This window comes from Miscanthus floridulus, chromosome 8, assembly GCF_019320115.1.
Source record: "Miscanthus floridulus cultivar M001 chromosome 8, ASM1932011v1, whole genome shotgun sequence".
Taxonomy (NCBI): Eukaryota; Viridiplantae; Streptophyta; class Magnoliopsida; order Poales; family Poaceae; genus Miscanthus; species Miscanthus floridulus.
Window position 1 is genome coordinate 34,750,435 of NC_089587.1, and position 72,089 is coordinate 34,822,523.

At 49.9% G+C, this 72,089-nt stretch overlaps 2 pseudogenes; one reads left to right on the forward strand and one right to left on the reverse strand.

Annotated features, from left to right (window-relative positions):
- Positions 1-36,830: 36,830 nt before the first annotated feature.
- Positions 36,831-58,747, reverse strand: LOC136471578 (protein RDM16-like; annotated as a pseudogene).
- On the forward strand, positions 39,560-40,863 carry LOC136475390 (uncharacterized; annotated as a pseudogene).
- Positions 58,748-72,089: the final 13,342 nt, after the last annotated feature.

A 72,089-nucleotide genomic window follows, 5' to 3' on the forward strand; every position in this document is an offset into this window, starting at 1 on the left:
TGCATAAAAAAGACGAGAAAGCTCTCCATCCATCCAGTGACATGCAGAGTCCGTTGCATGCGTCGTCGTCAATGTGGGTGTACGTCTGCATGTGGAATCAGATGGCAGACTGGTGACTGGTGGTGGCGCGTTCAGTGCAGTGCAGGGCCGGATCGGAGGAAAGAAGAAAGATCCGTCAGGGGAAGAAACGAACAACAGTTAGACGACAAAGAAGCCTCCTGTATTTCCGCCGGTGGCCACCGAACAGAATTGCAGTTCCTGCCGGCATGCAGCTGTGCGCTGCTGCATTTGCCATAACTGTCTCTCTTTCTCACTCAGACACTCACAGTGTGTGTGTGGTTACACATGCAGAAGCCTGCCTGGGCCACACATTACTGCGGAAGCCTGCCAAGACAGATCTCCCTCTCCCCAGCCGCCCCCGGTCAAGCTGATGCGCGTGTATCTGGGCCGGCCGGTACATGAGAAGGTGAGGGGTCATATTTCCTACACCTGGCTACCCTAAGGATCTTAAAATACTAGAACACATGCAATGGGACATGAGGGGTCACTATAGACTCAACAAACAGGCATGCATGAAAGTTAATACAAATGAAAATTATTTGCGGCGGTAGAGCTATGGCATAAACCACTATGTTGGATTTACTTTATCACAGGTGTGTCTTAATTTAATTACAGACGCGGTTTGGACACGAGTCACAGCTGTTGCGTCGTCTACACGGACACGTGTTTTTTTACATGTCTGTGATGTTGCCTCATCAAAGATGCGTCCTTAGTAAACGCATCATCGTCACGGACACGTTTGGACAACATGAGTCACTGATGGTATCTTATCACAGACGCGTTTTATTGGCACGTGTCTGTGATCATATCTTATCACACACTATTATATTACGTCTGTATATGATATACAGACGCGGCGCGATTTCGTGTCACTGATAATGGTGCCTTCTTTTTGCAGTTTTGACACCATTGACAGCAACGCTAAACATGTTCCTTGCATGCACATATAACTCGATAAACATGTTCTATGATAAAAAAAAAAAGTACTAAGCATCCCATATGATATGTAACCATTTCTTGCAATAACACCTTTCACCAATTTGAAATGCTTAACTTAAATTCAAGAAGAAGACAGTGTTTTCCCCTCCCAGCATGGATGATGCCTAACTATATATATTCGAAATGTTCCAAGGATATGTCACATCAATCACAATCCAATTTAAAATTGAAACATACATATGCATATGGAAACATCAATGCTGCTGCTGTTTAGTTTGTATTTTTAAGGTGCAATGGTTAAATGGAGGAAAGAATCCCCCAATTAATTCAAGCTAGTAGCATACTTAAATACAATCAGTATGTTCGCTTATTGGTTTCAGCCAGGACTTATCAGCCAGCCAACAGTATTTTCCTCTCACAACAAACCAGCACCAGCCAGGTTTATTAGCCCAGAAACCAACCAGCGAACATGCCGAATATGTGCAGGTGTATGCCATTTCATAAGTAAATGCTGTTGTGGAACATTCCACGCACATCAACCCTAAAGTAGCTAGTCTATAAGAGTTTGTGAATACTACCAGTTTGCCATTGTATATATGATGACATATTATTATATATACACACTGTATGCGTACACACCTACAGCAAGCAACTTTCATGCACATCAGATAACCCTAGTAAAATTAATGTGCTCGTACGTCCCCCGCGCTAGGTTTTTTTCCAGAGTAGTTTTCCACTGGCAGGAGGGGCCGTTGAGCTTGGGGATGTACATGTCGTGAGAGTGGTGGTGGGTGGTGGGTAGGAGGTGGCGGCAATTGACCGCTCAGAGTGGGTCCTTGTTGTAAAACACATTGTCAATGGTTAAAAATTGTCCTCCATATCTCATGATCACCCACGTTACTACTGATACTTTTAGATAGTAAGTTTAGAGACAATACAAGTCTATAATCACATGATTTAAGTTCTTATTCAAGAGAAACTTTAAATGTTTTAATTTCTATATATTCTAACATGTCTTAGCTTCTATGCTTTACACTTAGCAGCGTCATGCATGCTTTATTTCATAGTTGTGGTATGTAATCATCATCATTCTAGGAGTAGAATATATGCAAGTCATATATCCTGATTCATAAAGTTGTCTAGAAATTCTAACTCAATGTGTACTTGATATTAAGTAATTGTGATTGATAATTTGAAATACTTTTAATACTTCAATGATTTTGATCATTTGTTTCAAGAAACATTTATTTTAGAATTAGACAAAGTATTATTTATCATCTCATATTTTGTGAATTTCAATGCAAAGATAAAAGAAAATTATATTTGTTTATAGAGCATCATCGGTTCAATGGATAAAATCAATCGAGGCTGCCAACGATGAGAAACTAGTGTTGAACATCTCCAGATGCTACCACTGCGATTTAACTGAGGACGTCTCCAGACATTAGTGGTCACATAGGTAGTTCAATGCAAAGCCACATAGAAATTTTGATGATGTGGACAGATAGCGAGGTGAGAAAAAGTGTTTCGCAAAACAACCACTAATAAGCTAAAATTGATGATTATGTGCCAAGTTCGACAAAGTTGTATGAATTATGATTGCCATGCAACTCATAATATTTCTTTTATTCTATGCTGCCAATTAAGAAATTGTGAGTTATTACGAGACAACTAATAGGATAACTCATTATATAAGTTGTGTGTATTAAATTGACTATTTTTTACATGGAACTAAATGGTGGTGTTTCGCTCCTAGCGGATGGCTAGGCAAAAAAGACGCTAAAGATCCATAATATTAGAAGCATCAAGATCATCTTGAATTTAAATTTATAAGAGAACTAAGGAAGTAGTAGATAAAGACTTGGAAAGTGATTTTATGCCAATAGAGTTCACAAAATAGTATTATGCGGCTTGATTTGACCTTAGCTAAAATTATGCGGCCACAAAATAGTTTTTAGAAAGAAAAAAAAAAGAAGAGACAAGAAAGATGACAATAGCTAGTGTTAAGTCCGGATTGGAGTTCATGTTAATAGATAGAGTAAAGATGCATCGAGAGAAGATAATTATAATCAAATAAATAAATGAAACTATTTGGAAACTACAAGGATATGTCACATCAATCACAATCAATTTAAAATTGAAACATACATATGCATATGGAAACATCAATGCTGCTGTTTAGTTTGTATTTTTAAGGTGCAATGGTTAAATGGAGGAAAGAATCCCCCAATTAATTCAAGCTAGTAGCATACTTAAATACAATTCATAAGTAAATGCTGTTGTGGAACATTCCACGCACATCAACCCTAAAGTAGCTAGTCTATAAGAGTTTGTGAATACTACCAGTTTGCCATTGTATATATGATGACATATTATTATATATACACACTGTATGCGTACACACCTACAGCAAGCAACTTTCATGCACATCAGATAACCCTAGTAAAAGTAATGTGCTCGTACGTCCCCCGCGCTAGGTTTTTTTCCAGAGTAGTTTTCCACTGGCAGGAGGGGCCGTTGAGCTTGGGGATGTACATGTCGTGAGAGTGGTGGCGGGTGGAGGGTAGGAGGTGGCGGCAATTGACCGCTCAGAGTGGGTCCTTGTTGTAAAACACATTGTCAATGGTTAAAAATTGTCCTCCATATCTCATGATCACCCACGTTACTACTGATACTTTTAGATAGTAAGTTTAGAGACAATACAAGTCTATAATCACATGATTTAAGTTCTTATTCAAGAGAAACTTTAAATGTTTTAATTTCTATATATTCTAACATGTCTTAGCTTCTATGCTTTACACTTAGCAGCGTCATGCATGCTTTATTTCATAGTTGTGGTATGTAATCATCATCATTCTAGGAGTAGAACATATGCAAGTCATATATCCTGATTCATAAAGTTGTCTAGAAATTCTAACTCAATGTGTACTTGATATTAAGTAATTGTGATTGATAATTTGAAATACTTTTAATACTTCAATGATTTTGATCATTTGTTTCAAGAAACATTTATTTTAGAATTAGACAAAGTATTATTTATCATCTCATATTTTGTGAATTTCAATGCAAAGATAAAAGAAAATTATATTTGTTTATAGAGCATCATCGGTTCAATGGATAAAATCAATCGAGGCTGCCAACGATGAGAAACTAGTGTTGAACATCTCCAGATGCTGCCACTGCGATTTAACTGAGGACGTCTCCAGACATTAGTGGTCACATAGGTAGTTCAATGCAAAGCCACATAGAAATTTTGATGATGTGGACAGATAGCGAGGTGAGAAAAAGTGTTTCGCAAAACAACCACTAATAAGCTAAAATTGATGATTATGTGCCAAGTTCGACAAAGTTGTATGAATTATGATTGCCATGCAACTCATAATATTTCTTTTATTCTATGCTGCCAATTAAGAAATTGTGAGTTATTACGAGACAACTAATAGGATAACTCATTATATAAGTTGTGTGTATTAAATTGACTATTTTTTACATGGAACTAAATGGTGGTGTTTCGCTCCTAGCGGATGGCTAGGCAAAAAAGACGCTAAAGATCCATAATATTAGAAGCATCAAGATCATCTTGAATTTAAATTTATAAGAGAACTAAGGAAGTAGTAGATAAAGACTTGGAAAGTGATTTTATGCCAATAGAGTTCACAAAATAGTATTATGCGGCTTGATTTGACCTTAGCTAAAATTATGCGGCCACAAAATAGTTTTTAGAAAGAAAAAAAAAAGAAGAGACAAGAAAGATGACAATAGCTAGTGTTAAGCCCGGATTGGAGTTCATGTTAATAGATAGAGTAAAGATGCATCAAGAGAAGATAATTATAATCAAATAAATAAATGAAACTATTTGGAAACTACTCCCTCCATCCCAAATTGTAAGTCATTCCAAGAATCTTGGAGAGTCAAACTTTTTCAAGTTTGACTAAAATTATAGAGAGAAACACAAAGATTGATGACATCAAATAGGTATAATATGAAAATATAACTAATGAAGAATCTAATGATACTTACTTGGTATGATAAATATTATTATTTTGTTATATAAATTTGGTCAAACTTGAAAAACTTTGACTCTCCAAGATTCTTGGAATGACTTACAATTTGGGATGGAGGGAGTACTTATTAAATAAAAATTTATAAATATTATAATAAGCAAATTAGCTACCAGCACTATTTGCGGGGCAACCTGCTAGTATATATACACATGCACACTGCATCTCCGATCCCTGCCCGGCCCCGGACAGACAGAAACGTACGTACGTATGTACAGTCGCATGCACACTACCCTAGATACGTAGCAAGCTGGCGAAGCTTCACTGAAACCAGTTATTAAGGGGGAAAAGAAAGCGCAGGCGATCACGATGGAGACCATGCACGCATTGAATGGCACCACGAAAGAGGTATGACATGCGAGTTAGGATGGAGAGAGATCTATCGTGATGTCTTTATTTTGGAGGGTCCGGCCGCCCGGCAATCGGAGAGAGCTAGCCACGCATGGTATTCTTCGATCGGGCGGCACTGAAATGATTACTTCTACACTTTCCCCTGTCACAGATAAAAAGAGTGTGTGTTTTAAACGTTGACAATGCATGGTCTCTTTTTGTTATTTTAGTTGAAGTTATAGAGATGCCATAGAAAGTAGATTTTATCTCAAGTTAAAGCGGTTCCGTAATAGTATAACGTTGATATCCTTTTGCATAAATTTTATATTTCTTTTAATCTTATAAATTTGCATATCTCATTTGAAACTTAAGCCCGAGAATTAAATGCATATAGCACCCAGAATTATTTGCATGTGAAAGTGTCGCTCTCCTGCCATGCATTATATAAACAGTTTCTTTAAACGGGTCCCATGTCATCTTCAACTTTCGTCTCTTCCATGGCTAGGAAAAGTGAGGAGGGGCTTATGGGGAAATTCCACTGTGATGGAGGCGGTAGGGGAGGCTTAGCTTGAACCCCCATCTTCCCCACCACCGCTCACTGCCACAAAATTGATTTCAGAAGATGATAGTCTTTATGATTAACAGAGGCATACACATCTACAGATTGTCTCCATAGATGGTCAGGCGGTCTCTTAGCCATGCCTGCCTACGAAATCGATTTACAGACATGGGCATCCTAAGACAACCGTCTCTTAAATCGATAATAGTGACGGTCCCCTTAGGATGCCCCTCTATGTAAATCGATTTTTAGGGATGGATGTCTTAAGATGCTTGTATCAGAAAATTGCTGTTAACAGAGACATTCATTCTAATCGTCTGTCTGTAAAAACCGATGAACATAAATAGTTGTATCTAAAAATAATTCATAATTTTTCTATATGAATTGGAATGAAGATGAATTTTATATTAAAATTGTAGCCCACGACGTGATATGCAACTTTGTAGTTTATAAGTTTTTTTATTAAAAACTGTCCCATAATGTTGTTCTACGCTCTCAGATTTTGAAATATGAAATTTAAAAGTTTCAGACAACCTTTGATGTTGCCATGGTATATACCAAAGCTTGTAGATATCAATACAATTTTGTAGTTGATTTTTTTTATTTGAGGTTGCTTACAGTCCCAAATATGTGTTTTAAGTCTAGATTTTGAAAATTAGATATGGGTGTTTCGAACAAACACCGGCTAGTAAATTTGTGATTATTGCGCGTTAGGCTCGGATGGTGCACTAAAGGACACGAGGATTATACTGATTCGGGACAGAACATCCCTACGTCCAGTTTGCTGCTGCTGCTCGTGTTATTAGTACCAAAAATGGTTCGTAGTAGGGGGTACAAAACAGTTGAGAGAGGGACAAGTCCCAAGTCTCTGATGGAATGATCGAAAAGGTTGCCGAGAGCTTGGTCGCTGCTCAGCTGTGTATGTCGTGTCGTGTGTGTTCAACTTATCCGTCAAGAGTCGGTCCCCCTTGTTGGAGGAAGCGCACCCCCTTTTTATAGATGAAGGGACGGCTTTACAAGTGAGAGGGGAAGGGTGCGTATACTACCGAGCCTTGTTGTCCACGTCTATCGAGCCTTGTCGCCCATACCGGTGGGTACCAGATAATGGTAGACGCCTACAATACTATCGATGCCACTATAGAATGTTAGGATGGCTGCAGAGTACTGCTCCACGCAGGGTATGGTCTCTGATACAGTGGTTTTGACTTATGAGCCTTGCCCTGCCTTTCTCCGCACGCCTTCTGGTTCCTACGAGCCCCGGTGATGAGTACAGGCCCGATCTTCCGAGAGGTAGCCGGTAAGTTCGATTTGTGGAGATCTCGACGTTGGCGATCCGGCTTCAAATCAGACACGATTCGAACCCTGCAACTGTTACACCACTGCTCCGTTGGTTATCAACCAAGCACAACTTGATTGACCTCGCCAAGAAGGCTTTTCCTGCAAGCGAATCGAAGAGCACAAGCAAGAAGGTAAAACACGCAATCTGAAATTGCAAATATAAATGACGCGAATATCAATAAAGGATTCAAGAACTCGGTTCCAAAGGACTAATCGACACAGTGGAGGAGATCAAGAACAAGGGCCCTGGATCACTGTAAAAGGATTTGTCACCACAGTTACAATGAACGATTCAGTTTCTCGATGGAAAACTAAACTCTAAACAAAACCCAATTGTGTAGCAGCGGCGGCGGCTGTGTTTATAGTCTAAGACTTGACCTAGGGTTGGGGACGGCCAGGGGTTGGGCGCCCACAACTTGGGCTTAAGGCCCGACACGATACATGGCCAAGTTGGCCCAAATAGGTGATGCAGCACCTTGCCATGGTCACACAGAATGATCCACGGATCTTCTGGAGCTGGGACCAGATCCAAAATGATGGCATCGTCGTTCCCTTTCCAACGCATCCAAGAACGGCCCGTTTCGATGTCGTATGAGGAAGTTATGACCGAAACAGTGACGACGTGTCTGCTGAATCCGAGGACGACGTGGCAGCTGAGTTGGAAACGAATTGCAACTTGGGGAAGACCATGGCGTCGATGTGTCCAGTGTGGTGATGTCCTCATCACCCGGTCAAACGGATGCGGGGTCGGAGTCAGAAGTAGCGCTTCGGGCAAGGCCTTCCAATCAAAGAGGGCGTCTGAAGGCCGAAGTGAGTGCTCCAATCTGGTGGGCCCAAGGGGTCGTGGAGCGGGCGTCGCTCCTTTGGGACCACGGTGTGGTGACAATATGTCCATCATTGTAGAGGGCGCGAGTCTCTTCCTAGACCGTAGTGGTTGTCGTATGTCTATGTCGGGTTCCGTGTCTAAGGGCTGAAGGCGGCGCCTACAATACTGTTCAGGACTCTGTAATGTCGGAATGATCTAAAGCACCTATCCCGTCGTACCCTGGTGGTACTTTTCCTACCGCGGTGTAGGGCATGGTCCTTGGTGCTGTGTTTGACTCGAGTATCATGTCGTACCCTGTGCTCATCCTTAATGATGGAGCAGGGTGTACTTGTAGGGCGAGGCGGAGTCTGCCCTCGGCCGTCGGGTGAGGCGGAGCCTAGCCCTCGGGGGTCGGACGAGGCGGAGTCTAGCCCTCGAGGGTCAGGCGAGGCAGAGTCTGACCACTAGGGTCGGGCGAGGTGGAGCCTAGCCCTCGGGGGTTGGGCGAGGTGGAACCAGTCTTCCGTCGTTTCAGACAAGAGACGCAGTAACATTCTCGTCTGATCGAGAGTGTCAATGTTCGATGGTTATCAGTTTCACCTCATTGGGTACCCCGGTATTAGGTCCCCGATAGTAGCTCCCGAGCCCCTGGGTGATTCGAGTAGAATCGCCCGAGGGGTATTTTGATTTGCCAGAGGGTGCGCGCGAGCGCACCCGATGGGTGTAGCCCCCAAGCCCCCGGGTGATTTGGACATAATCGCCTGGGGGTGCTTCGGACCCTTCGCTGGTAAGGCTATGAGGTTTGGTTTCATCAACTAGAAAGCTTTAAGGGAACCCTAGTGTCTTGTTCGTGGGGATTTTGTCCAGGGTCAACCTGGCTAGGGCTCGACTTCGGATCGAGGCCCAACTGACGCTCGTGTACCTGGGTCCCAGTTGCTTACAGGCCCATCTCCTGTTGGGTTGGTCGTCGAGACCGTTGGGCCGATCCCTGTACGTTCCAGGCCTAGGTGGGCCAAAGAAGAAGCATTTTGACCCATGTCCCATCTGTGGGAAAGGAGTCCGGTCCGCTTGGGAAGGCGAACCATCTAGTGCGGTTCTAGTGGGAAAGGATAGGGATCACGGGTGCATATCCTGTGAGGTGACACGGCGGTGCGCGTGGTAGGCCTGGAGATCGAGGCAGACGGTTGCGCTTCTCGCATCTGTCACCCCTACAAAACCATGGGGTCCACACCTAGGGTTCCGTACTCCGCCTTTTCGCCTTTGCATCGCCAACCTCAACCAGTCAATCGCCAGAGCCTCCGACACGCACACTGCTCCCGCCATTAAACTCGCTGCTGCCTACTTCCCCGTGCTGCTCCCGCCGTCGCAATGGACCCAGGGTACAAATCCAACATCTCCCCTCAGCGCTTAGAGGGCCTCATCCATCGAGGCCTCCTTCACCCGTTGACCTGCCGCCGAGGAGTGGCGGCTGCCCGGTGAAGAGGAGGAACCACAGCCGCCCGAAGGGTACGTCGTGTCCTTCGCCCACTTCCACGAGCGGGGATTCACCATGCCCGCCCATTAGTTCCTTCGGGGACTGCTGGACTATTACCAGGTGGAGCTTCAACACCTTACCCCCAACGGGATCCAGCACATTGCGGCATTCGTCGCCCTATGCGAGGGGTTCTTGGGGATTAGTCCCCACTTTGACCTATGGCGGTATCTCTTCACCGTCAATCTTCTGAAGAGGCGGGCCGAGAAGCAAGAGCTACACGCGCCGGTGGGGTGCACCGGCATTCACCTCCACTAGCAACCAGGTAGGAGCATACCTGCTAATGCGTCTGTCCACCTCCAACAAGGGGTGGCATTGGTTCTATGTCAAGAATGACGCCGCTGCCCCCTTGCCAGTTTTCACCGGGCGCTACATCGTGGAGACCCTGGGGTCATGGGGGTGGGGTTTCATAGGCAAGGAGAAGAAGCACCTTAACAACCTTCTTGCCTGCCCTCTGAACTCTGAAGGAGAGGGGCATGAAGGGATCGGGGATTATCGGCGCCTACCATGCGAGGAGGGTTGCGCCGCTGATGGCACGTGTGCTTCCCCTGTATCAGATGGTGCCCTGTAGCATCGTTCGAAGAGATGGTGCTTTCCAATGAAGCGCTCCCTCCCTCTAAAGTGGTGTAGCGCATCAAGGAGGTGATGGAGCCCACGAAGGACTCCGTTGGCGCCGTCCTTGACTTCGTGTATCCGGTGCTGGGGCATCCCCCAATGCGGCTGGAACCGGTGTTTGTTGAATTCATAAGTTTCCTTTGCCCTTGCTTTTCTTTTCATTTGAATTTCTAGCCTCCTGATGCTAACCTCAGGATAGCGGGACCAGCCGGGGGACTGTTCTTCAAAGACAGCCTGGCTCCACTGCCAAAGGACCCAACCCAGACGGCAGCGAACCGCACCATGGCTGGTTGGGGCAAGAGGACGAGGGAGCTCATGAAGAAAAAGGTGATATGGAGGCAGCAAGCTCAAGATCGAGGAGAGGAGACTGGTAGTGAAGATGATGATGATGACGATGACGATGATGATGAGGTAGCTGCCGACATGGATTGGGACGTCCTGGAGGACAAGGATAGGCTGACAAGTGCCCGCCCATCCATGTAGGGGCCCTTCCCATTCCACATGGAGGGAAGTGAGTCCTGTGAGGTCGGACGAGGTGGGCTAAACCTCCAGCCCATCCTCAGGGGCCAACAGGGAGCCAGGAGAGTCCACCGCTTTGTGCGGGGTGCCGGCGGAGGACCGGTGGGTGGGAGCAGGTGAACCTACCACTGCCCCCAAGGTGCTGATGGAGGGAGGTGGCTACATTGCCATGCCCCATGAGATGACGGAGGCGGGTGGTGCTACCGCCCTGTCCGAGGCATTGACGGAGAGGGACGGCTCCGTTGTCGCACCCTCAGGAGATAAGGGAGATGAGCTCCCCTGCCTAGGAGTAGGGGGTAGGCTCGAAACGGGTCCGCCTAGATGAGTTGGGGGTGTCTGGGGGTTCATCCCCAAAATGTTCCCGCCACTCAAAGGCGCTAGAGTAAGCCACTGATTCCCCTGTTTTCCCTCCTTTTTATTTTCCTACTTTGTCCTTACGCCCTTTACCTTCAGTGTAGATTCTTGCGGACGGGCCGCTCTCTGGGGCTGGCGCCCAAGAAGAGCCTTGCCCTCTAGGCAGGATGGACCATGCTACCCGACATCGCCCCTTTTTCGGGTAGGAGCGGCGCTGATGCTGTGGCCTCATTGGCCGATCCGGCGACGCCCGCGCCCTCGGTGGTTGCCGTGTAGGCGGCGTCGTCGATGGCGGGCGTGACCCCGCCAGCCGGGAGTCTGGTATCGCCGATGGATGTGATCGTGATCGTGCCCAGCAAGGAGCCGTCGGACATAGCCATTATGGCGTTCGTGGGGCTAGCGTAGTCTGTGCCTCTGGTGGCTCAAACAATGACGTTTGACACGGGCTAGATGGAGAGGGACAGGCCAGACAGTCCCCAACCCCGATGAGCCAGGCGCATCCGGATGCAGTCATAATGGTGTCCATGGGAGCAGTGTAGTCCATGCCACCGGAGACCTAGGCGGTGGTGCCCACGACCGCAGCAAGCCCGTTGGGGCTGGACGTCGCCATGGCGGCGCCCGAGGGAGTGGCGCAATTCGTGCCGCCGCCGGCCTAGGCCATGGCGCCCTAGGTGGGCTTGATGGAGGAGGACATGGCAGGAGGGTCTTTGGGCGTTGTGACGGTGGTGGGGAGGACCAAAAGGGAGCTGCCTTTGGCCCTGTTATCAGGAGGCAGCCGCTCCCCCACGCAGGGCGAGCCGCCGCTCCAGTGGATGGCCGCTTAGGACCCAACGTCGGTTGTTTTTTCGCTTGATGATGCTATCGAGAGCTTGGAGCGGGAAAATCTTGACATTAGGTTCTCAGCTATGATGGGTGCCCTGAGGGAGGCCAGTGGTGCCTTGTGCAAAATCCTCATTCCTTCGAGCTGGGTATCTGCTTGATCTTCTCCCTCGTTTTCTTCTTTCTTCACGCATTTTTGTGTTTTCATGTTTTTTGATACCGGTCTTCTTTTTAGAGTATTATTGCTCGTAGCCAGAACAAGTCCTGGTTCCTTCATGAGCAAAAGGCAGAATGGGACTGCCTTATCGAGGAGGCTCGGCTGTGAGAAGATGTGGGAGCGCAGCTTGCTGCCGCCCAGCAGCGGGAGGCCGAGGCGCGTTAGGACGCGAAGGAGATCCATGGGATATTCGAGGACTTGTCGGCGACAGTGAAGCTAGATAAGGAGGAGGCCGCCAGGATCCAAAAGGAGTAGGACGAGCTGCTCTAGAAGGATGCTGTGGCCAGTGAGTATGCCGTCGAGCTCCTGGCGGAGCTAGAGATGGAGCGGGACCTCAAGCTGAAGGCTGAGGAGAGGTCCGTGGTGTTGTAGCAGAGGGTGGACCGGGACGCCGAGGTGATGGCCCGGTTGTGCAAGGAGCGGGACAAGCTACGCCAGACCGAGGAAAGACTTTGTTTGGAGCACAGCACAGCCTGTGAGGATCATGACCGGGCCATCCGGGAGCACGACGAGGAGCATCGGGTGGTTGAGTCCCTCCGGGCGGATCTTGGAGCCATGGTGAACTGAAGGTTGGACGTCGAGGATGTCGCTGCCAGGCTAGACAAGGAGCTTATTGAAGTGCGAGGGATCCTTCAGACTGAGAGTGACGAGCACGACCTTCTACAGGCCACTGTCGAGGTGGTCATCAATGACCTGAGGGTGGCGCAGCCAGAGGGAACCAGCTCACTTGCGGCTCGTGCTGCGAGTATCACGGCGCAGGGTAGGCCAACTTGAGGAGGACGCCTTTCACGCCGAGATCACCCAAGCCTTCGTTGTCGCCCGTTCCCATTATGATCAGAAGATCAACCTGGAGGTGATGAGCCAAGGCTTCACGCCTGTCTATGAAGATGCTGAGCTAGACATGATGGAGAAGGCGGTGGCTCCCCTTGCACGAAACCTAGGCGAATAGGCTGAAAGAAGATGTTCTCCCTTCGTGGAGGTAGTTAGTTGAATAAGTTTGATAAACACTTATCTGTAATATGTGAACAAGTGTCGGTACTTTTGTGTCCGAAAGCAGATTTATGGCTTTTGTTTCGCAATTTTGTTTTATTTGTTCGATCTTACCTTCTTCCTTTTTTTGCAATGAGAAAAGACTTACGTGATCTGACCCTTCCGTTTGTTGAAGACTGTAGGGCCCGAGGTGTTTGGGGGAGATTTTGATTGTGCTTTGAGCAAAAAATACCGTAGCCGTCTGGGCATGGGCTTTTTGTGGTCTTGTCGATCTGTTCCCCCGAACTTTGCCGCCAGTCTTGTTCGAGGATGTAACATCCTAATGGGCCAAAGTAGGCCCAATCTAATTTTTTTCAGTATGGGCCAGTGTCACTGCAGCAGGGGGAATGACGGTCACTGTAGCACCCAGATTCTGGGATACTGTTCACCGACCACTGTTCACTCGAGAATGGGCCGGCCAATTCCTCTGGTGCTGTTCACGGGTTACTGTAGCACCGCGAAAAAAACCGCACAGCCAGTTTGGTACCATACTAGAGCTGAGGAATCGCCGGATCAACTTAAATACCAGGGCTAGGAATGCGTAGTAACCTTTGGTTAATCGTTTTGAACGAAGTGAGGACAAAAGTTTAAGCGGGTTGCTACGCGGGTGGGACCACTCCTCGGAAGAGTGGGCCTGGGCCATGTATGTCGGGACTGGACGTTACATTTGGTATCAGAGCCGACTCTCGAGGTTTCACGGGCACGTGGGGACAACTGTGCGGGTATGTTGTGTGCATGTGCGTGGACCCGTCGTGGACACGGCATGGCATACACATGCGCCGGCAAGGGGCCACACAAACGTGTTGAAGAGAGGAGGATTCTGGAATAAATGTCCCGAAAGGGTAAGCTGATCGGTGATTGTAACATCCTAATGGGGCCAAAGTGGGCCCAATCCAATTTCAGTATGGGTGGTGTTACTGTAGCAGGGGAAACGACGGTCGCTGCAGCACCCAGACTCTGGGCTACTGTTCACCGGTCACTCAAAAAATGATCCGGCCGATTTCGCCGGCACTGTTCACGGGTTACTGTAGCACCGTGAAAATACTGTGCACCCAGGATTGACTTAAATACCAGGGCCAAGAACGCGTAGTAACCTTTCGGTTAACCGTTTTGAACGAAGCAAGGACTGAAAGTTCAAGCGGGTTGCTACGCGAGTGGGACCACTCCTCGGAAGAGTGGGCCTAGGGTCATGTATGTCGGGACTGAACGTTACAGAGGAAGAGGTCTACCGTAATAATTTTTTGAAAAAAGAAAGGAGGTACCCCACCCATACCTTTATCAGCCCCCGAGTGAGATCCACCCCCTACGCCTGCTGGGGTCAGATGTTACTGGAGACCAGAGCAAGGGAAGCGAACTTATGTTTGTATTCGCACTGTACACTTTACTTGGGATTTTGGCGATCGCTGCGTGACCGCACGTTCGGTCTCATTGCTGGTCCAGCCTTCCCCGAGCCCCGCGCGTGGTGGGGATTTGGTCAAGGGCCGGCTCATTTTGTGACTATCGCCCTATCAGTGGTTTTTCACGACTGGAGGGATTAAGGCGACGTCACTTTGATGGCTCGAGTGACGTGCTTCATGAGCTCGCTAACGGGGATGTTCGGGCGGAATTCCACTACTCCTTGCCCTATGTTCCAACATACTCCCCCTCAATGGGGTTTCTATGGGCTTGGCTAGGGGCTGGATTGAACTAAAAGGTTGAGATGACCCTATCCGCCTCAATGCGGGTTGGGCAAAGGCCATCGAGTCTCATCTGCGTTTTCTCCCCTGACTCTTGTTTGACGTGGGGCGGCCCCGAACCCTTTGTAGGTCAGCCTTTGAACCTCGTTCTCTCAATCCAGCTCGTGGCCCCAAGCCCTTTAGGGTCTGATAGGGGTCGGCTGTGTTTTCACGCATTACCCTTTCCTCAGTTTCCTGTAATCGGAGGGGCTGAGCTGACGACACTTGCCTCGATGGCTTGAGTGTCGCGCTCAATGAGCTCGCTAACGGGTATGTTCGTGTGAAATCCAGGTCCATCATTTGCTGATGGGGTCGGTAGAGTCCTCATGTGGCATTTCACTACTTCTTAACTCGCCTCCTGGCAGATGCCCGAGCCATTCGATAGGCTCCGGTGGCCCATTGGCCTCTCCTCGACAGATTCTATGGGTTTGGCTCAGGGTTAGAATCAAACGAGAAAGGTTGAGAACATCCCTGTCTGCTTTTGAGCAAGGTCGGGCAAGGCCACTAGGGCTCGTCTCTGTTTTTCTCCCCTGGCTCTGTTTGACGCAAGGCGGCCTCAAGCCCTTCGCGGGCTGGCCTTCGAACCTCGATCAGGTCGCCGCTCATATTGAATGAGGCGGCTGCCACTTCGTGACGCGACACGAAGCGTTAAGATGCAGAGATTTTGCATATGCAATGCTCAGATGTATGGTTTTAATATATTACTTAATTGAAACAAAAGTGGGGCTTGGTAACGTTACCTTCATGATATGAGAGATGGGAAGCTCCAACCAAATGTGTCTGTGCAGGGTTTGGGCCCAATGTTTGCGATGAAGGCGGCGTAACCTGCATAAGCATCGCTATTTTTTGTTTCCTGTCTCTCAGCGGCGATTCGAGCCACTCGATTGATTTTACTGGACCTGACAGCTTCTCCCTAAAGGAGGCTCTAGTAGGGAGACCCCTCTAAACCCTTCTCGGGAAGGCGGGAGCCAAGGCTTGCGGTGTCAGGGACTGTGAGTTCAATTTATGCTGGTGAACAAAAGACACCATAGCCATCGAGGCATAGGGTCTGGTAGTTCGTCCAGTTGTATTCAAAGTTTTATGCCCACACACCGTGCTTCTAGTTTTAAATGTAAGGAGGGGTCGAGCGAAGGGGGTGTCTAAACAAATAGATAACCTCGGCAGCCCCCGAGCAATGTCCATGCTTCTACTATTGCTAGGGTCAGAGGCCTGATAAAGAAATTAACACTCAAAGTAAGTAAACAGAGGTGCTTATCTTTCAATGGTCGTTCGTTTGTTGTTTTGCCTAGGCCACCCGATCGACCTAGATGGCCCATTGGGCTCCCCTAGGAGGGGGGTTCATGTCGTTGGGTCAGTTCCACAGTCCTGCCTAGGGAAGCGGAGAGTTGCCTGCATGTGAGCGTGCCCTGGTTCTCGCGCTCGGGGCACATTAGTGGTGGGCCATGCCCAGACAATGTTCCGTCTGACCAGCCGATGTCTTGTCGACCAGAGCGTGCCCTTCCGGCTCTGTTGCGTCCCCTTAGATTTCTGTCAGCATTGATTTCGCATTTGCATTGAATAGGGGAAGGAAGAGACTTTTCTGTCCCAACCTTTTGCCTTTCCTTAGCTACTGAGCCCCTTCCTTGAATAGGGGGTGGGGGAAGAGGAATTCTCGTCCCACCTCCTCGCTAGCCTTTGAGCCGCCACCTCTTCTCCTTCCTTTCCACCGAATGCATCGATTCCTAAGTAAGAGAGGGTAATGCCGGGGAGAGAAAAACTCATAGATCCGCTCATGAATCTAGAGCGTGATGTCGAGCTGGAGGTCATCCAACATAGATGAGATGGTGTGGGTTGCCTAGTGCTGAGGAGGGGTCGCTTCTACCAAAGGAGGGGGAGCGCTGGAGGGTGCCGACATGTCGTTGACTTTGCTGTCGTTCGTTGCGGCCTTCCTTCAGTAGGAGGCATTTCCTGCCCTGATGCCATTGTTCAGGGTTGTGGCTAATGACGATGGTGTGGTCCCTAGATGCCTTGATGGAGGCACCTGCTGTTGGGGTTGCAGCTGATGACAATGGCGTAGTCCCTGGATGCCTCGGTGAAGGGACACCATAGTCGCCGGTGTGGTGTTCGATGTTGCAGATGATGGTGCCCTTCGAGGATCCCTGCAAAGCGGTAGGACAATGCCGATGGAGAGCGTGGTGCGGCGGCCGCAGTAGACGAACTGGCCCTGTGTACATGGCCAGATGTTGCTGATGGAGAGCATGGCACGGCGGCCGTAGTAGACTGAACTGGCTCGTGTACATGGCCAGACGTTGCTGATGGAGAGCAGTGGCGCGGCAGCCGTAGTAGTACTCATAGCAGAGCTAGGTAGAGACTTTAATTGAATAAGTTTATGGGGGAGCCCCCGAGTGAACAGTCCTTTGAATTTTAAGAGTACATTAGTCCTTCTTGCGATGAAATCACTTTGTAAGTGATGAATTTATGCAAAAATGAACAATTTTTCTTCTTTTGTTACAGCAAACTGTTTTTCTGCTTCCTCTTTTTGTAGAAGAGGTTTTGGTGCCCTCTGACCCTTCCCATGGCTCAAGTTGCAAAAAACTAGGAGTGCAGGTGAACTAATTCCGATTATGCTAGTGAGCAAAGAAGTCATAGCCACTGGGGCGTGGGATTCCCGCAGTCCTACCAGTTATACTCAGAATTTGCTCCTGAAATCCTAGCCCTTAGGACTTGTTACAGGAAGAGTGGAGAACTTAGAGATCATTTGCAAAGGTAACACATGAAGTGTCTGCAAGATAAACGTACTTGTACCTTTTGTATCAGCACCCGAGTGAGGTCTGACCCCTCACAGTTTGTAGGGGTCGGATGTCACTAAAGATCGAAGATTTGTAAAGACAAGAACTGATAAGAAGTATGTGTTTATTTAAGGGTAAAAGCGACGTAGCTGCTCGATGTTCCAGGCGTTGGTGAAGACCTCGCCATTGATGGTTTTCAACTTGTAGGCACCTAGGTAGACTACTTCCGCAATGATGTACGGCCCCTCCTATGGTGGGGAGAGCTTGTGGCGGTCCTTGTTGCTCTGCACAAGGCAGACGACAAGGTCCCTGACGTTGAAGGCTCGGTCCCACACCCGTCGGCTATGGTACCATCGCAACACCTGCTGGTACTTGGCCGAACGGAGGAGGGCGAATGTCGCGGGCTTCGTCTAGCTAGGTCCATGGTGTTTTGGTGGGATGCTTCGGGCCCCTGTTCATCATATGCTCTGATTCTTGATGCTCCATAGTCAAGGTCCGTCGGGAGAACGGCCTCAGAACCATAGACCATGAAGAAAGGTGTGTAGCCAGTGGCCCGACTGAGAGTTGTCCTTAAGCTCTAGAGCACCGTTGGGAGCTCGGTGAGCCAGCACGCGCCGAACTTGTTCAATCGGTGGAAGATCCTAGGCTTAAGGCCCTGTAGGAGCATGTCGTTTGCGCGCTTGACCTGCCCATTCGTCTGGGGGTGCATGACGGCTACCCAATCGATCTGGATGTGTTGTTCATCATAGAATCAAATGAATTTCCTACTGGTGAACTTCGTGTCATTGTCTATGATGATGGAGTTCGGTACTCCAAAGTGATGGATGATGTCGAGGAAGAACAGTACAGCTTGCTTGGATTTCATCGTGGAGGTCGATCGAGCTTCGATCCATTTTGTAAACTTGTCTATGGTGACAAGCAGGTGGGTGAAGCCCCTAGGTGCCTTTTTGAGTGGCCCAACTAGGTCGAGCCCCCAGACCACGAAGGGCCATATGATGGGGATTATCTAGAGTGCCTGAGCTAGGAGGTGAGTCTGCTGAGCGTAGTACTGACACCCTTCATAGGTGCGCATGATTTGCTTGGCGTCGGTAACTACAGTGGGCCAGTAGAAGCCCTATCGGAATGCATTTCCAACCAAGGTTCTTGGCATGGCATGGTGACCGCAGACCCCACCATGGATGTCGCTCAGCAAAAGTCTTCCCTATTCACCAAGGATGCAGAGCTGTAGGATCATGGTGTGGCTCCGTCTATAGAGTTGCACCCTCTACAAGGACAAAGGACTTGGCACAACGTGCGAGCCATCGAGCTTCCGTCCTGTCCATTAGCAGTGTGTCATGGAGGAGGTAGTCGAGGTAGGGCAGTTCTCCTAGTCGTCCGGAGGGTCAGGCTCTGTAGCCGGATCCTCTTCAAGCTCCATGACCTTGGGGTCAAACAGGAACAGTCGACAGGTCAGCCCTCGGGGCCAGATCAGACGGGCCATCCTCGGCCCTGATCCAACCCTTCATAGCGCACCGAAGGTTTGTGTAGGTCACTGGCGAAGACACCCGTTAGCACTGGCTATCGACCAGACTGCCTCCTTCATGAGTGCGTCGGCCTGCCTCATTGAGGCAGCCTCAGGACATGATTAAGTTTGAGGCCGTCAAACTTGTCCTTCAGTCGTCGGACTTCTTGGCAGTATGCAACCATCTTGGCATCATGGCAGCTAGACTCCTTCATGACTTGGTTAACAACTAGCTGAGAGTCACCCCGAATGTCAAGGCATCAGAAGCCCAGCTCAATGGCGATGCTGTAGGCCGTTAATGAGTGCCTCATATTCGGCCACATTATTTGATGAGGGAAAATAGAGTCGAACCATGTACCTCATGCGGACCCCGAGGGGTGATACAAAGACTAGCCCCACGCTAGCTGCCCTTCTTCATCAGCGACCCTGTTGAAATACATCGTCCAAGCACTCTTGATCGACGACCGCTGGTGGCATCTAGACCTCGATCCATTCTGCGATGAAGTCAGCCAGCACCTGGGACTTGATCACCGCTCAGGGGGCATACCCGATGCCTTGATCCATCAGCTCAAGCACCCACTTTGCGGTTCTTCCTGTGGCGTCTTAGCTATGGACGACCTTGCCGAGGGGGAACAATGTCACTACTGTCACAGGGTGTGACTCAAAGTAATGGCATAGCTTCCTTTCAGTGATGAGGATGATGTATAGGAGCTTCTAGATTTGGGAGTAGCGGATTTTGGAGTCTGATAGTACCTCGCTAATGAAGTACACCGGGCATTGGACCTTGAGGGCGTGCCCCTCTTCTTCCCATTCTACTACCAGGGCGACGCTGACCACTTGCGTGGTGGCTGCTATGTATAGCATGAGGGATTCTCCGTCACTTGGAGGAACTAGGCCTAGGGGTTTCGTTAGAAGTAGCTTGACCATGTCAAGCGCCTCCTGGGCCTTGGCTGTCCACTTGAAGCGGTCGGCTTTCTTCAGAAGTCGATAAATTGGGAGTCCTCATTTGCTGAGGCATGAGATGAATTGGCTGAGGGTGGCGAGGCACCCTACGACCCGTTGGACCCCCTTTATGTTCTGGATCAGACCCATCCTTGTGATGGCTGAGATTTTCTCTGGGGTGGCTTCGATTGCCACGCTCAGGAGATGATGAAGCTGAGCAGCATGCCCCTTGGGACCCCGAAAACACATTTCTCAGGATTGAGTTTGATGTAATTTGCTCGAAGTTTCACAAAGGTTTGCTCAAGATCGGCGACAGGGTGGTTAGCCCATTTGGACTTAACTATGATGTCATCGACGTAGACCTCAATGATCCACCCGATGAGGTCCCCGAAGCAATTGAGCATACAGCGCTGGTAAGTGACTCTAGTGTTTTTTAGATCGAACGGCATTGAGACATAGCATAATGGTCTGAAGAGGGTGATAAAAGACGCCGCGAGTTGGTCGGACTCTTTCATCGCGATTTGGTGGTAGCCGGAGTACGCGTCAAGGAAGTAGAGGGTTTCACACCCTAAGGTGGAATTGACTATTTGGTCGATGCATGGTAAAGGAAATGGATCTTTTGGGCACGCCTTGTTGAGACCTGTGTAGTCGACACACATCCTCCATTTCCCGCTCTTTTTTTGTACAAGAACAGGATTTGCTAACCACTCTGGGTGGTGAACTTCCCTGATGAATCCGACAGCAAGTAGTTTTGCTTTCTCTTCACCGATGGCCCTACGCTTTTCCTCGTCGAAGTGGTGTAGGCGTTGTTTCACCAGCTTGGAGCCTGGGTGGATTTTCAAGGTATGCTTGGTGACCTCCCTCGGGATGCCTGGCATATCCGAGGGTTTACATGTAAAGATGTCTTTGTTGTCGTGGAGGAAGTCGACAAGCGTGCTTTCCTATTTAGAGGAGAGCGTGGTACCTATGCGTACCATTTTACCCTCAGAGCTACTGAGGTCTATGAGGACCTCTTTGGAGTCCTCTATCGATTCGAATGACCCGGTTGATTTCTTTGCGTCGGGCGCTTCTTTGACGACCTCCTCCCTTAGGGCAGTGAGTTCCCTAGAGGCGACGATTGCTGTGGCGTGGCCACAGCACTCAACTTTGCACTCATAAGCCCGCTGGAAGGAGGTGCCAACAGTGATGACCCCGTGTGGGCCTGGCATCTTTAGCTTGAGGTATGTGTAGTTGGGGACAACCATGAACTTCACGTAGCATGGTCGTACCAAGATGGCATGGAAGGTTCTAGGGAACCCTACCATGTCGAAAGTGAGGGTCTCAGTCCTATAATTAGACTGATCCCTAAAGGTAATGAGCAGATCGATCTATCTGAGTGGCGTGGCCTGCTTTCCGGGGATGACATCGTGGAAAGGCGCTCGGATTGGGTGGAGGTGCGCTCGGATCGACGCCCATTACGTCAAGCGTCTTCGCGTACATGATGTTGAGGTCACTGCCTTTGTCCATCAGAACTTTGGTGAGGCACTTTAGGCTGACGATCAGGTCAATGACAAGCAGATACCTTCCCGGATGCAGGATGGTGTTCAGGTGGTCGGTCTGATCGAAGGTTATGGCGGACTCTGACGATCAGAGGAAGAGAGGTGTGGCCGGTTGGGCCATGTAGACTTGGCAGCGTGCGACCTTCTGACAACATTTGGAGTCATAGGTCGTTGATCCTCCGAAGATCATGAGGCAGCCGTCTGGCATTAGAAAGCCATCATCCTTATTGGTGCTCCTAGCCAAGAACTTGTGCATGAGGCCATAGTCCTTGAGCAAATGCTTTACGGGGAAGGCGTGGTTTAGGCATGGCCCCTCAAGCATTTTCTCGAAGTGGTTTAGAGCGCCCTTCATGGGCTTCTGACCACCCTTGTGGTCAGCAGTAGCCATGAGTGGGTCCTCACACCGTTGCTTCTTGTTTTTCCTTTTGGTGGAACGATTGGAGGTGCCTTCGTCGACACCCTCATCCCACCTTGCCTTGCTGTTTTAGCGATCGAAGATTGCTCCAACCGCCTCTTGTCTTGAGGCATGGCTGGTGGTGATGTCTAGGAGCTCCTTGGTGGTCCGCGGGCCCTTGCGTCCTAGCTTGTGAACCAAGGACTCGCAGGTTGTCCTAGATAGGAAGGCTCCTATCACGTCGGCGTTGGCGATGTTAGGGAGCTCATTGCACTGTCGGGAGAAGCGCTGGATGTACCCACAGAGGGTTTCGCTAGCCTTCTAGCGATAGTTCTTGAGATCCTAGGGGTTCCTAGGACGTTTGTACGTGCCCTGGAAGTGCCCCCACAAAGATCTCCCTTAGGTCCACCCAACCCTAAATGGTGTCGGACAAAAGGTGCTCCAACCATGCTCATGTCGAATCAGCAAGAAATAGTGAAAGGTTGCGGATAATGAAGTTATCATTATCCATGCCACCAGCTTGATAGGCAAGCCAATAGTCTTCAAGCCAAAGCCTAGGGTTTGTCTCCCCAGAATACTTAGGGATGTTGGTAGGTGGTCGATACCTTGGTGGTAACACAGCGTTGAGGATGTGATGGCCGAAGGCTTGAGGGCCTAGTAGGTCAGGGCTTGGGCTCCAGTCCTCGCCACTGTCATAGCATCTGCCACATCGAGGATGAAAGCCATGATGGGCTCCTTCCCCCAGGTCATCGTAGGTGCATCTACAGGCGTTGATGGTGCTGCGCGTGTCATGGTTGTGGCCAAGACGTTGATGTACTAGGATCACAGCACGTTGCCTGCCGCCTTGTGGCGCTTGGTGGATAGATGCATCCCTAGTGGGGTGCACCGAGGGGGTACATTGGCTGGCGTTGGGCTCATGTCGTTGAGACATCGAGCTCTCTACCTGCTATGCTGCCGCACGCTCAAGTAGCGTATGAATCTCATGGTGGACCCGGCGATCCTCGGGCGTCGCGGCCTCTGGAAGGCCATGAAGTAGGGCTATTGCGGAGGCGATGTTCTAGCTTGCATGAGCAAAGCAGGGAAGGGTTTCATCGTCGGAGATGATCCTTCGGTTCACGTCATGGGCCACGGCATGTGCGCGCCCTCCATCTCCGCAGCGCCTGATCTCCTCGTCGATCCTCTTGTACTCCTGAACAAGCTGTTGTCTGGCTTCGTCTATTTCCTGCTTTTGGGCTTCCAACTACTCCACCCCTACACAAGGTAGGACCGCTGCTCCACCTTTGGCTACGTCGCCGAGGTTGCCTGCCAGGGTGACCTCCTCCTCGGAGGCACTTTCGATGTGTCCCTCAGAGGTTTCTACCATGAAGCATTCCCAGGAGGGATGATGGCTCCCCCTACTAGAGTCAAAAACCAGAGTCTGACCCCGAGTCTTCCGTGAGGAGGCCATGGAGGTATTCTATGATGCTTTCGATCATCCCCATGAACTCATTGTTCGCGGGAAATGGGATCACGCGCTGGACCACAAGGTGGCTTACGGTCGCCGTGGTGTTGCGGAGACCGAACGGAAACACCGTCAAGGCACACTGAGTGGAGCATTCCAGAGAGAGGGTGATGTGGCACGAAGCCTCCTTGGATGGCTGGGGTCCAAGGGAGACGCTGGGTTGGCCCTCAAGCCTCTGGTAGCTAAAGTTGGTGGAGGGGAGAGACTGGACAGCCACATGGGCCCACGCCAACTCTCCTCCCAGCGTGACAATGAAGTCTAGGTCACCAAAAAACACGTGTGCACCTAGGGCCCAGCTGATTGCATGGTTAGCCATCCAAGGCCTAATTTGGACCGCTGAAAGGTCCCCTACCTGGCGCGCCAACTATCGGTGTTTCGAACAAACACCGGCTAGTAAATTTGTGATTATTGCGCGTTAGGCCCAGATGGTGCACTAAAGGACATGAGGATTATACTGGTTCGGGCAGAACATCTGAAAGCATCTAGGACCCTAGTTGGGTTTCAGTGATTAATGACAATACGTGATTACTGTGACTAACGTGTGTTTTGCAGAAACAATTGAGTTTGGTCATGGTAATGGAGATCGATCAGGCAATCATGGTTGTCATGCCCCTATGATGGAAATCATTTCGGTTTTCAAAGGATGGACGACAAGGTTAAGGATGGATTAGTTCTAAGTGTCGATTGGAGTTGGAGAGACACTTAGAGTAGTTTAGGACTTTGTTTTTCCTTTGGCCGTACTATTAAGGGGGGTATGAATGGGTAGCTTGACCTAAGTGAGTCTAGTGAGTTAGGTGTGGTGCACACTTGTTAAAACTAGCACTAGGTAGCTCCACAACAGCCCTTTGATCTAATGGAGCAAACTTCATTCACATGTGTTCGAGAGTTGGAAGTGAATGGAGGGTCAAATACTGACCGGACGCTGGCTCTGGTGTGACCGGATACTGGCTCAGGGTCTGGTCAGTTCATTTGACCAAGGTGAAAGCGTCTGGAAGTGACTGGATGCTGCGAGGTCATGGCACCGGACGCTGAGGGCTAGCGTCTAATCGACATCAGTAAGGTTCTAGTGAGAGGAAAATGTGACCGGACGCGTTCGGTCAATGTTGATCGGACGCTGCCAGCGTCCAGTCAACTCATATCCACTAGAGTTCGGGGTGTACTGACTGGTGCATCCGGTCAACATGATCGGAGCGTCTGGTCACCCCGCAGAGGCACATAACGGTTTGTTTTTTAGCCAGTGTTATAAATACAACCTCCGCTCATGTGTGGGGGTACTTTTGCTCATTCCAACAGCTGAGAAACACCTTAGAGAGTGCTAAGAAGAGCAAGGTCCTAGTGAGGTGATTGAGATTTGAGAATCCCAAAGAGAGCCCTCATTAGTGAAGATCAAGAGTAGCAAAGTGTGCATCCACCTTCTCATTAGGCTTGTCGTGGTCAAGTGAGAGTTTGTGCTTGTTACTCTTGGTGATCACCATCACCTAGACGGCTTGGTGGTGATTGGGAGTTCGGTGATCACCCGGCGGAGCTTGTGGGTGACCCAACTCAAATTGTGAGCGGTTGTGGGTGATTCACCATGACAAAGTGTCGAAGAATCAACCCGTAGAGAGCACTTGATCCTTGCACGGATCAAGGGGGAGCTACACCCTTGTGTGGGTGCTCCAATGAGGACTAGCAGGGAGTGGCGACTCTCCGATACCTCGGCAAAACATCGTCGTGTTCTTTCCTCTCTATTTACTTTGAGCATTTACTTTAAGCAATTCAATTCATGTCTTTACATTCTTAGAATTGTCATGCTAGAGTAGGATTGGAACATAGGTTGCAAGTCTTTTGTGCGGTAGAACAATTAGGAACACTTTCTAGGCACAAGGGGTTAATTGGGCTAACCATAGGATTTAATTATTGCAAAGAAATTTAGAATTAGCCCAATTCACCCCCCCCCTTTAGGCATCTTGATCCTTTCAATTGGTATCAGAGCCACGTGCTCACATATTTAGGCTTAACTACCTAGAGCAAGATGTCTCACGGGGATGGACCTCCTCCTATCTTTGAGGGAGATGACTTTCCTTATTGGAAAATTCGCATGGAGGCGTATCTAGAGGCTCTAGATGTTGGTATACTTAGAGCCGCCTCACAAGGCTTCCCAAAACCTTAGGATGCTACTAACCTACAAGGCGATGAGGTAAATTACGAGAAGTGGAATGCAAAGGCTCGTAACACCATCTTTAGAGGCCTTTGCAAAGATGTGTTTAATCGGGTGAGGAACCACAAAGACGCCCATGCACTATGGCTGGGCGTTTGTGCTCTCCATGAGGGAACTAAGAGTGAGCATGAGGAACGCTATCATCTTGTCATGAAAAAGCTTAACTCTTTTGAAATGCTTCCTAAAGAATGTGCTAATGAAATGTATTCACGTTTGAATGTTCTTGTAGAGGAAGTCAATGGGCTTAGACTTACTCAAATGCAACCATCCGATGTTGTAAGAAAGATCTTGAGTGTCCTCCCCATTGACAAATATGGGCATAGTGTGATCGTGCTACACCAAGGTGATCTTTCCACCGCTACACCGACACAAATCTTGGGGAAGATCAATGCTCATGAGATGTATATGCACATCACACCTCAAGATGGCTCATCCTTTGCAAAGAAGAAAGAAAAAGATTTAGCATTCAAGGCTAGCCAAGAGAAGGGCAAAGCAAGACTTGAGTATGAGAGCTCAAGTGATGATAGCGATGATGATGAATATGAGTCACCTACTTATGATAATCTTGCTAAATTGTTAAAGAAATACACTAAGATCATTATAAAGACTAGAGCTAAAAATGAAAAGATTGAGATTAAGAATGACTCGCTTTTAGCTAAATGTGAGATAGCCAAAAAGGCTAGTGTTGAGTTTAGAGAAGCAAATGATGCTATGTCATCCAAACTCAAGGAGCTCAAATCTTCAAAGAAAGAGCTTAAAGATAAACATGATAAACTTGAGTGGGTGCACAAAGAGCTCATCACTAGCCATAACAAGCTAAAAGATGAATATACTACTCTCAAGATTAATCATGACAATCTTGTTATTGCTCAAGAATTATTACCCAATGAGCCACATGATGCTACTAACGATGTTGTTAAGATAGATATAGCTACATCATGTGATGATTTAATTGATGAGAGCATTGAGCAAGGATCTAGTGGCAAAGGCAAGCAAGTGGTTGAGTGCAATGACTATGATGAGTATGTCAAGCTCAAGCATGACAATGAAAAGCTAAAGAAAGAGTTTGAAGAGCTCAAAATCCACAACACCATTATGCTAGAAACTCTTGATCATGATGGTGACTTGGTTCTTGAGAATGAGAAGCTAAAAGAAGAAAACAAGAAACTCAAGGAAGAGAGAAACACTATTGCACTCAAGGAAGATAAAAGTAGTGATGCACTCAAAGGAAGAGAACAAGAAGCTCAAGTTGGAAAAAGAGCATCTCAAGATTGGATTGAGCAAGTTCACTAGAGGCAAGTATCTTCAAAGTGAGCTTCTAATGAACACCATCATGAAGATGGATAGAAGTGGCATTGGGTACATGGCAAACAAAGAGAAGAAGGCTCAAGCTCAATAACAACAGTCAAAGTCAAAGCCAAAGCCAAAGAGATGCTTTGAGTGTGGACAAGAAGGCCACTTTGCTCATGAGTGCCAAACTCCATCACAACAACCCTTGCCCAAGCATGCTAGACCCTTTGCCTTCAATGCTCACTACATGCTTAGAAAGGATTCTAGTGGAAAGATGAAAGTGATGTTCTTAGGACCTCCAAATAAGAATAGGCCTAAGAAAATTTGGGTTGCAAAGTCACTTGTTGAGAAGGTGAAGGGCCCTCAACAAGTTTGGGTTCCTAAAGCTTGATCTCTTGTGTGTAGGTGAACTACAAGACCGGTGGAAGTCATTGGGTTATTGATAGTGGTTGCACACAATATATGACCGGTGATCCTTGTATGTTCACCTTACTAGATGAAAAAGTAGATGGGCAAGAAAGAATCACATTTGGAGATAACTCAAAGGGCAAGGTCAAAGGATTGGGCAAAGTGGCAATATCAAATGATCACTCCATCTCCAATGTGCTATATGTTGCTTCATTGAGTTTCAACTTGCTATCCGTTGGACAATTGTGTGATTTTGGCTTTCAATGCTTGTTTACCGAGAAGGAGGTTGTTGTATCCAAGAAGGATGATGATCATATGATATTCAAAGGATTTATATACAACAACCTATATCTAATGGATTTCACCTCTGAAGATGCAAACTTGAAGACATGCTTATTCACCAAAACAACACTTGGGTGGCTATGGCATAGAAGACTTACTCATATTGGGATGAGCTCACTCAAGAAGCTTATGAAGAATGATTTGGTGAGAGGGTTGAAGGATGTGAAGTTTGAGAAGGACAAGCTTTGTAGTGCATGTCAAGCTGGCAAGCAAGTTGCAAATACCCATCCAACAAAAGCTTTCATGTCAACCGCAAGAGTGCTAGAACTTCTTCACATGGATTTATTTGGACCAACAACATACAAGAGTTTGGGAGGAAATCTTTATTGTCTTGTGATTGTTGATGATTATTCAAGGTATACATGGGTATTCTTCCTTCATGACAAATCCAAAGTTGCATCTTCCTTCAAGAAGTCTGCTAAGAGAGCACAAAATGAATTTGAAGTGAAGCTCAAGAAGATAAGAAGTGACAATAGGAAATAATTTGACAACACAAGCATAGAAGCTTATTTTATGAAGTTGGAATCAAACATGAAGTCTCTGCAACATATACTCCTCAACAAAATGGTGTAGTTAAGAGAAAGAACCAGACATTGATCACTCTTGCAAAAGCAATGCTTGATGAGTACAACACCCCTGAAGCTCTATGGGAGAAAGCAATCAACACCGCATGCTATGCATCCAACCACCTATTCCTTCAAAAGTTCCTTGGCAAGACACCTTATGAGTTGCTCAATGGGAAGAAGCCGGACGTCTCCTTCTTTAGGGTGTTTGGTTGCAAATACTACATCTATAAGAAGTGTTAACACCTAGGAAAGTTTTAAAGATGTTGTGATATTGGTTTTCTTATTGGTTACTCATCAAAGTCCAAAGCATATAGAGTATTTAATTATGCCACCGGCTTGGTTGAAGAAACATATGATGTAGAATTTGATGAATCTAATGGCTCCCAAGGAGCACATGAGAATCTTGATGATGTAGGTGATGAACCATTGAGGGAGGCTATGAAGAACATTCCGGTTGAAGACATCAAGCCTAAAGATGATGAAGATGATGTACAAGTGATTGATCCACCTTCATCAAGTGTGCCACAAGATGGTGAAAAGGATGGGAGAGTAGAAAATAAGACACTCATGTCTCCCATGAACAAATGGTGGTACAAGCACAAGATGTTGATGCTCCACAACCTCCCCCTCAAGTGGTCCATAGAAAAAATACACCTCTACTTCAAGATCATCCACAAGATCTCATCATAGGGAGTCCATCAAAGGGTGTAATGACTCGATCTCAAAAACTTGCTTCATTTATTGCTCATCACTCTTTTATCTCTTGCTTTGAGTCTACTAAGGTAGAAGAAGCTCTTCAACATCTAGATTGGATAAATGCCATGCATGAAGAGTTGAACAACTTCACCCGTAATGAGGTTTGGACTCTTGAAGAGTGGCCAAAAGGTGCAAGAGTCATTGGAACAAAGTGGGTGTTCCAAAACAAGCAAGATGATCAAGGTGTTGTTGTGAGGAACAAGGCAAGACTAGTTGCAAAGGGGTTCTCTCAAGTCAAAGGTTTGGATTTTGGAGAGACCTTTGCCCCGGTTGCAAGATTAGAAGCCATCCATATCCTCCTTGCATATGCATCACATCATAAAATAAAACTTTCTTAAATGGATGTGAAAAGTGTATTTTTAAATGGCTTTATTAATGAACTAGTCTATGTTGATCAACCTCTTAGGGTTTGAAGACCCTAGATATCCTAATCATGTTTATAGGTTGTCCAAGGCACTATATAGGCTTAAGCAAGCCCCAAGAGCTTGGTATGAGTGCCTTCGGGACTTCCTTATTGAGAAGGGCTTCACCATTGGGAAGGTCGACACCACACTATTCACCAAGAAGCTTGATGGGCATATCTTCATTTGTCAAGTATATGTTGATGATATCATCTTTAGGATCATCAAATGAAGATTCATGCAAAGAGTTTGGTGAATTGATGTCGAAAGAGTTTGAGATGTCAATGATTGGAGAGCTTACATTCTTTCTTGGCTTTCAAGTCAAGCAAATGAGAGAAGGGATTTTCATCTCTCAAGAGAAATATACTAATGATCTTCTCAAGAGATTCAAGATGGATGAATGTAAGCCAATCAAGACACCAATGCCAACTAATGGACATCTCGACCTAGATGAGGGAGGTAACCCGGTTGATCAAACTCTCTACCGCTCTATGATTGGTAGCTTGTTGTATTTGACCGCATCTAGGTCCAACATCATGTTTAGTGTGTATGTGTGCTAGGTTTCAAGCTAATCCTAAGGAAACTCATTTAATTGCCTGTAAAAAGAATCCTTAGGTATCTTAAGCACACACCAAGCATTGGCCTTTGGTATCCCAAATGAGCTATATTTAAATTAGTTGGCTATTCCTGATTCGGACTATGCCGGTTGCAAAGTTGATAGAAAAAGCACATCCGAAGGGTGCCATTTGCTTGGTAGATCACTTGTGTCTTGGTCCTCTAAGAAGCAAAATAGTGTGGCTTTGTCCACCGCCAAAGCGGAATACATTGCCGCAGGTGCTTGTTGTGCACAAATACTTTACATGAAACAAACTTTGCTAGACTTTGGTGTAGTTCTAGACAAAGTACCTCTTTTGTGTGACAATGAAAGTGCGGTAAAACTTGCAAATAATCCGGTTCAACACTCTCACACCAAGCACATAGATATCCAGCCATCACTTTTGTAGAGATCATGTTGCTAAAAATGATATATCACTAGAAGGTGTAAGGATCCGAGGATCAATTGATGGATATCTTCACTAAACCGCTAGATGAGGCAACATTTTGCAGATTGTGGAATGAGCTCAATGTGCTTGATTTTAGTAACTTCACTAAAAATTGAGCTTGTGTTGTCCCTTGCATTGCATTGTAAAATACAACATGTTTAATCTTTGGTAATGCATATAGGGCTTGTCTAACATGGTTAAGATAATCGCCGAAAAGCGTGTGAAGAAGCTTAACCTTGGATCAAACTTGACAAGCAACTAGATTTACTTACAAGTATTGCATTGCATATGCATGTGTGTTATTTTGTCGCTTGTCTTCAAATTTCCCTCTTATTGCCTATTTTCTTAAAAAGAATTATAGCCTAAGGCAAAATATTTTAAAAAAAACTTGAGGGTTTGAGAGAGGTCACTCACATCAGTCCCAATTGGTGTTTATTTGGATCTTATTCAAGTTAGGACTTGATTGGGAACAGGCAGCGCGAAAGACTTTGAAGATTTGCTGAAGAAAGAGTGACCGGACGCTGCACCGGACTCTGGAGTCCAGCGTCCGGTCAGTTCATAGGAGGTGAACTTGCTGCGAAAGAGTGACTAGACTCTGGCTTTCATTGTCCGGTCGTGTGGAAGAAGACAAAAGATGTATTGACCGGACTCTGGCTGCATCCGGTCGGTGTCCACCGGACGCGTCCGGTCATGATTCCAGAGGATTTGGACCTCTCTGGAATTGACCGGACGCTGGGTGGCAGCGTCCGGTCGCTGCCACTAGAGCGTCCGGTCAATGGTTTACGTGCGGGATACGAATTTTTTTCTCTTTCCTTCTCTATTCTGTTCGGGGGGACACCTTATAAGCAAATCACAGCGCGTGTTAACCTAATCTGCCATCTTCCCCATGCCGCCAGTGTCACCCTAGCCACCAGCTACCAAGCTCTCCTCCACCTGCTACATCCACCAGCGCCTGCTCCACGTGCCCGAGCGCCATGCCACCGCACCGCGCGCCGCTGCCTGCTCCTGCTCCATGTGCCACCGTAGCTCTGCATGCCATCGCCACTCACCCACACGCCTCCCTATGCCCGCATGCCACCGCCAGCCCTTCACCAGCGCCGCCGTGCAAGCCCACACCACAGCCATGCCCACGCCAAGCTGAGCTCCAGTGCCAGTCGAGCCCACATCTCGCTGAGCTCTAGTCAAGCGTCGTTGTGCCCTAGCTACTGCTCCCCTCATAGATTCATCGCATTACATCGCTAATCCTCCACAGCTAACCCTAGCCACTGATTCACTATGTTTCGTTAACCCTAATCTTCGTTGTCGACCCAGTGGTTCTCCGATCCTTTCCTCATCTCGTTGTTTCGCTGGATCATCAGTGAGTCGGTGTCGTTGAGGTGTTAGTGGCCGTTGTCAGTTAACTCGGGGCCAAGCTTGTGAGTACGGATCGAGGTCAAGCCTCAAAAGTGTCAGCGACAGTTGATCTTTGTCAGAGGTAGTTGTTTCTTTGTCAGGGGTAGTTGATTCATCTTAGATTTTTCAGATGGCTCGTGCAAAGAATGTCGGAGGTGGTCCTGGTAACAAGGATATGAGGCCCCCACCTCGCCAGCCTATAGAACTAAAAGGCAAGGTGACCAAGAAGCTAGCAGTCAGGAAGCGTAAGTATCCAGATGCAGACATAGCAAGAGCTACCATAGTTGCAGAGGCCGTAGAGCATGCCGAGAGAGGAGGCGCTCGTAGTGGAGTCTGGATTGCTGATCCACTTTCACTAGAGGTGATGGCTTCACTTCAGCGAGTCAAGCACCTTCATGGTGGTCCAGCTAGGACCCTCATGATTGGAGGACGGCGTGTTACCATTGACGAAGTTCAGCCTCAGGGGGAGCCATAGCAGCAGCCTCAGCCCGCACAGCAGACTCAGGAGCCTCAGCCAGCTCAGCAGACTAAGGAGCCACAGCCAACACAGCAGTCTCAGGAGGGTGAGCAGGTCTAGCAGGTCAAGGAGACAGAGCTGGCACCTCAACCATAGTTACACTGCTCTAGTCGTACTCGTGTCCTAGTTTCACCGAGGCCAGTCACTCAGAGGAGGGGTTCTCGTCCTACCGCCTCGACCACAGGGTCCACCTCTAGTGACCCATTTTGACCTGAGGGCCACCACGGCCAAGCAGGTGCAACAGCTGAGGTTCATGGACTTTGAGGTATGGTTTCCACCTAGGTGGGATGAGAGAGCATCAGAGGGATGCTATACACTCCTGCAAGAGGATTTCTATAATGCCTATCTAAACAGTAGAGCAGTCTTTAGACCACAGAGAGTGTGCTGCATAGAGTCTATTGTTGTAGCAGCTAGAGAGCACATTCACCCCTACCTTGCATATCTGCTGGGGCTGACAAATCTAATTGGATGGACTGGATTATATGTTCCATCTTAGGTTCATCAGTTCTATGCATCTCTCTGGATTGACCCCCAGCACAAGTTTATTCACTTTGCATTCGGTGGCAGAGACTATCGATTGACGAGCACCAGGGTCAGGGAGATTCTCAAGCTTTAGGAGCAGCCAGTCAAGCTCCATGAGGTGTGTTATGGACAGACCACACCCCTAAGACACCCTCATGGTGGCATGGTACCCCCTACAGACTTGGTACGTCACTGCTTCACAGAGCCCTTTGGCGAGGAGTCGAGGAGGAACCCCAGTGATCTCATGCCCACTGCTCACATGCTTGAGGTTGTTATGAGGAGGACTTTACTTCCGAGGATGGGATATAGAGAGGGGTTGACTCGTCTTCAGCTATGGCTTCTCAACTCTCCGATGTAGCAGATAGTTTTTTATATCTGGGATCTTCTTCTGTTAGAGATGGAGGACACTATAGCTGAGGGCTTCAGAGGTCATAGGCAGCTACCCTATGCTCACTGGGTCACATTCCTTATCCACAGAGCTATTTCAGTTAAGTTGCCTAAAATGATTGTTGAGTACAGTGGTGCCACTACAGAGTTTCCTGCTTATAACCTGACTCAGATGATCCATCACAGTACACCATAGACACCTAGTTAGCCATGATGTCATCTAGAGGTACCAGAGACTGTAGCCTAGCAGGATGATATTATCAGGGGTATTGCAGCCACAGAGGAGGAGGAGCTTGCTCAGCAGGAGGGGTTGGTCACTAGCGAGCCCAATGACAGTTCTGATGATGACTATCAGCTCATTCCACAGATGCCTCCATGACTGACATGATGCTGAGGCCGGTAGCTCTAGTTTAGCGCCACCTGCCCCATAGACTGACCCTGCTCTTCTTGCTATACTTGAGCGGATGAGGCAGGACCAGGCCAAACAGGCTCAGGAGACAGCTGCTACACTTGCACAGTTCTAGACTCGGCAGGACGAGTTCCAGCGCCAGGAGCTAGTCATTCAGCAGCAGACATAGGCTCTGCAGTAGCAGCAGGCTATGCATCAGCAGCAGATCCTCATGCAGCAGTAGCTTCTCAGATTCATGCAGCATGTAGTGCAGGCGATTGGGGCCCCACCGCCACAGGCTTCGCTCCGGCTTGGTCAGCCTGCTACCACTTCGATGACTCCAGTGTTACAGCCTAGTGGGCTTTAGAGTCAGGGACAGCCACCAACATAGTATGCTTCGCCGACAGAGCAGGTGTCCTAGTGGTTTGCTTCGCCATTGGTAGCCCTGTAGTTCACACCACTCCGGACGGGCTTCACACTAGCACAGACGTCATCGCTGCTTGAGCCAGACACTTTCAGTCTCCAGGAGTCTTGGAGCCTCCTTCAGTGAGTTGACAGGGCAGCCCACTCCTCCATACCTACATGTTCTAGGTCCTTCTATGGCTGCACCTATCACAGCGACGATTGAGATGCTCCCCTCATCTATGGCATCATCAGAGCCGGCTGCTTCAATTATACCATCTCAGCCTACAGCAGCACCAGCTCCTGATCTGACCCAGACTGCTTCAGCGTCACTACCAGCTATAGAGGGTCAGATAGCTCAGAGCTCAGGATCAGACGATGATGGCACCCAGTTCCACCTCGCTCCTCGTACCTCAGCGCCCGGCTCATCCGCTGCAGCCCCGCCGAACCGACCCTTAGGTTTTAGTGTTTGACGCCAAAGGGGGAGAGGGTTCGAGTATGTTAGGCTTAGGGGGAGCTATATCTAGGGGGAGCTTAATTTTTATATTAGCTTATCTATTTACATTTGGAGTTTTTATGTGTGAGATACACTATTATGCATTTGTGTGTGTGATACATTATGCATTCATGTTTACTACTATATCTATGTGATAGTGATATCTACTGTGATCATGATATATGACATGTGTGCTCTCTACTTTGAATTCTTTATATGTCATATCACTTGTGTTTTGCTCATTTGCCTTTGCTTCCACGTTTTACTCCGATGCAAATGAGATTTATTACTTGTACTCATGTTTATTTCATATCTTTTGAGTACATCATGTTGGCTTGGGTCATATAAGCTTGTCTAACACTTTTGTTCTTATTGCCAAAAGCTTATATGAACCAAGCATGTTAAAAACCTCACCTCTTTCACATACTCGAGGTAGTATTGTCATCAATCACCAAAAGGGGGGAGATTGAAAGCATCTAGGCCCCTAGTTGGGTTTCGGTGATTAATGACAATACATGATTACTGTGACTAATGTGTGTTTTGCAGAAACAATTGAGTTTGGTCATGGTAATGGAGATCGATCGGGCAATCATGGTTGTCATGCCCCTACGATGGAAATCGTTTCGGTTTTCAAAGAATGGACAACAAGGTTAAGGATGGACTAGTTCTAAGTGTCGATTGGAGTTGGAGAGACACTTAGAGTAGTTTAGGACTTTGTTTTTCCTTTGGCCGTACTATTAAGGGGGGTATGAACGGTTAGCTTGACCTAGGTGAGTCTAGTGAGTTAGGTGTGGTGCACACTTGTTAAAACTAGCACTAGGTAGCTCCACAACAGCCCTTTGATCCAATGGAGCAAACTTCATTCACATGTGTTCGAGAGTTGGAAGTGAATGGAGGGTCAAATACTGACCGGACGCTGGCTCCGGTGTGACAAGACGCTGGCTCAGGGTTCGATCAGTTCATTTGACCAAGGTGAAAGCGTCTGGAAGTGACCAGACGCTGTGAGGTCATGGCACCGGACGCTGAGGGCCATCGTCCGGTCGACATCAGTAAGGTTCCAGTGAGAGGGGAAGGGTGCGTATGCTACCGAGCCTTGTTGTCCACGTCTACCGAGCCTTGTCGCCCATACCGACAGGTACCAGATAATGGTAGGCGCCTACAATACTGTCGATGCCACTGTAGAATGTTAAGATGGCTGCAGAGTACTGCTCCGCGCAGGGTATGGTCTCTGGTACAGTGGTTTTGACTTATGAGCCTTGCCCTACCTTTCTCCGCACGCCTTCTGGTTCCTACGAGCCCCGGTCGAAGGGACGCGGGTCGGAGTCAGAAGTAGCGCTTGGGGCAAGGCCTTCCGATCGGAGAGGGCGTCCGGAGGCCGAAGTGAGTGCTCTGATCTGGTGGGCCCAAGGGGTCGTGGAGTAGGCGCCGCTCCTTTGGGACCCCAGTGTGGTGACAGTACGTCCGTCATTGTAGAGGGCGCGAATCTCTTCCTGGACCGTAGTGGTTGTCGTATGTCTATGTCCGGTTCTGTGTCTGAGGGCTAAAGGCGACGCCTACAATACTGTTCGGACTCTGCAATGCCGGAATGGTCTAAAGCACCTATCCCGTCGTACCCTGGCGGTACTTTTCCTGCCGCGGCGCAGGGCATGGTCCTTGGTGTTGTGTTAGACTCGAGTGTCATGTCGTACCCTGTGCTCATCCTTATGATGGAGCAAGATGTACTTGTAGGGCGAGGCGGAGTCTGCCCTCGGCCGTCGGGCGAGGCGGAGTCTAGCCCTCGGGGGTCGGGCGAGATGAAGTCTAGCCCTCGGGGGTCGGGCGAGGTGGAGTCTGACCACCGGGGGTCAGGCGAGGCGGAGCCTAACCCTTGGGGGTCGGGTGAGGCGGAACCAGTCTTCCGTCGTTTCGGACAAGAGACGCAGTAACGTTCTCGTCTGATCGGGAGTGTCAACATTCGATGGTTATCGGTTTCACCTCATTGGGTACCCCGGTATTAGGTCCCCGACATTAGAATTTCGAAATTTCAAACCACCATGAATGTTTACATGGTTAGTACCAAATTCACACCGCAGTTGATGCACAGCCATGACCGTAATTCACACCGCAACAATACTAAAACATGCAGTCATTTGTTGCAATAGATTTATTCCAAATGCACACTGCAAAATTCAACAGTTCATCACAACATAGTTTCTAGTCCACAAGAAAATCCAGCAATAAACATCAACATCTCTGAAATGGCATGTTCACAACAGACTGACAACACCAAGCATTACTCAGTTCAGCACTTCAGCATATGTGCCCGTTGGTGTAGATACTCGTGATAAGAAGACTTTACCATCATGACAAGCGCTATAAAACTGGCCACACATCACTAACATGTAGCCAGCAAAGATCAGCAGCAGCTACCCAAGGTTCTTAACAGGTGCTTTACTCAGGAAGAATCTTCTGAGAAATTGACAGCAAGGTCCCAGTAGTGAGGAACTTTAGCGTCAATGAAAACCTTCTGCTGCAGCCTCACTCCGGCAGTTGTGTACCGTGAACCTGTGGAAGGTGGGCTTGGCCACACTACCCTGCCAGACCAATACACAGCTATTCACTGGCTTGTCAGCTTCCACTTCTGCATCTTCATCACCACCAACAGCAGTAGCCCAGTCTATACGGTTAAGCATGAGCTTATTATACCTTTTGATTGACTTCTTCCCCCCTTCAACAACCACAACACTGATACTATCAGTGATGACCGCAGCACCTGTTAGTCTATTCTCTTGTGCATTCACATCGACTTTGAAGCGTGTCTGTGGATGGGACAGGTCTCTTATCTTGTAAACACAAATTATAGTCTCCACTGTGTTAGTAGGATCATCAAAAAGCTTCCGTTCTTTCTTCTCACGGCGCTCAGATGGTGTGAGCTTGCGGGAAATGTTACGGTCAACGTGAGCCTGCTCACGCTCTGCAGCAGCTGTTCTTATTTCCATCTCCAACCGTGTGGGATCTTGCACAGCTTCAGAGCCTAGTACTTTCATAAGATTGCTCATTTTGACCTTGGGCTTGGGTGGCTCCAAGAAGGCCTTGTCTAATCATTTCTTGCCTATCTTTTTCCTTAGCAAGACGCCTTTGTGTTCTCAACTTCTTCTGCTCCTTCTTAGTCAACTTCAGTGGCTGGGGCGGCAGTGGTGCAGGTTCAGCAGGTGGATCATATGGTTCTGGATGTTCAACATACATGGTGATCTTGTCCATATTAAGCTTCTCCACAGAGATATCCTCATATGTGGCAGAAAGTAAAATTTTTGCATCCCTGAAAACAACAATAAAAATTAGTTTATGTTCATTTACAACATAGAACCTTAAAAAAACATCATTCAAAGAGGAAGCAAGAAACAACCATGGCTCAATTTCAGGGATCTCTTCCTTCTGCTTTTGTTTTGGAGCTCTCACACCAACAGCAACCTCAATAAGATTTGGATTTATGTCTACTTCTGCCTTTGCCTTAGCAAGCTGGGCTTGCTTTACTTTGAACTCTTTAGCTTGTGCTTCACCAAATTGACTCTAGGTAAAAGAAACATTCAAATAAGGGAGAAGAAATATTGATAAACATAACCAAAACAAATCCTGCAGGTTCACCCTTGCATACCTTAATTTTCTGCAATTCTGCCTGCCTAGTGTCATGGTCGGGCGCACGCATTCCGGGCGCCGCCGAGCCCGTGACGTACGCCGCGACGCGGAGCGTCCAGAACGCACGGTGGGCGAGCACGAGGACGCGCTGGGCGCAATCACCGCTAGTGGCTGTTTTGGAAATTAGAAATAGCTTTCTATTATTAGTTCCTAAATTAAAGGAGTATGTTGCTCCGGTCGGTTGAGGCCGATGGCCTTATATCCCTGTAACAGACTTTTGGTTGGGGTTAAGAAAGATATTACCAATCTAAGAGCAACTCCAAGAGACTAGTTAAAACATTTTGTAAAGCTAAATATGGCTATTATTGAGGAAAAAGCTTCTCCAACAGATTGTGCAAACGCCTCTCCAAGATAGCTCGCTGTCCATCCCGGAAATTTCGGTCGCTAGCATTGGCTAGCCAATGTCGCTCGCTATCGCGACTCTGCGTGCGCTCGGCAGCCCGTTCCCGCGTATGGTCGCCCCTTCCCGCGCGAACGCGCCTTGATCGCACGCTGGACTAGTTATTACATACGCTCGCTCCTAGGCCTCCCGGCAGGCCGGCAAGCAGCCATCGGTGCTTCGCTCATAGCTTCTTCTCTTTGTTTCTTCCACTCGATTCGGAGCAGTGGCATCCATGGCGTGGCCTCTTCGTCTTGTTCCTATGCAACCACCTCGCTGGCTCCCTGCATGCACGTACGTATGCATGGGCATGGCAGACAGGCATGCAAAGCTGTCTACCAAGAGCTGCCGGTCAAGCAAGCATGCTATGCACGAAGAACAACTGCCGGTGAACAGAGCGACGGAGCCCTGCGGCGGAGAAATTCCTACGCGATGCTATGTTCCGAAAAAGTCCACATGACGTGGCAGCTTTGAATATACATAATGAAAAACTTTTACAGAGGCTGTTGGATTGGTCTAGTTTTTTAGGTGGATTCTATTTTAGAGAATAGCTAAATCAGTAAATTTAGAAAATGTTTTTTAGATAGTCTGTTGGAGATGCTCTAATCTCCCTTCTCTCTTCTCAACCAAGCCTGCGGCAGAGAGTTACCTCACCGGAGAAGACGGATCGAGGCTACGAGCTACGTAGCCAAGGTCCAGCTACCTGAGGGTTTAACGCCCTTGACAACCTGGTATCACGATCCCGGCGATCCTCGCCTTCTCGATCCACATCACCGCCAGCCGCCGCCACCCCACCACCACCTACAGCCGCCGCGCCACCATCATCCGCATCATCGTCCGTCGCATCGTGTCCAGCCGACATGGGTGACGTCAATGACCTCAAGGCCACCGTGGAATCCCTCACCAACGCCATGAATACGCTGCAGGCCACAGTTGAGGCCAACGCCAAGGCCATCGCCTCCCTCACCTCTGACCGCACGTCGTCCTCGGGCTACAAGCCGGGCTCCGGCGAGCACCACAATTATCGGCCGCCGAAATTCTAGAAGATGGATTTTCCCCGGTACGATGGCAAGACCGGTCCCCTCATCTTCATCAATCGCTGCGAGTCCTACTTCCACCAGCAGCGGATCATGGAGGAAGAGAAGGTCTGGATGGCCTCCTACAATCTCGAGGACGGGGCGCAGATGTGGTACATTCAGGTCCAAACGAACGTGGGCACTCCGTCGTGGCGCCGGTTCAAGGAATTGCACCACCTGCGCTACGGGCCCCCTCTCCGCGCTGCTCCCCTCTTCGAGCTGGCGGATTGCCATCACATGAGCACCGTCGCGGAGTATCAGGATCGTTTCCAAGCGCTTCTTCCCCGCGCCGGTACCCTGGAAGAGGCACAAAGGGTGCAGCTGTTCACGGGCGGGCTCCTTCCACCGCTCAGCCTCGACGTTCAGGTCCAAAATCGCAATCTCTTGCGGCTGCTATGAGCCTGGCGCGTCAGTTAGAGCTCCAGGAGCAGTACGCACCGGCGCCCGCCAAGGCCGCGCCCCGTGGCCTGCTACCGACCCCTGCGCCATGCCTGGCCCTCCCTGCGCCTCCGATCGCCAAGGCAGACGCGACTGTGGCCGCGGCGGACAGTCGCCCGCTGGTGAAACGTATGTCCCTGTCAGAGCAGGAGGAGCACCGTCGGCAGGGCCTTTGCTTCAACTGCAACGAGCGGTACACGCGCGGGCACAACCGCGTCTGCAAGCGGATCTTCTTCATCAATGGCGTCGACATCGCCACCACCGAGGACGCCATGGCTAAGGACGCGCCGGACGCGGAGGCCCCGGTTTTCTCCTCACACGCAGTTGTTGGGGTCCCCATCTGCAACACCATCCAGCTCCAGGTGCTCCTGGCCACCGCATCCTTCGTCGCACTCATCGACACCGGCTCCACCCACAGTTTCATCGGAGAGGCGGTTGCTCGGCGTACGGGCCTGGCCATCGAGCCGCGCCCTAGGCTCACGGCGACAGTGGCAAACGGCGAGTGCGCCTCCTGCCCCAGCATGATCTGCCAAGCCCCGGTCATCATCGATGGCCTGGAGTTCCGCGTCGACCTCTTCGTGATGCCCCTAGCCGGGTACAACGTGGTCCTCGGCATGCACTGGTTGGCCATGTTGGGGCCCATCATCTAGGACCTCACTGCCCGGACCATGGCGTTCCAGCAGGAGGGGCGCACTGTCTATTGGCGTGGCGTGGCACCACCATCCGCTCTGGGCCTCCACGCCACCACGACCGATGACTCCCTAATCGAGGGGCTACTCGGCTCCTTCGCCGATGTCTTCGTCGAGCCGAAGGGGTTGCCTCTAGCGCGCGCCCGTGACCACCACATCGTCCTCAAGGCCGAGGCGGCACCGGTGGCTGTGCGGCTGTATAGGTACCCTGTGGCCCACAAAGACAAACTGGAGCGGCAGTGTGCAGCAACTTGGCGTTTCCTCCCCCATCCTCCTTGTCAAGAAGCCAGATGGGTCGTGGTGGTTCTGCATCGACTACCGCGTGTTGAACGTGCTCACGGTGAAGGACGCGTTCCCGATTCCGGTCATCGACGAGCTCCACGGCGCACGATTCTTCTCCAAGCTAGATTTGCGCTCTAGGTACCATCAGGTGCGCATGAGGCAGGAGGATATCCACAAGACGACGTTCTGCACCCACGACGGCCTCTACGAGTTCTTGGTCATGCCGTTCGGGCTGTGCAATGCCCCGGCAACGTTCTAGGCTCTCATGAATGATGTACTCCGCCCATTCCTACGTCGCTTTGTGCTCGTTTTCTTTGACGACATCTCGATATACAACAAGTCCTGGGCGGATCATCTTCATCATCTACATGTCGTCCTCACCGAGCTGCGCCACCAACGCCTCTTCATCAAGCGCTCTAAGTGCGCGTTTGGCGTCACCTCCGTCTCCTACCTCGGCCACATCATATCGGAGGCAGGCGTCGCCATGGATCTAGCCAAGGTGCAGGCCATACATGACTGGGCGGTTCCTTACTCGGCGCGAGCGGTGTGTGGCTTCCTCGGCTTGGCGGGCTACTACCGCAAGTCCGTCCACAACTACGGCTTGGTCGCAGAGCCGCTGACAGCCCTCCTCAAGAAGGACAGCTTCTCCTGGAACGATGAGGCGGCCACGGCTTTCGGTGCGCTCAAGGCCGCGGTCACCATGGCCCCCATCCTCGCCATGTTGGACTTCTCCAAGACATTCGTCGTCGAGTGCGACGCCTCGTCCCATGGCTTTAGGGCGGTGCTCATTCAAGACGGCCACCCGATCGCCTTCTTCAGCTGTCCCGTGGCACCCCACCACCGTGCCCTCGCCGCGTACGAACAGGAGCTCATCGGGCTGGTCCACGCCATACGCCACTAGAGGCCGTACCTCTGGGGCTACCATTTCCTCGTCAAGATGGACCACTATAGCTTGAAGTACTTGCTGGACCAACGCCTGGCCACCATCCCGCAACACCATTGGGTGGGCAAGCTGCTGGGCTTCGACTTCGCCGTCGACTACAAGCCGGGTGCGGCGAACGCCGTGGCCGATGCGCTGTCCCAGCGTGACACAGAGGAGGGGGCGCTCCTCGTGCTTTCGGCTCCGCGCTTTGACTTCATTGACCGCCTCCGCCAAGCACAGCAAACCGACCCGGCTCTCGTCGCTCTTCGCGAGGACATCAGTGCCGGCTCCCGTAGGGCGCCCTGGTCGGTCGTGGATGGCATGACCCAGTTTACCGGGCGGCTGTACATACCGCTGACCTCGCCTTTGCTCTAGGAGATCATGGTGGCTGTACACGAGGACAGACATGAAGGGGTTCAGCGCACGCTGCACCGCCTGCGGCGCGACTTTCATTTTCCTAACATGAAGCAGCTTGTCTAGGACTTGGTGCGCACGTGCGTCGTCTACCAGCGGTACAAATCTGAGCACTTGTATCCGGCTGGACTCTTGCTTCCCCTACCGGTGCCTCAGGGGGTTTGGACTGATATCGCCCTCGACTTCATGGAGGCGCTTCCGCGCGTCCGTGGCAAGTCCGTCATACTGACCGTGGTGGACAGGTTCAGTAGGTATTGCCATTTCATTCCACTGGCGCATCCGTACTCCGCCGAGTCCATCGCTCAAGCATTCTTCACCGAGATAGTACGACTACACGGCATGCCCCAGTCCATGGTCTCGGACAGGGACCCGGTCTTCACGTCGACATTCTAGCACGAGCTCATGCGCCTGATGGGTACCAAGCTGCACATGACGACGGCGTTCCATCCTCAATCCGATGGGCAATCGGAGGCTGCCAACCGCGTCATCATCATGTACTTGCGGTGCCTCACCGGGGACAGGCCACGGCAGTGGCTACGCTGGCTGCCCTAGGCAGAGTTCGTCTTCAACACCACCTACCAGACGTCGTTGCGGGACACGCCCTTCCATGTCGTCTATGGGCGCGATCCGCCATCCCTCTGGTCGTATGAACCGGGAGACATGAGGGTGGCTGCTGTCGCAAAGAGCATGGAGGAGCATGACGAGTTCCTGACCGACATCCGCTACCGGCTGGAACAAGCTCAAGCGACGCAGAAGCTACACTACGACAAGGTGCACCGCCACGTCGAGTACTAGGTGGGCGATTGGGCGCTCCTCCGTCTCCGGCAGCGTGCGGCGTCCTCACTTCCCTAGGCGGTCATCAGCAAGCTCAAACCACGCTTCTTCGGGCCATACCGTGTCACCAAGCTGATCAACGACGTTGCTATCCGCCTCGCCATGCCGCCCCAGGCTCGCATTCACGATGTGTTCCACATGGGACTGCTCAAGAAGTTCCAGGGGCCGACGCCGGATACTCCTCCGCCCCTACCGCCTCTGCATCATGGCGCCATTGCCCCTGAGCCAGAACGTGCTGTCCGGTTTCGTCTGGCTCGCGGGGTGCACCAGGTTCTTGTCCAGTGGAAGGGCGAGTCAGCAGCGCCCGCGACCTGGGAGGACGTCGAGCCATTCCGCACCAAGTACTAGGAGTTCCAGCTCGAGGACGAGCTACTCCTCGACGGGGGGGAGAGATGTCATGGTCGGGCGCACGTATTCCAGGCGCCGCCGAGCCCGTGACGTACGCCGCGACGCGGAGCGTCCAGAACGCGTGGTGGGTGCGCATGAGGACGCGCTGGGCGCGATCACCGCTAGTGGCTGTTTTGGAAATTAGAAATAGCTTTCTATTATTAGTTTCTAAATTAAAGGAGTATGTTGCTCCGGTCGGTTGAGGCCGATGGCCTTATATCCCTGTAACACACTTTTGGTTGGGGTTAAGAAAGATATTACCAATCTAATCTCCCTTCTCTCTTCTCAACCAAGCCTGCGCCAGAGAGTTACCTCGCCGGAGAAGACGGATCGAGGCTACGAGCTACGTAGCCGAGGTCCAGCTACCCGAGGGTTTAACGCCCTTGACACCTAGTGAGTTTACCCTCTTCAACGAACTGAAATCCTGGTCTTTTAGGACGGAGGAGCTTCTTTTGGTTTATGCCCATCCTTTCATCAAAATGAACACTTGATTTTGCAAGAGAGTCCAAGTCCGGCTTGATTATTTGAAAAGCCTCTTTCTTCTGCTTGTTTATATTGACCTAACCAAGGTAGAACCAGATAGTACCAGTCACCATACAAAAAAAACATGGATAAAATTCTATAGTAAGCTCTATAGTAACCTATGAAAATTTACCTTCAGAGTACTCAGATTTGTTGGCTTTGTCATGCTGATAACATTTCCCTGCTCATCAATTTCCCTACCTTGAGCATCAAGGCGAAGAACAGGAGCCTTTGCAGGTCTTTGTGGTACAGTAACCTCAGTGGATGTACCAGGGAATAAGTTTATGAGAGGACCAAATTGTGGATCTTGGCGGAACCCCATCTTAGCAGCAAGTTCTTGGGCTCGCTTCACAGAATCGAGATTGGGAATGTTTGTAAGACCTGGAATACCAATTGCACCACCTATGGCCAACGTTCCAGAGACATCAGTAGGTTTTGCTTCTCCTTTAGAAAAGAGTTGTGCATCTACAGCTGATACAGAAGTTTTTGCTTCTTCTTTAGAAACTTGTGTAGCAGCAAAAGCTGTACCAGGCTTATTATTAAGCTGTGTGGGGAAAAAATAAGCTTAGAACAGTTGCCAAGGTACGATGAAAAATTAGAGCAAGGGACTTGGAACAGCTATGTTTTCTTACCATAGGTAATTTCTTGAGTTTTTCTGACAGTTCCTTCTTCAGTTGCAAAGCTTTTTTTTGCTTTGGCTAAAGCATCAAGAGATAGGTTACTGCTTTTGCCAGCAGCAGATGTTGCACTTCCATCTGTACTAGATTTTACGGTAACCTCATCAGATCTAATACTAACTCCCTCATTTGCATTGTTGGTAGAAATTGACGATACCTTTGAAGGAACGGGGACAGAAGATGACACAAAAACGGCACTGAGCGGTTGCTGAGAACCAGCCTGCAAAATATGAGATGAGAAGTGTTGGTGTTTTGATCCGGCGGGTCCTCAACCGACTAGTGAAAGTGTACTGCGTGCCCCTAATTTCGGATGGTGATGCAAAGAGACACAAGGTTTATACTGGTTCAGGCAATAGATGCCCTACATCCAGTCTGAGAGAGCGATCTTGTATTCCTTGCACCGAGGTGCTTGTAGTAGGGGCTTACAAGCTGGGCGAGAGAGGGAGCTAGTCCCAGGTCTCTGCGTGGAGTGGAGTGGCGTGGGTTGCTTGAGATGTTGATCTCTTGCAGTGAGGGAGCGCGTGTGTTTCAGAGCGTTGTGCGTTGCTTGTCTGTGTGTCCCCCTTGACTAGAAGCGGCCCCGGTCACTCCCTTTTATAGTCGAAGGGAGGCACGGGGGCGGTACATGGATTTGCTATGTGGTGTTTTGTGAGCAGAGGCGGCATGTCCGAGCCCTGTAGCTCGTCACTGTGGCGGTATGGTCGGTGGAGCGGTCTTGTCCTCGGTGAACTGGAGCGACGCGCCGGTCACGCCTGATCCTATGCGACGTGGGAGCTCCTATGGTGGCATGCGCGCCTTCTTCTGTTGGAGACGTGCTGGTCACTGTACGTTTGACCGGCGCGGAGAGCCGAGGCTGGATAGAGGCGACGACGCGGGTGTGCTGACTCCGAGGATACAGGAGCTTGGCCCTGTGCATGGCGTGGGAGCTCCTGCGGCTTGACGCAGGGTATGGTGCGTACTGTGAACGACGTGCCGGTCGCTGTATGTTGACAACATAGAGAGCCGAGGCCCAGTCGGTGTAGAGGCTGAACCATTGTGGGGGGGCTCGGCGGGCGCGAGTCCCGAGGCTACAGGGGCCCGGAAGAGGATAGCCGAGGCTCGGAGGGAGCAGTTGGTCTTGTACGTCGATTCTGAGGCTACAGGGACCCGGACTTGACTCTCCACACCGCGCTGTCTTTGGAGCAGGGGTTAGGCAGCACAGTGCAGCACGGGTGTCAGTCGTGGGCACAGTGCCGAGCACAGCGGCCGGTAACCCCTGCCCCGTCCTATCATGGATGGCATGGTGTCGATGTGACTCATGTCTCATCGGCCACTCCGATGTATCAAGCTGTCATTCGGCTAACGTCGTAGGAGTGGTTGAACGCGTTAGTTGGACGTGACGTCCTATCAGAGAAGTCGGTCAAGGCGGAGGTGACGGAGTTGATGCCGGGCCAGCCTCGAGCGAGTCGGAGAATTGGTACCTCGTCCGAGGCCTTACGCGCGGGGCCTCAGGCGAGTCGGAGAATGGGTACCTCGTCCGAGGCCTTACGTGCGAGGCCTTGGGTGAGTCGGAGAATCGGTACCTCGTCCGAGGCCTTACGCGCGGGGCCTCGGGTGAGGCGGAGAATCGGTATCTCGTCCGAGGCCTTACGTGCGGGGCCTCAAGCGAGGCGAAGAATCGGTACTTCGTCCGAGGCCTTACGTGCGGGGCCTCGGGCAAGGCGGAGAATCGGTACCTCATCTGAGGCCTTACGCGTGGGACCTCGGGCGAGGCAGAGAATCGGTACCTCGTCCAAGGCCTTACTGACAGGGCCTCGGGTGAGTCAGAGAATCAGTACCTCGTCCGAGGCCTCGTGGTTTCATTCTGGGCCGAGCCCGCTTCGGGTGAGCCCAGATATTGTTCGAGGTGGGCCGGGCGGTCCAGCCGAGCCTTGGATAAGGTGGGGGTTTTGCCAGTGGTTGTCTCTTGGCTTCGATTTTTACAAGGTCTAAGCGATTTTTTCGGTTCTTGCTCAGGGGACCCCTTTTTATGGTACCTGATAGTAGCCCCTGAGCCTCAGGGAGAGCGTGAGCGCTCTCCCTGAGGTTTTGACGAGACTTGGCTCACGGCAGCTTCTGGCAGGATGGTGTTTCATACTCGAGGCTTTGGTAGGTGCACGCGAGCGCACCCGCCGGGTGTAGCCCCTGAGGCCCTGGAGGAGTGGATTTATTCCTCCAGGGGCTTTTCTCATGTTGAGTGTGGGGTTTTATCACGTTTACCGAGCCCCCGAGTGCGAGTTTGGGTCGCTGGGTCTTGGCTTGGTTGTAGGAAGAGCCCCCGAGCCTCTACTCGGAGCACAAGAGCGATCAGGAGTCTCCCTGTCTTTTTTGTGCGGCCCTCGCGCATCCTTTTCGTTTGGAAGGAGGGGTGTTTATCGCGTTTGTTGAGCCCATGAGTGTGAGTTCGGGTCGCTGGGCCTTGGTTCGGTTGCAGGAAGAGCCCCCGAGCCTCTGCTCAGAGCAAGGGGGCGATTAGGAGTTTCCCAGTCTTTTTTGTGTGGCCCTTGTGCATCCTTTTCGTTCAGAAGGAGGGGTGGAGTATGCCAGGCTACCCTCAGTGGGCGCGAGCAGTGACACCTCCAGTGAGCTGTTACCGAGTACGCCCGAGTGGAGGCCCATGCCCCGTTCGATAGGGGTCGGCTAGCGGTCTAGAGACGCACTCCAAAAGTACCAGAGGGCTTCTCTAGTGGGTCCCAGGGCTGTTCGATTGGCCCCGGGGGCTCGGTGCCACCCTACGGTGGGATCCCATTCAGAGACCTCCCTACCGGTCTCAGACACGACTTAGGGCATCCCAAGCAATCGCTTGCTTGGGCCTCGGCCATGTACGGGCTCGCCCATGATCATCCCTGACTCTGTTTGTCCTGGGGCAGCTCTCAAAACCCTTGGGGCCCAGCCTTCAAACCCCTAGACCGTAACAGGCTCGGTGCCTTTTATCGCGTTTGTCGAGCCCCTGAGTGCGAGTTCGGGTTGCTGGGCCTTGGCTTGGTTGTAGGAAGAGCCCCTGAGCCTCTGCTCGGAGCAAGGGGGCGATTAGGAGTTTCTCTGTCTTTTTTGTGTGGCCCTTGTGCAACCTTTTCATTCAAAAGGAGGGGTGGAGTATGCCAGTCTACCCTCGGTGGGCGCGAGTAGTGACACCTCCGGTGAGCTTTTATTGGGTAAGTCCGAGTGGAGGCCCGTGTTCTGATCGATAGGGGTCGGCTAGCGGTCTAGAGACGCACTCCAAAAGTACCAGAGGGCTTCTCTAGTGGGTCCTAGGGCCATTCGATTGGCCCTAGGGGCTCAGTGCCTCCCTACGGTGGGATCCCATTCAGAGACCTCCCTGCCGGTCTCAGACACGACTTAGGGCATCCCAAGCAATTGCTTGCTTGGGCCTCGGACATGTACGGGCTCGCCCATAGTTATCCCTGACTCTATTTGTTCTGGGGCGGCTCTCGAAACCCTTGGGGGCCCAGCCTTCGAACCCCTAGACTGTAACGGGCTCGATGCCCAGTTCCTTCATCTGAAAGGAATCGGGTGGGGGATATTCCCTTCCCATCGGCTGGCGACGGCGGGTGCGCCTTTTGAGGCGGTTCCTTGGGGAGACAAAATGGCGCCTACCGTCACTATGGTCGAATGCGACGCAACATCTGTGGATGGGATGCTACCGTGTGTGCACGATTAATAAGGAAAAGGTGGACGCGTGGGCGGTTTGGTCAGATCCAGATTAACTACGCTAGATCTGAGGGAAACTTCCCCGGTTTCATTGCCCGTCAATTTCGCCCCCTTCCCTCCCTCATAAATATGTGATGAGCCTCACCCCACCCCTCCCTACCTTGCCTGCCTACATTCGCCCTTTCTGCCCTCGAGCAGTTGCTAAGAACAGAGGAAGAGAGCGCCGGGGAGAAGAAGGGAGAAGGGGGAGGAAAGGCAAGAGAGAGAGAGATGGATAGTGAGAGTACGCCTTACCGCCGTAGCCGCATTCTCCACCGCACCCATGGCCGGCGGCACTGTTGTCAAATAGGCGGATCCTTGGGGTCCATCCGACATGTCTATGGCGACGCTGTAGTCGCTCGTCGTTGATGGCCTCATCCGCCCGGTTACCGACCCAACAGACTAGAGTGGATTGCTTCGGGGGGCGAGCCAGAGCCGAGGCCATGCGATGGCTACATCGTGAGCTTGGTGGCCTTCCACGAGCGTGGTCTCGGCTTGACGGCGGACCGGTTCATGTGGGCGCTCCCGCATTACTACGGCGTGGAGCTCCACAACTTCAACCTCAACTCCATCGCACAGGCGGCCATCTTCGTCGCTGTCTGTGAGGGGTACCTAGGCATTGCCCCCCACTGGGAGCTGTGGTTCCACCTCTTTCGGGCGGGGCTCAACACCAAGCCGGCAGGCACAATGGGCACGCGGAAGGCGTTGAGGGCTGGCGGCTGCACTCTCCAAGTGCACCAAGACAGGCAGCCCTTCTACATCTTGGCCTAGCTCACATCATCCAACCACCGCTGGCACAACAACTGGTTCTACCTCTGCAATGATGACATCGGGCTTCCCCCTATACCGGGTAGGTTGTGGAGAGCCAGCCAGAGAGGTGGAGGTATGACGTCCCATTGGCTGATTAGCCCAAGCTGTAGCTGCTCCTAAAGGCGCTAGAGAGGCTGCACAGCCATGGCCTTACGGCGGCCGTGGTCGTGGCGGCCTTCCACCGCCGAAGGGTGCTGCCGCTGATGACTCGGTGGCAACACCTGTTCAAGATGACACCGGGTGAGCCGATCGACGGCATCCGGTTGTCCACCGTCGCCCTTTCTGATGAGGGGTTCTGCGTCAGGTGAGAGAGACGGTGGAGGGGCGGCAGAGGACCAGTGATCTAACCCTGTTCCTAATGCGCCCATCATGGGGGCACATCTCTCTGGTGAGTCACGCATCGCTGTGGCCCCCGAGGCCTCCTCGCTCCTTACATTTTCAACTTGTTCCCTTATGTGCATTCACCACTCCTGTAGGGGATGAGGGATGTGCGAGCCTCCCCGCTGCCTGTTCCCAAGGATGTAGAGCGGTGGGAGGAGAACAGGGCACACACCAAGGCGTATAAGGAGCGGAAGGACGCTGAGGAGGCAAGGCGCAAGAGGAAGAGCCTCGAGCGCGATAAGCTAGAGAAACGTCACCGGCAACAGAGGCACGATGGTCTCCCGGAGGAGCTGTCTCTGTCATCATCGTTGGGGGGTTCTTTGAGCAATGACGATGAGAGCTAGGTGGGGCGGGGTCCTCTGGACCATCTCCCTGATGTTAGGGAGATGGCGCCCGGGGCATCAGCGAGTGGCCTGACGTCTCTAGGAGGAGGAGGATAGGGCACCTTAGGGCTGGCGATCATCCGCCCTGGGGCCGAGGCCGACATGCCTAAGACACAGGCATAGGGGAAGTGCGCCGTCAGCTCAATGGGCTCGATGGTGGAGGTGGAGCGGGCGATGGCGGGGGCGACCCAACTGCCTCCATAGAGGGTCGAGGGGGCGTCGGAGTCCGGTGAGAGCCGACCAGTACCATTGGACATGGGAGTCGTGCTACCGCCGCCACCACTGCCATTGTAGAGGACGAGGGACGCGGTGCGGAAGCTATTGTGTCCCTGTTTGAGGTAAGTGTTTTGTCAGTGGAGTTTGCAGCATCTCCCACTCATTCTTTGGCCGTATGCTGACCTCGTGAGTGTTTTGTCTTCAGTCAGAAGCGTCAGGTGGAAGCACCTGCCCTAGCGCCATGTAAGGTGCTCAAGGTGAGCACCAGCTCCACCGCCCGATGGGTGGTGGAGGCATAGGCCACCATATAGCGTGGCGCAGTGTTGGCCAGGGCCGACCCAAAGGAGCCGGTTGCCTAAGGAGAGGCTACCGAGGTGGCCACAAAGTAGGCGGGGGAGGAGGCGCCTATGCCCCATGAGGCCAGGGTCCTCGAGTTAGGTGAGGCTGAAGCGCCTTCAATCGCTGAGGCCACCGAGGGCAAGGTCGAGGCCCCTAGGACCTCCGAGGCCGAGGTGGCGGAGGCCAGGGCTTCTAGGGCTTCCGAAGCCAAGGTGGTGGACGTCGGGGCTCCTAGGACCACCGAGGCCGAGGTGGCGGAGGCTAGAGCTCCTGGGACCACCGAGGCCAAGGTGGCGGAGGCCAACTTGGGTGCGGCGGAGCCAGTGACCTAGGATGCAGAGATGGAGGCAGGGCAAGCTTTGGTACCACCCCTGGTCCAAGACCTGCCGCCGTCACAGGAGAGCGCCCGGGAAGTGAAGGTTCATTCAATCTCCTCCGGCGATACTTCCTGGGGGAAGGAGGTGGTGGACGCCGAGGCGGCCAGCACTGTGGAGCAGCCAGCTCTGACTTCTAGCGAGGGAAGCTCGGCCCTTGTCCGGGTACAACCCGAGCCCCATGGGTGGGATCGCCCGCGTGTCTTGCGGTGAAGCCAGGATGACCCTGAGGGGGAGCCTCTGTTCGCCCTTGAGGACGTGGCCGAGGAGGGGCGCTGGGGACCCTTCGAGCAATTCTGCCGTCTGGCGGAGCGATCGCTGCGGACAGCGCTATCCGTCGTGGCTGACGACCTGCCCAGCGTTGCCTAGGTGCGTGCTTTCTTTCCTTGTGTTGTGTTGTCTTTTCCCGAGTTTTCTCGCAGTGCTTGATGTTTATTCTGCCTATTCAGGAGCTCAAGGCTCGGTCTCTCTAGAAGTCGATGTTCCTCCAGCAAGAGAGGGACGTCTAGGACCAGCTCTGGTAGCAGAAGGACCTGCTCGCCAACGCTAATGAGCTTCTATCGGGGTGGAGCACAGAGGTGGAGGACCTCCGCCTTCGCTGTGCTGACATGAAGGCCGAGGCGGCCACAGCTCGGGAGCAGGCCACCCCTTTGGCAGCGCGGATCAAGGAGCTGGAGGAGGAGCTGACCTGGGTGGCCGACGAGCGGGACACCTTCAGGTCCTAGGCCAAACAAGTGGTGGCCTCTGCCAAGGTCATCACCGAGCAGCTAGGGGCGGAGCAGGGTGCACACCTATTGATGAAAGGTGCCCTGGCAGAGGCTGTCAAGGTGGTCGAGGCCTCCTGGGTCGAGGCCTTAACCCGAAAGAAAAAGGCCGAGGGTGAGTCCTGTTGAGCCGCGCCCCTTGTTTTATTTGTTTGTCTTGCGTTTGACCCCTAACTCCCTGATGCGACGCAAAGCTAGACAGGGAGGCTTCCAGGGCGGCCGAGGCCTCTCGGGTTGAGGTCCAAAACTGGAGAGAGAAAGCCGAGGGTGAGTCTCATAGGCTTGCGCCCCTGTTCGGCTTGTTTTCTTTCATGCTTAACCCTATCCCGCCTGTCTTGGCGCAGGGTTGGAGAAGGAGGTCACCCGGGCAGCCGAGGCCTCCATCGTAGTGCAGGCGGTGCTCGAGGCTGAGATCCGGGAGCACAATGCGCTGCAGAATGCCGCCCGTACCGCCTGCGAGGCCATGGAGGTCGGAGGGGTCGAGTCAGGCAGCTCCCTCAGGAGCCGCTTGATCGTGTTGAGCGGCCGAGTCCATGAGCGGCTTCGGGGGGCGCTACATACAGGCGTCAAGCGTGCCTGGACATCGTCTCCTCGCACTACGTTGGCATCGACCTTGAGGCCGTTAGCGATGGTTACGTCATGGCTAAGGATGACGAGAAGGCTGAGGAGGAGGTCATGAAGCTGGTGGAGGCGGCTAAGGCCCCTGGCACGGCACTGGCCAGGTTGTTCGAAGAGGAGGTGGTTCCTCCCACGCCGACCGCCGACGCTGGCGACCCTGAGTTTTGACCTAGGCCAAAGGGGCCATGTAAGTAGATTAGGACTTACCATAACGCTTGTGGCCGTCGAGGCCTTTTAAAGTACTTGTGTGTATATGCTTTTTAATCGTTTTTTATTGTATTTCCGAGCCTTTGCCCTCTGTCTCGTCTTTGAACATATCTCTTGCAAAAAACTTCCTCGGAGCCTAAGCTGCCCTTTGGGCAAAAGGTGGTGAGGGAGTTGCTATAGCCTAGAGGTGTAGGTCGTCTCATGGCTCGGTCGGCCTTTTGGCCCTGAGATAGACTTTCGGTCCTTAGGTTTTTTACAATCAATTTGTCAGAGTATGCGAGAGAGTTTGGCGTAGAAATTTTTTCGAAAAATGACTAAAAATTAGTGTTTGAGACTTAGGGGGGTTCCCCTTTCTAGCCCCCGAGGGAGGCTCGGTTCTGCAGAGGCAGAGCCAAGTCTTGTTCGAGCCCCGTGGTGGGCACCTCTGCGGAGGCAGAGCTGAGTCTCCCTTATAGCATTATCGTAACGCCGAGCCCCGTGATGGGCTTGGGGGTTTCTCAAAAAATTAGAACAACTAAAGAACGCTTCTTTATTGTATTTTGAGAAACAATGTATACAATGCTTGGAAATTTAAGGGTAGAAGCGACGTAGTTGTTCTATGTTCCAAGCGTTAGTGAGGATTTCACCATTCTCATTGGCTAGCTCATAGGTCCTGGGCTTTAGCACTTGGGCGACGATGTATGGCCCTTCCCATGGTGGGGTCAGCTTGTGGCGGCCCTTATTGCTCTGCCTTAGTCTCAATGCCAGGTCGCCCACTTTCAGGTCTTGGCTTCGAATGTGTCGGGCCCGATAGCATCGTAGGGCTTGCTAGTACTTGGTCGAGTGTAGCAGTGCAACATCTCAGGCTTCCTCTAGTTGGTCGAGGGTGTCCTCATGGGCAGTGCGGTTGCTCTACTCATTGTAGGCCTATAGCCTCGGAGAATCATACTCCAAGTCAGTGGGGAGGATGGCCTCGGCTCCATAGACTAGGAAGAACGGTGTGAACCTCGTGGCTCAACTCAGAGTGTTCCTCGTAGTGACCGCCTTGGTGCAGGTGGTAGGCTCGGGTGGCCCGTCATTGTCGTGGCACCGTCACCTGCTGACCACATCATGGTCGCCATGCGCCTCGCATCGGTCGCTGAGGCGGTCGTGCACCGAGGGGGCCTTGTTGGCTGTCGGTGCCCGAGCAGGCTCGGGACAAACCGAGGCCTCTCTATTCTGCCAAGGCGGTGCCGCGGGTAGTTCCGAGGCACCCCCATGCCATCAAGAGGCAGAGCTTTCGGCCTGCTATACCACGACAGTCTCAAGGAGGTCTCGGAACTCGCCGTGGACCCGTCGCCCCTCCGAGGTAGAGGGCTCGAGCATCGTCCAGAGTAGCATCACTGCTGCCATGACATTCTGGCTAGCGCGATTGAAGATAGGGGGTTGCTCGCCCCCTTCGTCATTGTTGATGCAGTGGTTGACGTCGTGAGCCCTCCACCGGGCTGCTCCGCCATCACCACGACCCCTCTGTTCCTGCTCGAGAGTGTCTCGAAGCTGCTGCAGAAGGAGTCAGTCTTGTTCAACCTTGGCCTAAAGCTCATGGAGCTGCTCTAGGTCTAGGCATCGAAGTTCTTCATGGGGCAGGATTCCCGTTCCATGCTGTCGGAGGCTCGACGCATGGAGGTGTGGCGTCGCCTGCCCCCTCATGGGGTAGGGAGCGATTGCCTGCCCCTTCATCCTCATTGCTTGCGCTTGGCATCCCGAGCTCGATGTTGAAGCACTCACGAGTGGGATCGTAAGTGCCTCCGTCATCAGAGTCTAAGTAGCCGAAGCAGTAGTTGCTCACGGCCATGAAGCAACTCATGGCTTTAGGGTCGTGAAGCCCAAAGAAGTTTGCTCTGGCCCATGCCTCGTCCTCCTCCAAGGAGTCAGTGTGGGTGTGGGTTGGGGTCGTGGCGATGAGGTCGAGGGCAAAACATTGGTAGGCAGCGACGGCATTGCCCAACCCAAAGTGGTATGGGGATGGTGCCGTTGCCGGGCTTCGTTCTGTCGGAGTCAACTCCTCAGGAGGTGGTGGGGCAGAGCTCGATGATGGGGTGTCGCACTGCGCCACCGGCGTCTTTCCCTTGCCCAGGCTTAAGCTAGACAAGTCCCTAGCTAGGGACTCTATACCAACAGTTGGGTATGGGATACAGGCAGAGTGCGGTGCATCACCCTAAGCTTGAGCGGTGTCGGGGTGGTCCCACCCGCGTTGTGCTTGGTGAGCACGACGAGAGCGGTGGCCTAGGCGCCGCCTGCACCTAGGCTATTGGTGCATGATGTCGTCGTCAGTCGATGGGGCTCTGGGTAGGAGGAGTACCATATCGTACTCATGTCCTAGAGACATGAACTCTAGGCTCCTGAACCAGATCACTGTGCCATGACATAGTGGTCGCATGGGGTCTGCCATCCAGAACTTGTTGGGATGACTAAGCTGACACGCAGTAGCTCCCCTAACTGGCGCACCAACTATCGGTGTTTTGGTCTAGCGGGTCCTCAACCAACTAGTGAAAGTATACTGCGTGCCCCTAATCCCGGATGGTGATGCAAAGAGACACAAGGTTTATACTGGTTTAGGCAATAGGTGCCCTACGTCTAGCCTGAGAGAGCGATCTTGTATTCCTTACACCGAGGTGCTTGTAGTAGGGGCTTACAAGCTAGGTGAGAGAGGGAGCTAGTCCTAGGTCTCTGTGTAGAGTGGCATGGGTTGCTTGAGATGTTGATCTCTTGCAGTGAGGGAGCGTGTGTGTTTCAGAGCGTTGTGCGTTGCTTGTCTATGTGTCCCCCTTGCCTAGAAGCGGCCCCGGTCACTCCCTTTTATAGTCAAAGGGAGGCATGGGGGCGATACATGGATTTGCTACATGGTGTTTTGTGAGTAAAGGCAGCATGTCCGAGCCCTGTAGCTTGTCACTGTGGCGGTATAGTCGGTGGAGTGGCCTTGTCCTCGGTGCACTGGAGCGACGCGCCGGTCACGCCTAATCCTATGCGACGTGGGAGCTCCTGTGGTGGCATGCGCGCCTTCTTCTATTGGAGGTGTGCTGGTCACTGTATGTTTGACCGACGTGGAGAGCCGAGGCTGGGTAGAGGCGACGACGTGGCTATGCTGACTCCGAGGATACAGGAGCTTGGCCCTGTGCACGACGTGGGAGCTCCAGCGGCTTGACACAGGGTATGGTGCCTACTGCGGATGACGTGTCGGTCGTTGTATGTTGACAACATAGAGAGCTGAGGCCCAGTCGGTGCAGAGGCTGAACCATTGTGGGGGGGCTCGGCGGGCGCGAGTCCCGAGGCTACAAGGGCCCAGAAGCGGATAGCCGAGGCTCGGAGGGAGCAGTTGGTCTTGTATGTCGATTCCGAGGCTACAGGGACCCGGACTTGACTCTCCACGCCGCGCTATCCTTGGAGCAAGGGTTAGGCAGCACAGTGCAGCACGGGTGTTAGTCGTGGGCACAGTGCCGAGCATAATGGCCGATAACCCCTGCCCCGTCCTGTCCCGGACGGCATGGCATCAATGTGACTCACGTCTCGTCGGCCACTCCGCTGTATCGAGCCGTCGTTCGGCTGACGTCGCGGGAGTGGTTGAACGCGTTAGTTGGATGTGACGTCCTATCAGAGAAGTTGGTCAAGGCAGAGGTGACGGGGTTGATGCCGGGCTGGCCTCGAGCGAGTTGGAGAATCGGTACCTCGTCCGAGGCCTTACGCACAGGGCCTCGGGCGAGTCAGAGAATCGGTACCTCATCCGAGGCCTTACGCGCGGGGCCTCAGGCGAGTCGGAGAATCGGTACCTCATCTGAGGCCTTACGCGCGGGGCCTCGGGTGAGGCGGACAATCAGTATCTTGTCCGAGGCCTTACATGCGGGGCCTCGGGCGAGGCGAAGAATTGGTACCTCGTTCGAGGCCTTACGTGCAGGGCCTCAGGCGAGGCGGAGAATCGGTACCTCATCCGAAGCCTTACGTGCGGGGCCTCGGGCGAGGCGGAGAATTGGTACCTTGTCCGAGGCCTTACGCGCGGGGCCTCGGGTGAGGCGGAGAATCGGTACCTCGTCCGAGGCCTTATGGGCGGGGCCTCGGGTGAGTCAGAGAATCGGTACCACGTCCGAGGCCTCGTGGTTTCGTTCTGGGCCGAGCCCGCTTTGGGTGAGCCCGGATATTGTTCGAGGTGGGCCGGGCGGTGCAGTCGAGCCTCGGATAAGGTGGGGGTTTTGCCGGTGGTTGTCTCTTGACTTCTATTTTTACAAGGTCTAAGCAATTTTTCGGTTCTTGCTTAGGGGACCCCTTTTTATGGTACCCGACAAGAAGTCATACAGAGAAATAAACAATAGCAATATAATGAATCATCAATTTTGTCTCAAAATACATGGCACTTAAAAAAGATAGAGAATACAACAAACGCATCCAAAAAAAGTACTAACAAAATGGTCAAGTGGAATGTGCAGGATAGCCCAAAGCACACAAAAAATTAGTGCGTCTTCAAATCCTGGCCAGCATATGACTTAGCATATCAAAATAAACAATTTTTAATAGGCATTCACTTTAAATGCCACAGCCTTGCGAGAGTAAAGAGACTACGACCAAATGCAAAAGTAGCATCTGCAGCCAATAGGCAGATTATAGCATGGGCAAAAATGCTATGACATTCCCCAAACAACTTCATATTTAAACATCATTTCGATTCCTCAAAAATATAACTATACTATCCATCACTGGGCAAACATGAACCAATAGGGGACTGCATTAAAGTCTTGACTGCTGAGTAGCATGTTAAAATGTATTTACAATAATAAGAAAAGCTGCATAAGTGCACCATACTTCCAACTGATAAGTGTCAAACAAAGCATACTATAGACTTATGATAGCACAAAACAGTCATAATTATGACTTAGGAAGCATTGACATAGCTACCTTATTCTAACTTAATCTAGGGCAAAAGTTGGCATTGTAATAACAGTGGCTAATCAAATCAAGCTCAGTAACTGTTAATCTCCTAAGATATTTTCACAAGGAGACATTCAAGCAATACAACTCAATTTTTTAGATGGCATAAAATTCTTGAGTAGAAATGAACCTTAAAACGCAGATTCTGTAGAAAGACTTTAAGCTCTTCAACATTTTCTAGACAGATGACAGATTATGAACAGATATTCTACGAACTAAGCAAATAGTATGACCCAATAATCTAGCCATTCCATTTCTCCAGGTTTCCATAACCCAGAAACTAGTAGTAAGACCATCGCTCACTTGACAAAAAGGATATACTAGCACTCATAAGCATTCTCTTGCCCAAGCTTTAGTAATCAACATGAAAACACAATAAACGGAACTCAGCAACTGTAATAACAATTACATTACGCGCATTGTCGTTCTATGAACCCTCGTTAATTGATAGCTCCCCCTTCTTCTGCTCATGAGATGAGATTTCCTTACCCAGCTTACTCACATCACCATTCTTCCCAATTGCATCGACATCCTCAAACCTCCGGCGCTCCCGCCTAGGCCTCTCCTCCTTGGGCGGAGGCAGATCTATGGATGCCCTGACCTGTTTTCCCCCTTCGCGGCCGGGCTCGTCCCCATCGCCACTGCCCTCGTGGCCCTTCCGCTTCTGCGACAACGGCCATGGCTCGAGGTCGGTGGAGTCACGGCGCTCGACGGACTCCCGCGGGCGGCTAGATGAGCAGTCCCGCTTCGGTGAGGGTGGCGGGGACTCGCACGGGGAAACGGACCGTTGGTTCCCACGGCGGCGGTCGTCGTCCCCGCCATCGCAGTAGCGGTGGCTACGGCTGTCGTCTTTGTCATGATGGTGACGGTGGCGGCGGTCATCCTCGCCGCCTCCGCCCCCGTCCTTGTCGTGGTGGTGGCAGCGGCTGCGGTCCTCGTCTTCGCCGTCGCGCCTATGGCGAGCGTCGGTGTCGTGGCGACTACGGTGGTGGTGTCTGTCATCGTCCCGGTCGCGGGATCGGTGGTGCCCGTCGTCGTCGCGAGTGCGGCGCGAGGAGCGGTCACGATCCATGGGTGGGGAATGGCAAGGAGAGGGGTTAGGGTTTGAGTCGATTCACCAACGAGGGAGGGAGGGCTGAGAGGAGAAAGAGACGAAGAATTCGCGGTTGGCGTCGCGTGCGGGTTCCAGGTAGTATTGGGCCGGTTGGGGTTCGAGGCCGGTCGGTCCATCGGTGTTACCTTCGTAAACCTGATCGGGCCTGCCGACATGTGGTGGGCTGGTGCCAGTGGTGGTATGTTTGTGGAAAAGGAAAAAGTACGTAGTCTCACTTAACTTTTGCGACTTTAGAACCGGGTAAACAACCTCCCTCAACTTTTAAAATTATTCGGTCTACATCCCTATACGGTATAAGCAGTTTTCAAAGACGGTTTTATCTTTTTCTTTTTTTTATTTATTTTGGCTAAATATTTGAAAAATCATAGTAAATCACATAAAACCGTAAAATAGAAAAATCCAATTTTGTTGGACTCCACGTGAATAGATCTACACAGTGAACATATAATATGGTATGCTTTAGTACAAATTTTTTGTTGTTACTTTAGATTTATGTTTTCCATAATTAGTTCATAGTTGCAGTTTCTATGGTCTAATTGTGGTAAAAATTTTATGGTGGACTACTTATTGTATGATTGAACTGTAGTAAAAATTTCATACTCATTGGATCATGTATAACTTATTTAGGTGTATGCTTGTACGAGCATCGAGTTTGTGCTCCTGTAGGACAATCTGAATATTATTTTCAGTACAATATGGGCGTGTTTGGGACCGCGGTGCCAAATGTATGCCACACCATCGTATGGATGAAAAGAATAGTCCATGCCACTAGACATTTAGCGTGATTCTTCGCTTCTTTTCATCGCCACCGCAGAAAACATGGTCTCAAACACGCGCTATGGCCTTATTTGTTTCCGCTTATAAATCGATTCTCGGTGAAAAAAAATCATGCCAAGCATTTCGGTTGCTTCTGATTCTTTTAATCGCCGATATAGAATTTTGAACTAGCACAATCGGTACAAAAAAAATAAGAAAATTCCACATTTAGAATCGGAAGATGACATGGTTCTTTATTTAGCACTGAATGATAAAAAGTTCCCAATATAGCATTGGGTTCAATTTTTTGTTTCCTATATAGCACTGTCATTATATTTAGCCTCTAACACCGTCAAACTGAGCAGAAAAGACCATTTTACTCTTGCTTCATGTGCAGCCACATCAGTATGTTAATAGCATAGATTTTTCAAAACAGTACTATTTTTTGGCATTGAACATATTTTAACCAATACAGATTTTTTTAGTCCATGAACATTTTTTGGCGTTACCATTTTTTGCACATATTATTTATGACAGTATAATTTTGTGAAAAATTATGAGCGGAAAAAATTGTACTGTCAAAAAATGTTCAATGTAAGAAAATGATATTGTCAAAAAAATTGTGCAATAAAATATCACTGTAAACATGTTGATGGTGCTATACATGAAACAGGGGTAAAATAGTGTTTTCCCCTCATAGTTGATGGTGTTAGGGGCCACATCTAACGATAATGCTATATAGGTAACTAAAAACGAATCCAATGCTATATTGGGGAATTTTTAACTTTCTATGCTAAAAATTTTAACTTTCTATGCTAAAAATATAACCATGTCACATTCCGATACTACTTAGAGAATTTTCTAAAGTATATTGTAGTACTGCTCTTGCAGTAGCTGTGGTACATGTGCTGATCAAGAGTGACCATCGTTATTTTCTTCATGGTGTCATATGTACTGGATTGTGCGAACGGCACATAGACCGGATGGTCAAGGCATTCTAGTAGCATCCTGGTGACTTGGGTTCAATCCTCTACGGGGGCATGTTTTGTCGGGTGGAGGTAAAAATTCCTCAGCTATCCCATGTTCTGTAGAGGACCATGACACTTAAGAGAATGATGAATTAGACAACTTAAAATTCTAACTCTAAACTATGACCTCTTTTTCTAACATATGCAAAAGATAAACTATCTAAATGTGCAACTATAGTTTTGCTAGTGTATTGCTATCTCTACCGCAAAAAGGAGTAATACAAACAATATAAATGCGGAAGCTAAAGAGTAAGGTAGAGATATGCAAACTTCTATCGGCGACTCTAATATTTTTACCGAGGTATCGAGAAGCGCGCAAGCTTCCTCCTAGTCCTTGTTGGAGCCCCTCGTAAGGAATCCCTCGCAAGGGCCAAGCTCCCGGTCGGGTAACTCCATGGATAGCTCCGGGCCTTCCCCACACGCAAGTGGGTCTTCGGTGTGCCTTCCGGCAAGCCACTCCCGGACCGCTCCCCGCCGTCTTCACTATCAAATTTCTGTACGAAACGCCGCGGGCCTTGTTCCCTCCGATACACAGTGGCGACCACACCACAAACGCGGTTGGTGTGATCTTGCAAGACTACAAGCCCCTCCGATGTACAATAATGGTGCGCGCAAGCACCGAATGGTAAGAGGTATGCAAACCTCACTAAACACTAGGCCTAAACCTAGAACAAGCGCATAAGCGGTGGTCTAATCAATCTAAGCACTTCACAAAGCACCTACGCTAATCACCTAATGAATCACTAAGCACTATGCAAGTGGAGATCACTAAAATAGTGTATCAACACCCTTGGTATGTTTTCTTAGCTCCACTTATTTTAAATGGCCGGTTGAGGGGTCTATTTATAAGCCCCACTGAGAAAGTATTCGTTGGGGATGAAATTCTGCTTTTCTGCTACTGACCGGACGCTGTTTTTGTCCTGACGGGACGCGTCCGGTCATCCCGACCGTTAGGGCGCGCGATCAACTGATCGAACACTGATGGCATCCGATCATATGCCACCGGACGTGTCCGGTCCCAATTTCACTGCTCTGGAACCTCTCTATACTCGATCGGACACTGTAGTTCCTGCACCCGGTTGATTTGCCGCCAGTGTCCAGTCAGTACAGAGTGTGTTGCTGGGATGATGAACAGTACCATCGGTTCGTCCGGTCACTTCTAGTACTCAGCGTCCGATCGCTGCTGCTGTTGCGAGCCAATGATCGGAGCGTCTAGTCGCTATGCCGCCAGCGTCCGGTGCTGTGTCCGGTCACCTCTGTGAGCTCGTTTCTTCGTGATTTATGTCCAGCTTGGTTCCTATCTTCGTGCTTGGACTTTGCTTGATATATTGGGTCTTCTATTGTGCTTCTAGAGTCTTGCTTATGGTATTGATCGTGGGATCACCATGTCGCCTTCGTCCAAGTCACGTCTTGCACCCTATTGAACTACAAAACAATCACTTGTAAATTCATTAGTCCAATTTGGTTGTGTTGGTCATCAAACACCAAAATCGAAAGTAAATGGGCCTAGGGTCCATTTTCCTTATAATCTCCCATTTTTTGTGATTGATGACAACACGACCAAAGCAAGCAAATAATAAAAATTTGGAATTTAAAAACTATCTACTTGCTAGGATGTAATGCAAAGGGCAAGGTTATATGATGCTAAAAGATACCACTTGTAAGACTAAAAGATACTAATTGAATATACTAATTGTAAAGCTAAAAGGTACCACATGTAAACATCTTTTGAAACTTATTTTGCCTTTGCAAATGTTCCCATGTGGCATTATAGATTTAAGCCTTGCTTTTTTTGTCCTACAAATTCTCTCCATTACATAGACTAATCCATAATCCACTATCCTCCCTTTCTCAGACCATTACACTTGTAAATTATTATGATCGGGCTCGGTCCTACAAATTAATGCTTGCTTTTGGTCCTACAAATTCTCCCCATTACATAGAGTAATCCATAATCCACTATTCTTCCTTTCTCAGACTATTACCATTTGTAAATTATTATGGTCGGGCTCGGTCCTACAAATTAATGCTTGCTTTTGGTCCTACAAATTCTCCTCCTTTGGAATCAAACACCGAAAAGGAAGACATTAGTAGCACAAGGGAGGGTCAAACTTTGTGATTCTTTGTATGTGGAGTAAAATAGGTCACAAAATTTGACTCTCACATTACATAGACTAAGCTCCCCCTAAATATATGCATACATATGATGGAGAATATAGCTTATGCATAATTGGCAAATTAATGCTTAAATGAGTTTAATCTATATAATGCATGGAGAAAGCATATAAATACCAAAGTGAAATCAACATGATGATATCGGTTTAGAAATACCACATGTGAAAACCAATTTGATACCAATTGGAAATATGATGCCTAACTCCGGGGACTCCATTTTCCTTGCAATGAGACTACTACACACATGATAAGCTTGAAAAGGTGTTAGTCTCAAAGCATCCAACTTGTAGAGTAACTGATGTAGACTAGGCCCGATCTTCCGAAATGTATGATAGCGTCGATTGGTGGAGACTCGACGTTCACAATCTAGGCTTCGAACCAATACTAATTTGGACCCCCCGCAACCGTTACACCACTGCTCCATTGGTTATCAACCACGCGAACGCGATTGACCTCGCCGAGAAGGCTTTCCTGCAAGCGAATCGAGAACACAAGCATCAACAGGATGAACGCAATCTGAAATTGCAAATAAATATGAGGCTTATGATAACGAGAAAGAGTTCAAGTCTTTATTCGAAAGGACTAATCGCCACAGGCGAACAAGATCAAGAACTGGGGCCCTGGTTCACAGCAAGCGGCCTTGGCGGCGACAGTTGCAGCAAAACGACGTCTGTTTCACGAGGAAATCAAGAACTAAACAAAACTCAAACCCTAAGGAGAGCGACGGCTGCTATTTATAGAGTATTGGGCGTCACCCCCTAGATGCGCCCCCTAATGGGCCCAAACATGATACACGCTCCAACGGATCAAAAGACAGTGTCATAGCACCCTGGTAGATTCTGGACGCTGACTTGTGTCGATGATTCCCGTTGATTCCGAAGGTCTTTTGACGTGAAACCACTTGGATTGGCTTCCTTCTCAAATTAGCTTTCCATCCATATGTGGATCATCAAAAACGGAGTTCGGATGTGTCCTGGGTGACCAGTTTAAGGCAGACTGGTCCTAGAGCCCGAGCCGGACTCGACTTGATTTGGGTCGCCACCTTGGGGACTCGAACCGGATGAGCTTTGGGCCTTCTTCTCGGTTAGGACACCCTCGCTGATCTCCTTGGTCTCCATATGGTTCTCCAAGCATGGTCATATGTATGGTGGTCATGTCCTCATCATCCTCCCTTTCTTGATGAAAAGCCATCCTCGGCGTCGATTTTATTTGAAGTCGATCCTACACAACATGAGGACAATCGAGGTTTCCAAAATAATGAAAATAGACAATGTTGTGAGAAAGAATATGACCACATGTCTAGGTTTGTATCATGTCTTGTCCTACAGACATGTAGTCTGCTCGATTAAAATACACACGATCTTTGCCAATACTATCCTGCAAAAGATTAGTACTAACAAGAAACATATTCTCCCTTTCTTTGGATTCCACTTGTATTCGAAAAGCAAAACTAGAGGAATATGGCATAACAACAGTGTTGATTTTACTATCCTCTAGTTGATCATTACTTTGGACAATAAAAGGAGAATTTGGATTTGTACAAATGTAAACTCATTGTATCAAATATTGCCCTTGGTTGTTATATTTACCAAAAACATGATATGTATGTCTAGAGAACCATGGTAAATCAACATATGCATAAAGTTTCTCCTCTAAAGAACTAAGATTACACGAAACATCAAATTCAATGTAACCCAAAGTTTTTAAAGAAGACAACAATTTTGGCTCGTCAACTTTACTAGCATTATGAATAACAAGTCTATTTTTAGCACATGTGCTCGATTTCAGCACACATATAGCATGATCATTCTTCAATGATTGCATGGGTATAACATAAATATCATCATGCAAGTCATCTTCGTCACAAAAAACATCAAGCAAATCATCTTGTGACAAAGGTAAATCAAGCGAAGGATCAACTAAAATTTGCTCTATCATAGCATGATTGGTGGAAAAATTCAGCACATCAAGAGAACTCTCACCTTCTGTGAGTTTAGCATCGTGGGCTTTACCTTTGCTCTCATGTTCAGCATGAGTAATAGTTGATGGTTCTTAATTGTCACATAAGACTGTGAGCATCTCATTTTCTATCACGTCATCCTCGCTCTTTTGTACATTATCCTGCAAAAGGTTAGGCATAGCAGGAGAAATAACAAGAGATTGATCTAGTTGATGCACCTCATCATTTGAATTAATTACAAGAGATGGATTAACAAAATTTTCTCTCATAAGATCTTTCATGTCATTCCAAGTTTGAGGTTTATCAGAAGGATCTAAAGACTCCCACCAAGATAAAGTAGAATGTCGCAAAACACTAAATGCATTTTTTACCTTCCTCCTTGGACACATAAAGCGAGTAGCAAATATGTTATCTATGGCAATTTCTCATTCCATGTACTCATTAGCACCTATACCATCATAAGTCGGTGGCTATGAACAACCTGTCATTGTTAGAATCAAACAACAAAACACACAAGTATGTATTTTCCTATGAACTATTATAGGATGTGGTCAAGGAGTAAAGTCACACACTCTCAAGCATCTTACCACGGTCATATAAGTGTTCTTACCAAAGTAACAGGCGATGCAATCGGTCGGTGACTGTGATACCATTGTAGCTTGAGTGTAACAATTGCAAAGCAAATATGTACTTGGTTAGAAGAAAGTGGAGCTTAGACAGGTATAATATAGTAGCAAGGAATAGCAAAATTCGCAACTGAATAGCAAAGCTAAATAAGTATCCCAAGTATTTGTCTTAGTTGCTGGCCTACTCACGTTCCAAGTACTAGATGTATCAAGTGATATGAACAGCAAGAATATGATTAAGAACAAGGTAGAAATCAGCACACGCAAACATAGCTCAAATGGAGCTCTCTATGTGCTCCTCTAGATATTGTTCTTCTTTTACCCCTCTCTTTTTTCTCTATTTTTGGGCTGTCGTTGTTTTTTTGGGAAATTTTCACTTTTTCTTTTTCTTTTTTTGATATTTTTTCTTTACTTAGGAGCACAAAAGAAGTAACCATAGAAATATATGAGCTTAAACAAGTGAAAGACGTGGCCTGTGGAATTTTTAGAAGACGTGCTTGAAATCGACAAAAACCTTGTGACCACGAAAAGAGGACCTTGTGACAACTTTTTGACCAAAATAAAAATCTCTGACCCCAATATAACAGGGATGAATAGATTTGAAATTTTTTTCTGATCGATTTTGATATATGGAACGTCGAAATCTGAGTTCGTATGCGAAAACTAGACCAGTTTTACGAACACACTCCGAATTAGAGGACAAAACGGGAACAATGCACGTAAAATTGGTCACGGCAATAATGATTTGATGGAAACAGTGAAGACAAGTGTAGGAAATTAGATGGCATGGACTAGGGTTTGATGGATACAAAGGAAACTCAAGAGATGTTCACGGATTATGATGAAAAACAAAGGGGAAAACACAAATTGGACTCAAAAACGATCTAAAACCAGCAACCAGAACTTGACCTAGAACATAAACTCAACAACGCGAAACAGAGACGAAATTACACGGCACAATGAGGCTATAGGACAGGAAATATGTGATGATGTATATTTTTTTGGCTTTTTGTGGACTATAGGTAATGTAAAAACAGTTACAATTTAAAGGGGAAAACAAAGTTATACCTAACGGGCAATAAGGGCTCTGATACCACTTGATGTAGACTAGGTCCGATCTTCCGAAAGGTATGATAGCGTCGATTGGTGGAGACTCGACGTTCACGATCTAGGCTTAGAACCCATACTGATTCGGACCCCCACAACCGTTACACCACTGCTCCGTTGGTTATCAACCACGCGAACGCGATTGACCTCGCCGAGAAGGCTTTCCTACAAGAGAATCGAGAACACAAGCAAGAACGGGATGAACGCAATCTGAAATTGCAAATAAATATGAGGCTTATAATAACAAGAAAGAGTTCAAGTCTTTATTCGAAAGGACTAATCGCCACAGGCGAACAAGATCAAGAACTGGGTCCTGGTTCACAGCAAGCGGCCTTGGCAGCGATAGTTGCAGCAAAACGACGTCTGTTTCACGAGAAAATCAAGAACTAAACAAAACCCAAACCCTAAGGAGAGCGACGGCTGCTATTTATAGAGTCCTGGGCGTCACCCCCTGGACGTGCCTCCTAATGGGTCCAAACACGATACACGATCCAACGGACCAAAAGACGGTGTCACAGCACCCTGGTAGATTCTGGATGCTGACTTGTTTCGACGATTCCCATTGAGTACGAAGGTCTTTTGATATGAAACCACTTGGATTGGCTTCCTTATCAAATTAGCTTTCCATGCATATGTGGATCATCAAAAACGGAGTCCAGATACGTCATGGGTGACCAGTTTAAGGCAGACTGGTCCTGGAGCCCGAGCCGGACTCGACTTGATTTGGGTCTCCACCTTAGGGACTCGAACCGAATGAGCTTCGGGCCTCCTTCTTGGTTAGGACACCCTCGCTGATCTCCTTGGTCTCCATATGGTTCTCCAAGAATGGTCATATGTATGGAGGTCTTGTCCTCATCAGTAACCTCCCCCTAAATTTATGCACACAAGTATGGAATACTTGTAGGAGACATGCACATTAATTTTAGAATAAAAAATACCACTTGAAAGATGACATCACATGAATGTGACAATCATTTTTGAAAGTAATATTCAGAAGAGATTATTTAAAATTTAGACTTTGGCACATATTAGATGAACAGTTGTAAAACAAGCTATGTGTCGTGCTCCTAAACAAATTAAACCATGTAGGTTTGCTCCAAGGGTTAAGAGTGAAACAGAGCAAGCCTACCATAAGATATACCCAGTGTATGCAAGACAAAGGATTAACATGCAAATGCAAACCTAGGTGTGAAAAGGAACTAGATGCCACTTGAAATTGCAAGAAATTAAATCTAGTTACCTAACATGGGAAGGGGAATTTGGGTCCATAATGTTCACTAACCCACTTGGCAATTGTCATGATCCAATATGATGCATCCCATGAAATGCACCCATACTCTGCCAAGTCTCCAAATTCCCCGAGGTCCATAGGACTTCTCACTTCCTTTTCGGGATCCAAACCTTCTTGGTGCTTTTCATATTGAAAATGGTCTCCTTTGGCACCCAAATACGTTTGGCCCCAATGTTGGCTTGCTTGTTCACCTTGATGGCCACCACCTTGTCATTTTTCTTCTTCTTCAAGAGATAAGGTGTGGAGGCCTTCTTATTCACCTTGTTGGTGTAAGTGTTGGAGAACTTGCTTGTTTGCTTTTTGTCTTTCTTCTTAGCTCCTCTCCCATTCTTCACCTTGCACTCATAGGACTTGTGGCCTTCCTTGTGATAAACGTAGCAAACCACGGTTTATCCTTCATCAAGCTTCTTCACTCCCTTGATGGTGTTATCTTGATGAAGTTGCGCTTGCTTTGTTTTGTCTTTCACATGAGTCAAGTCCTTGGTGAGGCGAGTCACTTCTTGCTTAAGTTGCTCATTCTCCATTGCAACCTCTTACGTACATGTATCTACAACAACTTTCTCAATACAAACTTGGTTGCATAAGGATGAGTCTAAACATAAATCATTACAAGAAGTAGAGCCATCCTTTTTAGGCATGTCAAAAATTGAACCTTCCTTTTTAGGTGCCTCGATGGGGGTTGTACCGATGACTTCAAGATTAACAACTTTATTAGTTAGCTCATCACAATGTTTATACATAGTTTCCATTTTAGCAAGCAAACTTTTATAAGCATCTTGTGAGCTAGCTAACTTTTTCTTTAATTTTTCATTTTTCTTTACAAGTTGCTCATCATTGATTGTGCAATTATTTATGTTTGCACTAGTCTCAAGTTGCTCAATTTTGGTAGATAGCTCCAAATTAAGATTGGCAAAAGTTTCATATTGTTCAAGCAAAGTAGCATAAGCTTGTTGTGAGCTATCTAGTTTTTCTTTTAATTTTTCAAGTTTCTTTTGTTGACTAGTGCAGATTTTAGTAAAGTTAAGATTTTCTTGCACAATTTCATCATAAGAAGGTAGCTCATCACCACTATCACTATTATTGTCACTATCACTAGGGATAGGCTCTTTGTTACCTCGTGCCATAAGGCACATACGTGAAGTGCCTGATGATGAGTGCTTTTGCCCGCGCCTCTTGTGGTGGTCTTCTTCTTTACTTGAAGAATCATCCCATGACTTTATTGATGTGAGGGCTTTGTCCTTGCATGCCTTCTTCTTTGTCTTGGGTGTGGGCTTGTTTGGACAAACTTCCACAAAGCGTCCTAACTCACCGCATCCATAGCATCCTTTCTTCCTTTGCTCATTTCTTTGATTGGTGAAAATGAAATCTTAAATTTGGATAGGCACACCCTTGACATTGAGCCTTTGGATCATCTTCTCCACCTTATTGATAAGTTTGATTGATTCTTCATCAAGGTCGAAGGTGGAGGAGGAAAATTGATCATCATCACTTGAATCATCATCATCATCATTCTCATCGTCTTCATCTTCACTTGAGGAGCTTGAGCTTGAGCTTGTCGCAACTTGCTTGCCCTTCATCTTCTTTTTCTTATTACATGTGAGAGCATTGCCTTTGCTTGATGAAGAGGCTTCTTCTTGACCCATCTTGCGTGATATTTTAAAATGACACTATCTTGCCGATGACTATGGCCGGGGTCATGGTGCTCAAGTCCTCCATGTTGTGAAGGATGGTGATGATGCTTGCATATTTATTTTGTGGTAGCACAGAGATGATCTTCCTCATGATGTCCGCGTGATCTAGCTTTGTTAATCCTATTGAATAAAGCTCATTGATAATTAGATTCAAACAAGAATACATATCACGAACAAGCTCATCATCATTCATTTCAAAGGAATCATAATTTTGTTTAGCTAGACAATGTTTTTGCTCATGGACATTAGTTGTGCCATCATGGAGCTCTTGGAGTTTTAACCAAATTTCATGTGCCGTATTTAAAGTGAACACTTGATTAAACACATCCATGCTAAATGATTCAAACAAGCAATTTTTAGCTCTAGCATTGAAATGAATTTCTTTTTCTTCACTCTTTGTGGGTTTATCGGAATTCTTAATGGGTTTCATGCTATCACGAGTGACTCTCCAAACACTCAAGTCTACCGCCTCAAGGTGACAATCCATTCTAGCAGACTATTTGTGCTTCATCGCTAGCTACGCCGGTTACTCCTCAGCGCTCGGATTCTTCGTGCTCGAGGACTAAGTGGGCACACTTCACCGCACGGACATCGTCAGCTACGTCGGTGCTCAGACATCGCCGCCTACACCGTCATCACCAGTGACGCTGGGGACTCCTCGCTCCTCGGTGCTCAGTCATCGCCAGCGACGCTGGGGACTCCTTGCTCCTCGATGGTCGGTCATCATCGCCTACGCCGAGGACTCCTCGCTCCTTGCTCCTCAACGCTCGGTCATCGCCACCTACGCTAGGGACTCATCGCTCCTCATTGCTCGGTCATCGCCAATGACGTTGGGGACTCCTCGCTCCTCGGTGCTCGGACATTGCCGCCTATGCCGTCATCATCAGCGACGCCGGGGACTCCTCGCTCCTCAGTGCTCGGTCATCGCTAGCGACGCTGGGGACTCCTCGCTCCTCGATGCTCGGTCATCGCCGCCTATGCCAAGGGCTCCTCGCTCTTTGTTCCTCGGTGCTCGGTCATCATCGTCTACGCCAGGGACTCCTCGATGCTCGGTCATCGCCAGCGATGCCGAGGACTCCTCGCTCCTCGGTGCTCGGACATCGCCACCTACGCCGTCATCGCCAGTGACGCCGGGGACTCCTCGCTCCTCGATGCTCAGTCATCGCTAGCGATGCCGGGGACTCCTCGGTGTTCGGTCATCGCCGCCTACGCCGGGGACTCCTCGCTCCTCGCTCCTCGGTGCTCGGACATCGCCATCTACGCCGAGGACTCCCCGGTGCTTGGTCATCACCAGCGACGCCGGGGACTCCACACTCCTCGGTGCTCGGACATCGCCAGCGATGCCGGGGACTCCTTGCTCCTCGGTGCTCGGTCATCACCAGCGACGCCGAGGACACCACGCTCCTCGGTGCTCGGACATCGCTAGTGATGCCGAGGACTCCTTGCTCCTCGGTACTTGGTCGCCGCCTACGCCGAGGACTCCTTGGTGCTCGGACATTGCCGCCTACGTCGGGGACTCCTCGCTCCTCGGTGCTCGGTCATCGCTAGCAACGTCGGGGACACCTCGCTCCTTGCTCCTCGGTACTCGGTCATCACCAACGACGCCGGTGACTCCTCGCTCCTCGATGCTCGGACATCGCCAGCGACGTCGAGGACTCCACGCTCCTCGGTGCTCGGACATCGCCAGCGACGCCGGGGACTCCTCGCTCCTCGGTGCTCGGTCGCCACCTACACCGAAGACTCCTCGGTGCTCGGACATCACCAGCGACACTAGGGACTCCTCGCTCCTCGGTCCTCGGTCATCGCCAGCGATGCTGAGGACTCCTCGCTCCTCGGTGCTCGGTCATCGCCAGCAACACCGGGGACTCCACGCTCCTCGGTGCTCGAACATCGCCAGCGACGCCGGGGACTCCTCGCTCCTCGGTGCTCGATCATCGCCAGCGACGCCGGGGACACCATGCTCCTCGGTGCTCGGACATCACCAGTGATGCCGGGGACTCCTCGCTCCTCGGTGCTCGGTCGCCGCCTATGCCGAGGACTCCACGGTGCTCGGACATCGCCGCCTACGCCGGGGACTCCTCGCTCCTCAGTGCTCGGTCATCACCAGCGACGTCGGGGACACCTCGCTCCTCGCTCCTCGGTGCTCGGTCATCGCCAGCGACGCTGGTGACTCCTCGCTCCTCGATGCTCGGACATCGCCAGCGACACCGGGGACTCCACGCTCCTCGGTGCTCGGACATCGCCAGCGACGCTGGGGACTCCTCGCTCCTCGGTGCTTGGTCACCACCTACGCCGAGGACTCCTCGGTGCTCGGACATCACCAGCGATGCTAGGGACTCCTCGCTCCTCGGTGCTCGGTCATCGCCAGCGACACCGGGGACTCCTCGCTCCTTAGTGCTCGGTCATCGCCAGCGACACCGGGGACTCCACGCTCCTCGGTGCTTGGACATCGCCAGCGACGTCAGGGACTCCTCGGTGCTCGGTCATCGCCAGCGACGCCGGGGACTCCTCGCTCCTCGGTGCTCGGACATCACCAGCGACGCCGGGGACTCCTCGCTCCTCGGTGCTCGGTCATCGCCAGCGACGTCGGGGACTCCCTTGCTGCTCGGATCTTGCTACATCTTGTCGGTGTGCTATCAAGCTGCTCCATGTTGTTTGGATCGGGG